A 70,888-nucleotide genomic window follows, 5' to 3' on the forward strand; every position below is an offset into this window, starting at 1 on the left:
GAGATGGGATCTCGCTTTTTGCTGAGGCTGGTCTGGAACCTGTGAATTCAAGCAATCCACCCGCCTGGGCCTCCTAGAGTGCTAGGATTACAGGCGTGAGCCACTGCGCCCGGCCGAGGGGACAGTATTTTAAAAAGAATACTATTGGGTAGGAACCTCCTCATGGTATTCTTGTAAGGGCTCCACCTTTCTTTTTTTTTTTTTTTTGTAGAGACAGAGTCTCACTGTACGGCCCTCAGGTAGAGTGCCGTGGCGTCACACGGCTCATAGCAACCTCCAACTCTTGGGCTCACGCGATTCTCTTGCCTCAGCCTCCCAAGTAGCTGGGACTACAGGCGCCCGCCACAACGCCCGGCTATTTTTTTGTTGCAGTTTGGCCGGGGCTGGGTTTGAACCCGCCACCCTCGGCATATGGGGCCGGCACCCTACTCACTGAGCCACAGGAGCCGCCCAAGGGCTCCACCTTTCATCTTGCTGTGTAAAGATGTGCTTGAACACAGCTACTTTAGCAGGTCTTGCTCTGCATGCCAGGTATTTGACAATGAGGAGTGATGGAACGGTTAAGGGATCAGCCTCCAGGGTGGGCCAGGCAAGACCTGGGTGGGAGACTGGGCATGACCAGCTCTGTGGTTAAGCTTCTGAACCCATCAGGCCTCAGTTTCTTATTAGACCATCAGGATGATAACAGTACCTTCTCATAGTGCTGTTATGAGAATTCCATCGATATAATCCACGTGAAGAGTGTAACTCATAGCAAGTACTAGGGCCATGTTATCTGCCATTACCACTGCTATTAGTACTATCCCTAAATGTTTGGAAAAACATTTCCATATTTGAACATTTGTCATATTGAAGAAAACCTATTGGAAGGAAGATAAAATATTTTCACTTTTAATTCAGAAGTTTTGACATCATGGAGTTGCTGTCCATTGCTGATCCAACATTTTGGTTACTATCTGTTATTTGAAGATGGTAGACTATGATGCTCCTTACATGCAGATTCCATATTTGCAAATTCACTTACTAATTATAACTCAACCTGTAGCTTAAATATTGGCCCCAAAATATTATGAGTTATTGCATTTTTTGTGTTGAAACCATCTAAAGATGGCCACTATCTCTACTCTTAGAAATAATCTCTGCTTCGGGCGGCGCCTGTGGCTCAGTCGGTAGGACGCCGGCCCCATATACCGAGGGTGGCGGGTTCAAACCCGGCCCCGGCCAAGCTGCAACCAAAAAATAGCCGGGCGTTGTGGTGGGCGCCTGTAGTCCCAGCTACTCGGGAGGCTGAGGCAAGAGAATCGCTTAAGCCCAGGAGTTGGAGGTTGCTGTGAGCTGTGTGAGGCCACGGCACTCTACCGAGGGCCATAAAGTGAGACTCTGTCTCTAAAAAAAAAAGAAATAATCTCTGCTTTGACTAACCCCTGGGTGGAGAAGGAGGAAATTGCTATTTGCTTTTGCTTAGAAATGTGAGCCTTCTTGGATCTCTTGGGTTTCCATAAAGCTGACAAATCAAAATCAACGCCTGGGTGCTTTCTTGGTCATTCTCAGACACGTGCAGAGCAGCAAACAATTTGAGTTTCCATTATGCTTGTTCCCAGCTGTGGAAGAACAGGGTGACTTTCTGCCTTGTTTCAGCTCTCAGACTATAAACAAGTGTGTCCCTTCAAAGTCTCTGTATTGCCATGTTTTTCCCATTTGTGTGCCTTTTGTTGGTGATTTTGCTGTTTGAGATGGCTGAATGTTCCTATGTATGAGAGGCTGTACCTCACAGAGAAAATACACGTTAGAGAAGCTTCATTCAGGTATAAGTTACGGTGTTGTGCACTGTGAGTTCAATGTTTTTTGTTTTTTTAAGACAGAGTCTCAAGTTGTCACCCTGTGTAGAATGCTGTGACATCACAGCCCACAGCAACCTCCAACTCCTGGGCTCAAGCGATTCTCTTGCCTCAGCCTCCCACATAGCTGGGACTACAGGCTCCTGCCACACACCCGGCTATTTTTTTGTTGTTGTTGCAGTTGTTATTGTTGTTTAGCAGGCCCAGGCCGGGTTTGAACCACCCATGTGGCCAGTGCTCCACCCATAGCTCAGTGAATTCAGTGTTAATTAATCAACACAGAAGCACACAAAAAGCAAGGAAGATGAAATTGTTGTGATCAGAGGTTCAAAGAAACGTAACCCTGTATTTCCCTTAGGAACAATGGTTCAGCAGTCAGTAATTTAGTCATTTTATCATACTTGATAAATATTAGTAATTGTATCATACTTTATAAAACTTATAAAACATATGAAGTAATCATACTTTATAAAACATGCTACTGTGAATAATGATTAACTGTGTGTGTATATATACATACGTATATATGTATAAATTTATGTGTGCATACAGATGTATACATGTATACATATGTATGTATTTTCATTTTTTACAAAACCACAGATAAATTTGTCAGAGAATGAATGGGGGCCTCCTTGGAATTGAGAGTCAACTTTATGAGTCAGGCCAACTTACTGGAACAAATCCAGTAAGTTGAGAGGGGACAGAATTGTATTTATGAAGACATAGTTTTAAATTGTAATTAAGGGGCGGTGCCCGTAGCTCAGCGGGTAGGGCACTGGCCATATACACCAAGGCTGGTGGGTTTGAACCTGGCCTGAGGCAGCCAAACAACAATGACAACTGCAACAAAAAAAATAGCTGGGTGTTGTGGCGGGTGCCTGTAGTCCTAGCTACTTGAGAGGCTGAGGCAAGAGAATAGCTTAAGCCCAAGAGTTTGAGGTTGCTGTGACGCCACGGCACTTTACCGAGGGCGACATAGTGAGATTCTGTCTCTAACTAACTAACTAAATAAATAGTACATTAAGTAAAGAATATATGTATTTTTTGAGACAAAGTCTCACTTTGTGCCTTGGGTAGAGTGCCATGGTGTTCTAGCTCACAACCATCTCAAACTCCTGGGCTCAAGCTATGCTCTTGCCTCAGCCTCCCAAGTAGCTGGGACTACAGGTGCCCACCACAGTGCCTGGCTTGTTTTTAATTTTTAGTAGAGATGAGGTTCTTGCTTTTGCTGAGGCTGGTCTCAAACTCATGAGCTCAGGTGATCCACCGGCCTCAGGCTCCCAGAGTGCTAGGATTACGGGTGTGAGCCACCAAGTCCAGCCCATTAAGTAGAACATTTTAAAATTAGTTCCCCTTTGAGTAGTTGTAGGATATTGATCTTGTTCTAGTTCCTACTTTGAAAGATTGGTTTCAGGCGGCGCCTGTGGCTCAGTGAGCAGGGCGCTGGCCCCATATGCCGAGGGTGGCGGGTTCAAACCCAGCCCCAGCCAAACTGCAACAAAAAAATAGCCGGGCGTTGTCGCGGGCGCCTGTAGTCCCAGGTGTTCAGGAGGCTGAGGCAAGAGAATCACATAAGTTCAAGAGCTGGAGGTTACTGTGAGCCGTGTGACGCCACGGCACTCTACTGAGGGCAGTAAAATGAGATTCTGTCTCTACAAAAAAAAAAGAAACAAACAAACAAAAAAGATTGGTTTCTAAAGCCTCCCATTACTGTAAAGGAAAAAGGTTGGGTGGGGTACCTCACACCTGTAATCCTGGCACTCTGGGAGGCCCAGGAGGGTGGATTTCCTGAGCTCATGAATTGAGACCAGCCTGAAGAAGAGGGAGACCTCGTCTCTAAAAATAGCCGGGCGTTGTGGAGGGCGCCTGTAGTCCCAGCTACTCAGGAGGCTGAGGCAACAGAATTGCTTAAGCCCAAGAATTTGAGGTTGCTGTGAGCTGTGACGCCATGACACTCTACCCAAGGAGACAGCTTGAGACTCTGTCTCAAAAAAAGAAAAGAAAAGAAAAGAAAATTCCAGATTCAACACATGGATGATTGGCTGAAGTGTCTGAATTGATTTTAGCTGCTGATGGGAAAGAAGAATTTATAACATGACTGTGAAAGTCTTAGATGTGAAGATGTGATAGTACCTGGACCCAGGAGCCAGGACGCTTTTATTTGAAGTTAATCTCTTAAATAGTCACTCACTTAAATAGCTGAGTGACATTGGGCAATTTTCTTAACCTCTCTGTGCCTTCCTTTGTACCTGATAGAGTAATAAAGACAAGTTGTAAAAGCTCGTAGAACAGTGTCTGGCTCTCAGCGTGTGCTCATCAACTATGAGCTCACGTTTGCGTTACTAATCTTCCAAGTTTCCCTCCGTCTCAGTCACAGGACCTTAGACACAGCATGTCCTCTGTGTCAGCTACACTAACAGCTCACTAGACATGTGAGGGTATAGATATAGAGATATTTTAGACTTTCCTCCACAGTTATTCCAAGGAAGATACTGTCAACATGGGGTACCATTTCTCATTTTTTGCTTTGTCAGGGAACCAGAGGGGTATGGCATTGGCGAAGCAAGTCATGTCACCTACTGTGTGGGTGAAGGACAGAGCCAGGAGGAGGCCCCCCGCCAGGAGCTCAGGGCACCAGTGACAACGCCACAGGGACAGGAAGTGCACCCTGGGGACGTTCTGCGTCCCGGACTGAAGGGCAGACTGAGACCTTGAGAGACCACAATAACAGGACCATTGCCACCAGCAAAACACCTACTATATGCTGATGTGCCCAGGGACCTGTGCACACGTGGCCTACCAGACTTCTGAGCTACCTGAAACAGAAACAAATGAAAAAACCCAAAAACAACAACAAAAAATTTTCACGGTAATGATGATTGTTGCTGGCTGTGAAGGGTCACATGGGAGCTTCAAAAATGTTGATATCTTTCTTTTCTTTCTTTCTTTCTTTTTTTTTTTTTTTTTTTTTGAGACATAGTCTCACTTTCTTGCCCTCAACAGAGTGCTGGGCATCATAGCTCACAGCAACCTCAAATTCTTGGGCTCAAGTGATCCTCTTGCTTCAGCCTCCCAGGTAGTTGAGACTACAGGTGCCTGCCACAATGCCCAGCTATTTTTAGAGATGAGGTCTCCCTCTGGCTCAGGATGGTCTTGAACCCATTACCTTAGGCAATTCACCTGCCTCGGCCTCCCAAGTGCTGGGATTACAGGTGTGAGCCACTGCGCCAGGCCGATAGTATCTTATTTCTTAAGCTGAGTGATAGCTACCCCTGCTTTTGCTTCAGTAATACCCTATAGAACACACACATATGTTAAATATATATGTTTATGTATTTATTTTATTTTTTATTTTTTGGACATAGTTTTACTTAGTCTCCCTTGGTAGAGTGCTGTGGTGTCACAGCTCACAGCAACATCCAACTCTAGGGCTTAGGTTGATCCTCTTGCCTCAGCCCCCCGAGTAGTTGGGACTATAGGTGCCCGCCACAACGCCTGGCTATTTTTTGTTGAAGTTTGGCCGGGGCTGGGTTTGAACCCGCTACCCTCGGTATATGGTCCTGGCGCCCTACCCACTAAGCCACAGGCGCTATCCTGTTTACGTATTTATTAGTGTAGAGTTTTGGCAGCTTCTGTCTCATCATCTGGGATGACTGCTGCAGTGCCTGCCATCATGTCCAAGTTTCAGCCAACAGTGTGAGAAAAGGATATGGGATTTCTTTCCTTTTAAGGGCATGACCCAAAACTTGCACTTCTGGCTCACATCCCACAAACCTAGTTTCTCTGCCTCCCTTAGTTGCAAGAAAATCTGGGAAATGTAATCTTTAGCTGGGCAACAAAGTATATAGCTAAAACATCTTTTGCTATATAAGAAGGGAGAGCAAATATTAGGGGGCAGAGAGCAAATATTATAATATACTTAGGTAATCAAAGAGCTGAAGTAAAAACTACATTTCCCAATGCATCAACTATGAACTTATTTATTTAAAAATTATTAGGGGACAGTGCCTGTAGCTCAGTGGGTAAGGTGTTGGCCACATACACTGAGGCTAGCGGGTTTGAACCTGACCCGGGCCAGCTAAAACAACAATGACAACTGCAATAAAAAAAATAGCCAGGCATTGTGGTGGATACCTGTGGTCCCAGCTCCTTGGGAGGCTGAGGCAAGAGAATTGCTTGAGCCCAAGAGTTTGAGGTTGCTGTGAGCTGTGATGCCATAGCACTCTACCCAGGGCAACATACTGAGACTCAGTCTCAAAAAATAAATAAATGAATGAATAAAAATTATTAGGGCCTTGAATAGGGAACAGAGGACCTTAAATGTTGGATCTTTCTGCCATTGATAACCACTTTGACATAGAAATATAGTGTAAATCAACCAGAAATTGATTTGGATTTTTTTTCTTCACCCAAGGGTGGCCTTGAATGATTGAAATTTTAAAAATGCTACATGCCCACAACCCTTGAGAAACATACCCAGCACTTAAAGCAAGGGAGACCTCTGTATGTTGGGGTTAAAGTAGCTCTGGAGTGTTAATGAGCACTGGTGCTGTGGCAATGAAGGGAGTATATGGGAGCTAAGGCAGGAGCCCACTGTCCTTCTAATTTGCCAGGTGAGATGTCATGAAGGAAGTAGGCTCTCAGGGACCAGTGGAATAGCAGGGAGCTGGGAGTAATTTAGCTCTCGGGAATAACTTGAAAGAGGGCTTGGGGAGGACAGGAAACCATAGCTGGGACAGTGAGGAGGACAGGGTGAGGTGCAGGTGTCGGGAGCAATCCAGGGAAGGACTCAGAAAGCAGAGGATGAAGATTAGTGCCTGGAGAGTCTGCATGCCAGTAGACAATCCATTTACAGCTCCCATGCCAGGGGGCTAGCCCTCAATCAACAAGACTATAGAAGTCTAAGTTAGAGGTGGACAGAGCCTGGAGGGAGTATGTCCGTGGAAGTGAGCCTCTTTGTCCTAGGATTTGGCACTAGGTTGGGTGTTTACAGCTAGTGACATTGGTGAGTGGGAATTGTTATTCAATGGCACGTCTAGGAGGCTGGCAATATCATGTCTCTGTCAGAGAGGCGGGTGACAGGCTAACGGGGTTGGGGGGGGTGCCGTGCACTTCCACGCAGTGTGCACGTATCTTCATTCAGTGATGTTTTGGAAACTGCTCTGTGCCAGGCTTCCCTCCGGGCTCTGGGGAAACTGGTGAACAAGACAGACAAAAATTTTAGCTTCAGGGCCCAGTGCAGTGGCTCATGCCTGTAATCCCAGCACTCTGGGAGACCCAGGCAGGTGGATCACCTGAGCTCACGAGTTCGAGTTCGAGACCAGTCTGAGCTGGAATGAGATCCCTGCCTCTAAAAATAGCCAGGCATTGTGGTGGGCAACTGTAATCCCAGCTACTCAGGAGGCTCAGGCAAGAGAATCGCTTGAACCCAGAAGTCTGAGGTTGCTATAAGCCATGACACCACAGCACTCTACTGGGGGCAACAGAGTGAGACTCTGTCTCAAAAAAAAAAAGAAAAATTAGCTGGGTGGCACCTGTGGCTCAAAGGAGTAGGGTGCCAGCCTCATATGCCGGAGGTGGTGGGTGCAAACCCAGCCCCAGGCAAAAACTGCAATAAATAAATAAAATAAAATAAATAAAAAAAACTTAGCTTCATTGAGCTTATATTCTGGCATTCCATCCTAATTTTATTATTTTGGGTTAATCCCCCAAATCTCACTATAATTTACTTTTTTTTTTTTTGAGACAGAGTCTCACTTTATTGCCCACGGTAGAGTGCTATGGCGTCACAGCTCACAGCAACCTCCAGATCTTGGGCTTAGGCAATTCTCTTGCCTCAGCCTCCTGAGTATCTGCAATTACAGGCACCCACCACAACGCCCAGCTATTTTTTGTTGCAGTTTGGCCAGGACCAGGTTTGAACCTGCCGCCCTTGGTATATGGAGCCAGTGCCCTACTCACTGAGCCACAGGCACCGCCCTACTTATTTTATTTTATTTTTTGAGACAGAGCCTCAAGCTATTGCCCTCAGTAGAGTGCCGTGTTGTTACAGCTCATAGCAACCTCCAACTCCTGGTTTAAGCGTTTCTCTTGCCTCTGCCTCTCGAGTCACTGGGACTATAGGTGCCTGCCACAATGCCCAATTATTTTTTGGTTGTAGTTGTCATTGTTTGGCAGGCCTGGGCTGGATTTGAACCCACCAGCTCTGGTGTATGTGGCTGGCACCATTCTATAATTTACTTTTAGAGATTCAGGCATAACTTGGTCCTCATAACATACAACTGTGATCTCTCTGCCTGAAGACGTGTTTATCCTTTAGGCCCATTTTCCAATGAATACACTTAAGGATTTGGTAATTCCTTCCTTATTGACACCTCTTTTGTTCTAAAAGGCCCATTTTTGCACCACAGTTTTAGCATAATATATTTCATGATGAATGATCTTCTGATGCATCTGGTGGTGCTCGTAGCTCAGTCGGTAGGATGCTGGTCACATATCTGGCCTGGGACAGCTAAACAACAATGACAACTGCAACCAAAAAATAGCTGGGAGTTGGGGCGGGCGCCTGTAGTCCCAGCTGTTTGGGAGGCTGAGGCAAGAGAATCACTTTAGCCCAAGAGTTTGAGGTTGCTGTGAGCTGTGATGCCACAGCACTCTACCCAGGACAACAGCATGAGACTCTGTCTCAAAAAACAAAACAAAACAAACAAAAAATAAAAAAGACATGATTTTCGGATGCATCATTATCCTGCCAACCTCTTTCCTTTCTTGCTGGGGGTTCACACCAGGGCTCTCTTTGCTTTCTCCCATTTCCTAAGCCTTGTCTGTTTACCTCGTTCCTCAGAATTCAGTCATGTGACCCCTTTCCCGGGAAGCCTTCTCTGGTTGCACCCCAACAGTGCCCTGACTTCTCTCCATCAGGCAACTTGCCGCAAGTGTGGTGGTTTCTCCTGCTCAAGGGCAGAGTTGGGTCTCTCTAGTCCAGGGGTCCTCAAACTCCACATGAGGCGGTGTGATTGTATTTGTTCTCAGTTTGTTTTTTTACTTCAAAATAAGATATGTGCAGTGTGCGTAGGAATTTGTTCATATATATATATATATTTTTTTTTTTTTTTGGTTGCAGTTTGGCTGGGGCCGGGTTTGAACCCGCCACCCTCGGTATATGGGGCCAGCGCCTTACTGACTGAGCCATAGGCGCCGCCCTGTTCATATATTTTTTTAAACTATAGTCCAGCCCTCCAACAGTCTGAGGGACAGTGAACTGGCCCCCTGTTTAAAAAGTGTGAAGACCTCTGAGTAGGGCCTGCCATCATGTTTGTCTAATAGCAGGCATTCAATGAAGGTTTTTGAGTGACCAGAAAAAGAAAATAACAATTAAAAAAAAAAAAAAAACTCCACAAACTTAATTGCACTATGAGCTACATTCAGATGGGATGAGTTGATGATCTTAAAGAATTCCCCATAGGAAATGTGTGATATTCTCAAAGGCATTTTTCCAGGCCTTTCCTTTATGTTTTTGATCACTTTCCTACCTCATTTCTTTGAGTTCTTGGTATCTCTACCCTTCCCTTCACCTCCCTTTCCCTATAAGAAGTACCCTGAAGGCGGGGCGCGGTGGCTCACACCTGCAATCCTGGGTCTCTGGGAGGCTGAGGCAGGTGGATTGCTTGAACTCAGGAGTTTAACACCAGCCTGAGCAATAGTTAGACCCTATCTCAATAGAAAAACTATCTGGGTGTGGTGGAGGGCTCCTGTAGTCTCAGCTACTCAGGAGGCTGAGACAAGAGAATCACTTAAGCCCAGGAGTTGGAGGTTGCTGTGAGCTGTGACACCAAGGCACTCTACCCAGAGCACAGAGTGAGACTTTGTCTCAAATAAAAAAGAAGGCTGAAGTAGAAGTTGGTGTTTCTGCTTGTTTCCCAAACATTTCAAACAGCCTGCATGTTGAGCCAGACACTCTTTTAATCACTTTATAAATATTAACACTCATTTAGTCTTCATGACAATCATACAGACTGGCTACTGGTGTTACCATCCCTCTTTACAGAAAGTGAGAAGTAGCAATATTAAGGAATTTGCACACGGACACACATCTATAGAGATATCAAGTTGTGTAGTGGGTATTTGAACCAATGCCTCCAGGCCTTCAACCTCCATCATGGGTGCTCAGTCCAGCTCCAGGCACAGAGTGCAGCTCGCTTCTCTGCTGGTCCACTGGGTAGGCAGGCTGTGTCCTGCTGGCCCAGACCTTTTCACTTCTGCCCCAAGTAGGCTGAACTCCTGACAGAAAGATGCCTTTCAAATGCAAAGGTTGACAGCTTATTTATGGATCTACACTGTGATTTTTGGTTAGAGTTTGCTAAGGTACTGGCTATGTGGTAGTCGATTTTTAAGAATGGTGCAATATTGCATCCCTTTAATTTGTGGTATTGCAAACAGAGCAGTAATCTGGCTCAGAGTAGCCAGAAAAAAGTTATTTGATATACATTACTATCAGAGGTGAATATTATTATTGCCTGGACAAAGCAGCCTTGTATTATACTCTGATGGATGTTCTTTGACTAGAAAGGTTTATTTTATTTATTTATTTATTTTCGAGACAGTCTCAAGCTGTTGCCCTGGGTAGAGTGCCCTGGTGTCATAGCTTACGGCAAACTCCAACTCCTGGGCTCAAGAGAACCTCTTGTCTCAGTTCCTCTATTTCTAGTACCAATGGCATCTCACTTTTGCTCAGACTGATCTCTAACTTGTGAGCTCAAGCAATCCACCTGCCTCGGCCTCTCAGAGTGCTAGGATTACAGGCGTGAGCCACCACGCCCAGTCTTTGACTAGAAAGGTTTTTTTTTTTTTTTTTTTTTTAAAAAGCCTTCTGAAAAAGGTAAATATCAACTCTGTTTCCTTCCCTAACAGGTTAATACTATTTCCTCTTTAGGTATTAGGACGATTTAACATTCTTTAGGATATGAATGTTAAAGCAGGAAAAAAGTTAGAATAGTAATTAAAAAAAAAGACCTACCTAAACTGCTGTTCCTAAGATATTCACCCTAATCAGAGAATTCTAATAGCTCAAGACAAATGAAAACATTAACTCATGCAAATGAATGACCTATTTGGTCAGTAGAAGTCTCCCTATAGTAACCCTACTGAGCATCTGTCCTCGGTGACGGCTTTTGTTCAGAGTTCTGTAGTTTAGTGGGTATTTGCAAAGAATAGATTATTTAGATAATATCTTCTTTCAGAAGACACTGTAGTGGTTTGAAAACTTGGGTCTAAGTTAACTGTTCAGCCTCGGAGGTGAATTATCCCTTTTGTTTAGCCCACTGGTGTAGTATTTAGATTAATGGGTAAGTTTGTATTTAACCTGACGGAAAGCAAAGAGCCAGATCAGACATAGGCTTACTGTCTCCCTGAGCTCTGACAGAGCTACACTCCGCAGGAGGACTCAGTCATTAGTTCGTGATGAATGTTTGTAGAAAGTCATATTTCTGCCATTTTATGGATGGAGCAACTGAGGCACCAGGAGGTTAAGTGTCTTGCCCTGGATCACAAGGCTATTTAGCAGCCCAGGAAAATCCAGCTTTCACCATGATTTTGCACCCAATTCTCACCAATTCTAAGTTTTACAAGCTACAGTTCCTGTACGTGCCCACAGGCAAGTTACAGACTGGAAGTTGGAAGTAAAAGAAGTTGATAATCACTTTCTAGGGGCAGGAAGCTACCGAGGTTGGCTGAGGCTAGCCGTGGAGAGCAGAGCTGACATGGGGCTGACATTCCCTGAGGGCCGACCCTCTTGGACCTGCTGGCTCTAAGCTGATCCCGGTGGCTTCTGCCCATGAGGATCCAATCAACCTCGGGAGGGCTGGGCGGGGTGGGGGGCAGGAAGACTGTAAATCTGGGAGAGCTGTAAGTATTCAGGGTCTTGAACTTTATCAGGTTTGAATGTGTGATTGTGAAAGTAAAGAGCAGAGAAATGGCAGCACTCGATAAATCAAATGTAGAGAAGATCAGAACTGTCAAAGACAAGAGAAAAACAGGCTCTGGGCACAAACCAGCTGAAAAACTGGAGACTTTTAAGTTCCCTCCAGACTTTGCTTTATGAGAAACAAATCTCTTTCCCTATCATTTTATCTAGAGAATAATATTCTTTGTTATGTCCCAGGGATTTTTTTAAAAAAGTTTTTGTTATTGGCGTTTAGATCTTGTTTTAGAAAACAGAATACTATAAGAAAAAACAAAGACAAAAATCAAAACAGAACAGAAAATCAGTAGAAAAATGTCTAGACTGGCCTAGATTTTTCCTTATCAATAATGTGTTCATGGCTCGGTGCCTGTAGCTCAGTGGCTAGAGTGCCAGCCACTTACATTGGGGCTGGTGGGTTCTCGCCCAGCCCGGGCCTGCCAAATAACAATAACAACTACAGTAGTCCAGCACCTGTAGTCCCAGCTACTTGGGAGGCTGAGGCAAGGGAATCTCTTAAGCCCAAGAATTTGAGGTTGCTGTGAGGTGTGATGCCACAGGACTCTACCAAGGGCAACATAGTGAGACTCTGTCTCAAAAAAATAATAATGTGTTCATCGCTTGTTAGAAATCTTTTTAATTCTTCTTTGAAAAGGTGCTCTTTTTTTTTAATTTTTTTTGTAGAGACAGAGTCTCACTTTCTGGCCCTGGGTAGAGTGCTGTGGCCTCACACAGCTCACAGCAACCTCCACCTCCTGGACTTAAGCGATTCTCTTGCCTCAGCCTCCCGAGTAGCTGGGACTACAGGCGCCCGCCACAACGCCCGGCTATTTTTTGGTTGCAGTTTGGCCAGGGCCGGGTTTGAACCCGCCACCCTCGGTATATGGGGCCGGCGCCTTACCGACTGAGCCACAGGCGCCGCCCAAAAAAGTGCTCTTAAAGTAGAATAAGTCTCCTGCACGTATAACATGTCAAATTGAAAGATAATATGCATAAGTATAGAGTTAGATGATCAGGTCAATTTATTACTCTTTGTCCCCCCCATCACCCCCCAAGTAATGCCAGTCTTCAAGGTTGCCCTCTTTAATGGCCTATTAATTCCCTCCTGTCTACTGTCACAAAGAAGTTTCCAGGGAAAGGGGCTGCTGTGGACCAGGATTCTTTTGTTGAGCAGAGGAGAAGCCTTGAGATTGCTATCTTTGTCCTACAGAAGATATTGGAGTCTGCTGCTGGCATTTGCAAGAGGAACAACGTGGAATGTTTCCTCTTCAAAGGAACCAAAAGCAAGTAAAGGACCTGTGTTTGTCTCACCCCTCACCTCCTTTCCTATCATAATGCAATAAATAAAGTCCTCACTGCTGGCGTATAGAGAAGTCCAGAGATCTCTCATGAGTGGTGAGTCCCAACGATGAATGGGTGGTCAAGAACTTCTGTTGCAAGATTTAATTTTAACCCTGGGAGAGAATTGGGTCAGACAAGAATTTGAAATTGGTGTAGTATTTGCAAGTTTATTACAATATAGATATTAGTAATAACAGTTCACACTTATGCAGTGCTCACTACATGCCAGGTACTATTAGCAGTTTAAGAAATCTTTTAATCCTCTCAGCAATCCTGTAAGGGAGGTACTTTTTTTCTTTTTCTTTCTTTCTTTTTTTTTGAGACAGAGTCTCATTATGTCGCCCTTGGTAGAGTGCTGTGGCGTCACAGCTCACAGCAACCTCAAACTCTTGGGCTTCAGAGATTCTCTTGCCTCAGCCTCCCAAGTAGCTGGGACTACAGGTGCTCATCACAGTGCCCGGCTATTTTTTGGTTGCAGTTGTCATTGTTGTTTAGCCGGCCCGTGCCAGGCTTGAACCCACTAGCCTTGGTGCATGTGGCTGGCGCCAAGCCAATGGAGGTACTTTTATTATCTCTATTTTACAGATGAGCAAACTGTGACCTAGAGAGGAATGAGCTACTTGCCCTGGCCACACAGCATGTAAGTGTTGAGTCAAAATTCAAAACCAGCCAGGCTTCCCTTCCTAGCCCTTCCCCCCCTCCCTTTCCTTCCCACTTTGAGACAGGTTTTCCCTACAGTGGCAACATGGTGACATCATACTCAATGAATGAGTATGACCTGGGCTTAAGATATTCCCTGGTCTCAGCCTTCTCAGTAGCTGGGACTATAGGCATACCAGACTGATTTTTCTATTTTTAGCAGAGATGGGGTCTTTCTCTTGTTCACACTGGTCTTAAACTCCTGGCTTCGAGCAATCCTCCTGCCTCAGTCTCCCAGACTGCTAGGGACTCTTTTTTTTCAAGCCCACTGGAAAGCCCAGAGGACAATCTGAACTTGAGTACTTTTCTAGAGAAAAGACTTTAGTCATCTCCTTCCATCTTGGAAGGTGTCTGTGGGACTTTGCGCAACTGGCTTTACAGAGGTGCCAACTTTCTAGACTGTAAAGACTTTCAGACTAGGAGCTAACTTTTCTATTTCTTCTTCATGCAGGGTACCCTCAGGACGTGTTGGGCAAGTGGCAGGAAACTGGAGGACTGCATATAAATACACAAGTCTTTGGTTCTAATTCTCTGCATATTTGAGTGGCCAGGTCATATTTCTAAATACTTGAACGTATTACTTTTCTTTATTTTGGGGGCACTTTCTCCCACTTTTAATTGACTCAAGAGGTATTCATAATTTAGTAAATCTCTGAAAGAGATTTTTCTTATTCTGCTTCCCTTTAGTAATCCTTGCCCCACCCTCCAAAAAAAAAAAAGAAAGAAAGAAAACCTCCAAAACAAAAAACTACCCAGAAGTCAAGGTCTCTGAGCTGAGAGACTGTGGTGTCTGGGTTCTGACCTAGAATGCATGGACATGGCCTGCACATCTAGTGACACAAGAGAGATCCCAAAGAGCCCAGGTCTTACCTGTCTAGTGGGTTGGAAATTTCTCCTCTTATCTTCTTTGAAGGAGAAATGTTATTTTTCCCTCTATTTTTTTTTTGACACAGAGTCTCAAGCTGTTGCCCTGGGTAGAGTGCCGTGGCGCCACAACTCATAGCAACTTCCAACTCCTGGGCTTAAGCATTTCTTTTGCCTCAGCCTCTCAACTAGCTGGGACTTCAGGCCCTGGACACAATGCCCAGCTATTTCTTTTTTTGTTGCAGTTGTCATTGTTGTTTAGCTGGCCAGCCAGGTTGGAACCCACCAGCCTCAGTGTATGTGGCCATATATGGCCGCCCTATTTTTCCCTCTATTGCTTTGATTTTTCCCATCCCCTGAGGCTGGGTTAGGGGCAAAGATTAGATAAGATGATGATTTTGGAGTTCACCTTATTTAGAGGGGGACAACCTAAGAAGAGAGACATCTTTAACTTATGGGCCCAAATGTGAGGTGAAGACAGAAGGCCCTAGAAGGGAGAGTCCTGTCTCCAGCCAGAGAACAGGCTGTGGAAGGCAGAGGACTAGGGGAAAAGCCTCCCACAGCGAACGAAGCCCAGGAGGTCTCATCTCCCTTCTCCTCCCAGCCGGCTTCTCGTCCTGTCCTATTTCAAAGTGGTAGAAACAGCTTATGCAGCTCTGGAATACGAGGGAAGACTCCATCTATTTAAGGGAGGAGAAAACTTGAGAAACACCAGCATCTGACTGTCCGAGCTACTTTGAATCAGCAAACTAGATATTACCTGCTTCATCCTTCAGCAAAGGTGAAGAGCCTCCACCTTGCTGGCCGTCCTAAGCTTTGTGTAGTGAAGTCGGTATCAATTCATGATGATTATAAATAACACACTTCATAACCAAACCCAACCTGAGGATGGCTGACGGCCTGGACTTGTGCCTCCCACCTGGAGGCTGTCAAGTTTTCGCGTCCACACCCTCCCAGCCAGCCTCGGTCTAACCCGGCTGCCTGGTTGTACCAACCACCTCCTGCCCCGGGTTCAGAGGAAGGTCTGCCCACCGCACGCACGGCGTCAGGTAGTCCCCTAGCAAAAGGGCGTGGGGGCCGGTCTTTGTCTCTACTGTTTAGTACCATAAAATAATCAAAATGGGATAGTCGTTCAGGCCTCTGAGTTCGTTTTTTTTGCAACGCGTAGTGGGGCGCGTTTTGGGACTTTCAGCTCCTACCCACCTGGACGCTCTCAACGACCTCAGTGTCCGAAGCTATGTCCCCGCGATACGGCGCTGCCGGACTCCGCAGCCCGGGGACCCCCACATTCCCGGGGCAGCGGCCACTTGTCCCTCCAGGCCCAAAGCAGATCTGCGGTAGCTTAAGTCGCGATCTCTGGGTGTCAGGGCGCAGCCAGGCCGCGCGCAGGGAGGGAGGTTGGCGCCGGTGTGGAATTTCTTTATCGGGATTTGCGAGCCACCAGCTTCTCCTTCGCTTCTTTAAGCGATCACCGAAAGACACCTTTCGATCTTTGGTCAGACATCTTGGCCCTTAATAGCTCAATTTATTTGGTTTAAAGCGGTCATGGGAGAAGAAGGGAGGGAGAATCTTTTGTCGGTCATTGGGTGGCCTAGATAACAAGCTTTGGGGGGGGGTAAGAAAGTAAAAAGGTTAATGGATGAGGGGGGCCGGGGCGCCCGGCGTGGGGCTTTTACTGCGACCCTCCCCCGGCTGTCCCCTTATCGCGGCCCTGACTTACCCGCGGCGCAAGAAGTACATTAAGTCACGTAAACAGCGCTCAGGGAGGAATGCCACCGCGGTGACCTCTCGTGCGCCGCCGCCGCAGCCCGCTGCGCGCCGAGCTGGCGGCACCGGGGCGCGCGGGTCTGGGGGCTGCGCCAGGCGCGGGGCCCGACGGGGTCTCCTCCTCCGCGCGGCGCTCGGCAGCCCCGGGGACCCTCTACCCGAGGCGGCTGGGGCGGGGAGCCCAGGCAGGGGGTTGGGGCGACCTTCGCGCTTCCGCCCCAGTCACCTGACGTGGCTAAAGAGTGCTTTGGGGTTTTGGAGAATTCAGTGCAAAAGAAAGAAAACCGCCGTCAGGACTCTCAGTCAATCGCCTAACGGCCGCTGACGGTGGGGGACGCGTCGCCCTGGACCCGGCTGCTGGGCCTGGACGCGGGCGGCTATGGGGGCCGCTGAAGTGACCCCGCGTCCTTGGGTGAAAGCGCCGTCGGGACTGGGAGAAATATGGTCTAAGCGAGAAGGCCTCATAAACTCTTTTTTTCAAAATCGAAGTTAAAGTTATGTTTTAAGTTAGGAAAATGCATACTTTTTCCTTCTGCAACATTGCTGAGCAGCCAGGAGCTTTGTGAACAGATAATTTGATGAACTTGAGGGTGAGGGGCCAGCCGGGTTGGGGGCCGCGGATCGTGCCCGGGTTCTCGCCGTTGCTCCGGAAGCGGCCGCGGTGGGTCCCGAACTCCCTTCCCGTTTTGCAGCGGAGCCCCCCCCCCGCCCCACTGCCCAATTGGCTGCCGTGTTCTGGCTGGATTCGAATCTCGAATGGTGGTGTTGCGCGGCCCAAATAAATCACCCCTGGGGACAGGCCGCGCCCCGGGGCCAGCCCTCTCAGAGGGCGAGGAGGACCGCTCGCTCCAAAGGGGCCGATCTTTGGGTCTAAATAGTCTGGAGAGAAACAGTTTCGTTCAAGATTAGCAAAGGCCGAAAGAGGAGACAGGCGGGGTGCAAAAAAGAAACAAGGAAAGGAAGGAAAACAAGAATTTCTAAGAGCCTGTCTACCTGGGCACCGTGAGGCCCTTCTCTCCAGTTCTGGGATTTCTTCCCAGTTTGGGGTGCGCCGGTTCTCCCCTCGCCCCCTATTCTGCTGGCCTTCCAGACCAGGTGGGGAACGTCCAGGAGGCGAAGCTCGAGGAGCCGGGGCTCATGGAGGTGGCTTTGAAAACGCGCCTCCCTCATGGGGCTGTCCCCAGTACCAAGGCCAACGAATTGGGAAAAAGGCAGATTGGGGGTCCGGCAGCGCGATTTTCTGTCTGAATCAACTCTGTGAGTTACACAGTTTTGCTTTATTTTTTTATTTTTTAATTTTGTAGAGACAGAGTCTCATTTTATGGCCCTCGGTAGAGTGCCATGGCATCACACAACTCACAGCAACCTCCAACTCCTGGGCTTAAGCGATTCTCTTGCCTCAGCCTCCCGAGTAGCTGGGACTACAGGCGCCCGCCAAAACGCCCAGCTATTTTTTGGTTGCAGTTCAGCCGGGGCCGGGTTTGAACCCGCCACCCTCGGTATATGGGACCGGCGCCTTACCAACTGAGCCACAGGCGCCGCCCAGTTTTGCTTTATTTTTAAATTAATTCACTTGGAAAAAAATCTCACCACCCATTTCCTCGTTTGGCTGGGAAACCAGTCTAAGAAAATAAATACAATTTGTGACCCCGAGAAGGAGATATTACCTATTTTCCCCCTTTGTTTTGGGCATTACTAAAAAAAGAGATGGAGAATCCAGAGGGTAAAAATGCCAGGTCCCTTCTCGAGCCCTTAGAGCCCGAACTTGTAAAATCGGTCAATGTCCGTCCCGCGGATCACCTCTGTCGCAGCGGCGCCAAGGCCAGCGCGCCCTCCCAGCCGGGCTGCGGAGCTGTGGGAAAAGCAGGTCCTTGGGGGTCAGCTATTGTCCGAGGAAATTCACACTGACATCCTCCTACTTGCAAATACAAGAAACACACAGGGCAGGAATCAGGCTCGCTCAGGGTTCGACCTACTCGGGGTTCAGGCTTGGAGGCCGTTCACAGCCTAGGCGCAAATTTAACCAGGTGATTTATTATTATTATTTTACCAAATAAGATACGAACTTTGTCTTTTTAAAATTGCTTTTAATAGCAAATCTGAGAAGCATTATTTCAAAGCAGTTGGACTCAAAGGAAATTAAACGTCCACAGCATTTCCGTAACTGCTTACAAATAGACTTCAGCAAAACCGAATCCTACGTTGAAGTTTGATGAGAATATTTCAGATTATATATGAAACCAGCACATTGTACCCCTTGATTGCACTAATGTACACAGCTATGATTTAACAATAAAAAAAAAAACCGAATCCACTTAAAAATCTGTCCGGAACTCACGAAAGAACCAAAAGCGAGGCGTTCGAAGTCCTGGTGGGAGTTGAGTGGCTGGCGGACACCGGAGCTCTTCAGTCGCATTTGATCGAACCTAGGTTAAAATTTAAAGCCCCTGGATCCTGCTCCAGTCGGCCAGTCTCTCCATTCCAGAGTTTTCTACCTTCAGCCTTTTCGAAATTCGGCCACGCTGACGCTGGGAGCCGCCGCAGTGATTGGGGGAGGCAAAGAGGCGATGTAATAAAAGTGACTAAATAGGACGAAAACGGTTTATGGACCTTCTCGGTAGCAATTTAAAATTCAGAAGTGTTTAGCAGCAATTTACAACGAAGAATGAAAAAAGAAGAATTCTTGCCAACTTCCTGGACACCGCGTCCCCTCCCCCGCACAGCCAAGCCCAGTCCCCTCTCCCCTTGGGACCCACAGGGCCACAATTCGCGCTTATGTTAGAAGGAAACGCACGCTTAGCAACGAGGTCTCACAGTCTCTCGAACTGTATTTTACAGTGCACCTTCCCACTCTGGTTCAACACGACTTAAGCTCCTTCTCCCTTCCCTAACTAGAAACACGAATAAACAAAAAACAAAACAAAACAAAAGCCAAATGCTTTCATAGACCCTGACCTTCAGAAAATCATTTACTTCGATTTACCTGGGAAAAAAGTGTAAAAATCCATTCCCATAAGACAACTCCTCTTACCCTAGTTAAATTCTCTGGGCAGCCTTCTGGGGGCCACGTCTGTCGGAAGAAATTCTTTTTGTGAGCGAGAGGGAGCCAGACATATATCACGGCTCCAACCGCGGACCGGCCCGCAGCGGCCGCGAGACTCGCTGCTGACAGATCGGCGCTGATAACCCCGCGATGTTCATTTCCAGTCCCTTTGCCCGCAGAGGACCGTGTCAGTTTGTACACAGTGGTGATAACCGTTTGGAGGGAGAGAAGGGGTGTGTATAGGAGGGTGGGGGTGTAGAAGCGCTGGGTCCAGGGGAGGTGACCCATCCCCCTCTTCGTAGCCACTCGTCTGCGACTTACCTGACTTTCTCCCGGGCAAGCTCAGAGCAAACAACGCTTCAAAACTCTAAGAGCGACCCCAGGCGCGACGGACCTGGAAGCCTTTTCCCATCCAGCGCACCCCATAGACTGACCAACCTTTCTGTATAAGATAACCCGAGCTAAAAGTTCCCAAAGGTTAGCTGGGGAATGCCACCGTGAAGTTCCTTAAACTTCCTAGGAACTTAGTATATTATTTTTAGAGCAGGGGAGACATAGGAACCCGGCACCTGGGTTCCTTGTTTCCCAGATTGGAGGAGCCCCAATCCCTGACAGCCACCATGACCTGAGCCCTAGCATCCGGAGATAGGGTCGGGGAAAGTTTAAGGTCAGTCACACATAACTGCAGAGCAAAAAGCTAATTTAGGGGGCGGCAAAGCACTTTACCCCTCACTCTGGGGGCGCGCTGACCCAAGTTCTGGCGCGCCCCTCCCGCCGCGGCGGCGGCACAGGGCCAGGCACAGACAACTCCTCCTGCTCCAGGGCCCCCTCCTCTTTCTGCGTGTGCAACGAGGGCCGCGGGAGGCTGCTCAGCTGTTGGAAGGGTGTGGGTCGCCAGCCAGGTCAGGAGTTCTCTCGCCTCCGCCCCTCCCCCGGGATCCTTGGGCTCGGCGCCCCCGGGGTGGACTCGCCCCCACTCCGGGGACAGTGGTCTCTGCTCAGCCCACGCCCGCAGGCTGAGCCGCGCGCATTGTCTGCCAGGGCGGCGCGCTCCCCTCCCCCTCGCCATCCCCTCCCCACCCTCTTTTCTCCCCTCCCCTCGGTCCCTCCTCCTACTCTTCACCTCCAGCGCCAAGCTGCTCCCAGAGCTCAGTTCCGACCCACAGCCTGGCACCCTTCGGCGAGCGCTGTTTGTTTAGGGCTGGGTGAGTCCAATCAGGAGCGCAGGCTGCAGTTTTCAGGCAGAGCAGTAAGAGGCGCCTCCTCTCTCCTTTTTATTCACCAGCAGCGCCGCGCAGACCTGGGACTCGAGCTCGTCCGCTGGCGCCCTCGGCCTCTCTCGCGCTGCGGAGCACCCTCCACCGCCGCAGTTCTCCACGCTCAGCGCCCGCTCGAGGTTCGGCTGCTTCCTTCCTTTTTCCCTCTCCGGGTTTTCCTCCCTCCACTTCTACTCGTCGCGGGCCTCTAGGCCTCCAGCTCTCCGGCCCTCTCCCGGCCACGGTGGGCCCCGAAGTATCTGTTTCCACTCCTCCGGGCGGGCTATAGCGGCTCTCAGGTTCCCCGGACACCACGGACCAACTTCTGGTGTCTTTTTCTCTCTCCCGAGCGCTTATCTGCCCGCCGCCTTATCTCCGAGTTATCTCGGCGCAAAGGGGCGGGAGCCCCGGTAGTCAGGCGGGCAGAAGTAACGTCTTTCTTGCTATCTAGCCCGGGTCTGTGTGTGGGCATTAATTTTAGTGTGGTGATCTCCGATCAGCCAGAGTGATTTGGAAAAGCAGCCCAGGGGAGGCCTGCCCCGCTGCATTTCGCCTCCCTCCCCCACTCCCTGCGAGGCTCTGCCATTCTTCCTGCTCTACCCTTTCGGGTGGCTTCGGCTCCCAGGCTTTCTCACCCAGCCCCCCTTCTTGCGTTTCCCCCTCCTTTTCTCTGCGCTCCACTCCACCCTGCTACGTCCAATTCCGGAACGGTCTGGCTTTTCCGAGGCTGAGGATGACCGTGGATTGGGCTAGGGTGGCCAGGCCGGCGTGAGCGCGCGCGCTGGTGACTGCAGGCGCGGGTCGTGTGTAAGGTGTGCCGAGCCGCGGGCTCCTCGCACTGCCTTTGCCCGGAAGGTCCCGGGCTGTGGTCTCCGCCCCGGCGCCCTGCTTTCCCTGGACAGAGTTGAATTTCTTTCTGGGGCTCGCGTTCGATCTGGTCAGCGCAGCCGAAGAAACTCTGGTAGAGCCAGTATGGGAGAACGCGGCGCTTTCGTTTTCGTAGACAGGTTGCCTTCCTTGCGCTAATGATTTTCCCGCGGGGAACCCTTGTCCACAGGGAGGCGGGAGGCTGCAGTACCGACCGACACGCACAGCTGCTTAAATTCTTTTGTGTGTCATCAGCCCGGAGGGAGACACTTCGGGGCGGAAGGAAAACCTCGGGCAGCTTCGCCAGATCACCCCTGGGATCTGGCGCGCGCGGAGGAAGGATGCTGCGGAGGAGGTGGGCGGGGGGACAGGGTATCCCAACGCTGCGGGTGAAGGGCGCGTGGAAGGGGCTGCGCAGGCCCAATTCCCTGCTCCCTCCCCAATCCCCACGCCCTAGGGAGTAACGGGATCTTCCTGGAGTCTTAAAGATCCTGTTTGACCGAGATCCCACGTGAGCTAGGAAAGGGACTGTTGGCTAGGTGGTGTGCCGGGTACACTTTTGGTAACTTCTCTTTATTTCTCCTCTGTCCCTCTCCTTCACCCCGCCTCAGGAGCTAGAAGTCAGATTGGAACGGCGCGGGACAGTGGATGGCCTTGACTGACGGCGGCTGGTGCCTGCCAAAGAGCTTTGGGGCCGCGGCTGCTGACGCCAGCGACTCCGGGGCCTTTCCAGCGCGGGATCCCTCCACGCCACCTTCTCCCATCTCTTCCTCGTCCTCCTCCTGCTGCTCCCGGGGCGGGGAGCGCGGCCCAAGCGGCGCCAGTAACTGCAGGACGCCGCACCTCGACGCCGAGGCGGCGGCTGGACCCCCGGCCCGCTCCCTGCTTCTCAGTCCGTACGCTTCGCATCCCTTCGCGGCTCCCTACGGACCTTCGGCGCCCGGGGTCGCCGGCCCCGGGAGCGCCCTGCCGAGCTGGGAGGACCTGCTGCTTTTCACTGACCTCGACCCGGCGGCGACCGCCAGCAAGCTGCTGTGGTCCAGCCGCGGCGCCAAGCTGAGCCCCTTCGCACCCGAGCAGCCCGAGGAGATGTACCAGACCCTCGCCGCCCTCTCCAGCCAGGGACCGGCCGCTTACGACGGCGCGCCCGGCGGTTTCGTGCATTCTGCGGCCGCGGTGGCAGCGGCAGCGGCCAGCTCCCCAGTCTACGTGCCCACTACCCGCGTGGGTTCCATGCTGCCGGGGCTGCAGTACCTGCAGGGGGCGGGCGGCGGGCCGGCCAACCACGCGGGCAGCGCAGGCGCGCACCCCGGCTGGCCCCAGGCCTCTGCCGACAGCCCCCCATACGGCAGCGGAGGCGGCGCGGCGGGCAGCGGGGCCGCCGGGCCTGGCAGCTCCGGCTCAGCCGCTGCGCACGTCTCGGCTCGCTTCCCTTACTCTCCCAGCCCGCCGATGGCCAACGGCGCGGCGCGGGACCCGGGGGGCTACACGGCCGCGGGCAGCGGGGGCGCAGGCGGCGTGAGTGGAGGCGGCGGCAGCCTGGCTGCCATGGGCGGCAGAGAGCACCAGTACGGCTCGCTGTCGGCGGCCCGGCCGCTGAACGGGACGTACCACCACCACCACCACCACCACCACCCAAGTCCTTACCCTACCTACGTGGGAGCGCCACTCACGCCGGCCTGGCCCGCCGGACCCTTCGAGACCCCGGTGCTGCACAGTCTGCAGAGCCGCGCCGGAGGCCCGCTCCCGGTTCCTCGGGGCCCCAGCGCAGGTAACGGTCGCGCCGCAGTGCGGGGGGTCTGGGGAGGGGTTCAAGCGCAGGGGCACAGGAGGTGTGGAGCAGTACTTGACTTGGGTCTTCTCCTGCACAGAGGTCGGCCTGGCCCCAGAAAGGATACGCAGCCTGGGTTGGGATGACCAGAGTCTGGTACCGCTGAGGGGATGACCGGATTCAGTTCCTTTCCACGGAAGAGACCAAATGCACATCTGTACCTCAGTGCTAGGGAGAAACTGAGGGTGTGTGTGTGTTGATGAATAGCTAATGGGGTCTCAGTTGCTGAGGTTGGGAGGAAATTGACAGGGCCTAAGCCCGGCTGCTGACCCTACTTCGGGTGAGTGGAAAAGTGAGATTCCATGGTGGGGTACGTTTGGGAGTGTTCCACACTTACTTTATCCACCCTCTCCCTAAATACACTCGTGCACTGGGCGTCCCACCCAATGTGACTCTCTGAAGGTGAGGAGTTGAGTGTGTTTTCCTAGAGAAGAGTATTTAAAAGAGCACAACAGAAGGACCTGAGGGCCTAGGAAGCTAGTTAGTATCTGCCTCCCCCGGGTAAGAGAGGGAAAGAAAAGCTGAGAGGGTGCCTGGACTGGTCAGCCTGCACCTTTATCCCGAGGGAAGCTGGTGGACGGCCTTAGGCTTAGCATCAGCTGGGCCTGGCTCTGGGGCTGCTACTCTTGACCACCCTTCCTGTGTCAGGCTGTGACCCATAGATCCTGAAGCTGGGGCACCAATTCTTCATTCAGAATTTTAGCCTACCCATATCCCTGTTTCCAATTCTACACATTCTGATCCCTGTGTCTGGGCACCATTTGGAGGTTAACTGGGAGAATACAATTGTCAAAAATACCTGGAAATCTCTCATTTTGAAAAATGTTTCGTTCTGCTCTCGCAGGGGATGGTGTGAGCCTTATTTGGGGTTCTTCCCTCAGTGGCAGCTTTCTGCATCCTTCTTTGGGCTTTCACTGGTCTCCCTGTATTTCACCTGTTTGATAAGTTTTCCTCAAAGGAGAGAAAACCTTTTAAAATTGTTGTTTATTTGAGGGGGTGCTGTGTGAAGGTCTTGGAGTCACATAGGTGGCAGGGAGGAGGGAGCCAGGTCTGGCTTCTTGTGGGAACCTCAGTGCTACCTTAGAGACAGCAAGTCCTTCGAGGGGCTCTGATTTGTTAAGATAAAGTGGCTCATTTCCAATCTTGTGTTCTAAAAGTGAAGGAACTGATTTGAACAGATCCCCACTAGGAAGACTGGGTGAAGCAGTAGACTTCTTGGTAACAAGCCCTTCTCTTCTTCCAAGACTTTGTTCACAAAATTCCCTCTTCCTTCTCTGGCAAAGCTGACTCCGAAGACTATCTTTACCATATCCATGCGTGGAATGGAGTCGGGGGACCCAGTTAAGATTTGCCCTGTTAGGTTGGGATTTAAGAGCACAGAGGGCCTTCACCCTTCCTGCTATGTAGGGACCTATATTTGGTGCCTAGGAGCAAAGAGAAAGAGAGACAAGCAATCTTCAAAGGATGGGAGGGGTGCTGGGTGGGTGTGATTCTTCTTTTGTCAAGGTGTATGGTAGGGAATCTGAATGGATATGAGAGTTGGGTAGAGGGCAGCTGCAGTTTGAGCAAGACTCTATCTATAGCTCTGTTTCTGGACACACCTTAGCTTGGTCTCTAGATTACTATTCCAGCACTTACTGTGACTGAGAGAGTAAGTCCATAGACATAGTTTTCAGATAGATACGGTAACTAGTTCTACATGAGAAATCCTTCTAGGATCCATATGGCTTGGTCGCAGGCAAATAATACATTTCTTTTTGTCTTAACCCCAGCCTATTTTCTCCCTGATTTTTTTTTTTTTCACCTTCTAGGCCTGATACCACAGTCAGAAAAATCTGTGGCCTCAGTAGGTTTGAAAAAAAAAAAAAATGTGGGAAGGGATTTGGGAACACCCAATTTTGCATGAAGAGTTTGTTAAGAAAGCAGGAAGTGAATGGACTAAGCCAGGATTTGGGTTGGGTGATCCTAATTTTTCTTGTTCTCTCAGGTGTTTTGATGCTAGATTTGCTGTTTCTTCCCTTTGATTAAAAAAAAAAAATCCACTTTTAAAGGGAGACTTTAATTGATTTGAGCAAACACCAGGGCTAAAACCTGAGCTCTAGACATTATCAACTTGTGGTTTGGAGGATTCTGGAAACCCATTCCATATAGTACCACCTGACTTGGATGGGATGCTCTCTTCTTGTGGTGAGCTGAGGGTCCTCACAGCTCTTTATTCTCAGGGACACCCCCAAAGCCCTGTTAGGAGAGGGATGATGGGTTGAATGGGGGGGGAGGGGACTTGGTGAAGAAGGTTTCAGCACAATCAAATTATGTAATTTTTATAAAACTTTTTTCTATTTTAATAAGTTATAGAATTGTAACTGCCTGGTGGGTATAGGAGAGAAGTAGAGAAAGAATGAGAGAAAGTTTCTTTAATTAAAAACAAACTTCCTTGATTTTATTTATCCAGAGTGGACTTTTAGTAAAGTTTTGTCTTTGGGTTTTTGGGTGAATAAAGACTTCTATCTGGGGGCTCACACCATCTTCTGGGATGCTTTATTGTTCCCAGCAGAGAGGAAGGAGGCGAGGCTGAGGGCTGGGTTTTCCAGGGAATGCCTCACTCCTCTACCCAGAGGGGCTCTGATAGGTAACATTTTAACAAAGACGAATACCGTGTTTAACTTCAGCGTCCTTGAAGTCCTGAGCATTTTACTGATTACCATAGTCAATAGTGGCTTTTAGGGTGGAGAAGAATGAATCTTTGTGATGTGTTGTAAGTTACAATATCCCCATGACAACTTTGAACTGGGGTTGTGTTGGATGCCAGTTTCTTTTAAACTTAAGAAATAATTCAAGAAATGAGGAGAAAGGCGATCTGTTTTACAGGGTAAATAGTATTGGTGGCATTAAAGAGTTTTTATGTTAAAGTCATATTTAAATATCTCTGCTCCACTATCAAATTGCAGGGGAGAAGGAACAGAAAGATTTGTTCGCACACATAATCTTTAAGTAAAACTAAAGTGTAATGTTTATTTACTTTAAAAAGTAATTCAGAAATGCTACTTCAAGGAAAACTAGAACATTTACACTCTTTTAAGAACCTTCAACAGTAGGAGGCAGTTTTTTTAAAAGTCTAAATAAATACTCATACCATTTTAGGGAATAGATATTTATTTCATATTTTACTTCTTGAGGGGAAGTAATAAATGTTAGAACCATTTATGCTTAATTAAAATTTGTTTTTATTTGCAGGTTTAGGTTAGTTGTGAATTCTAAAAACTAACCATATAATGAAATGATGGAAAATAGATCCATTTACAATAGATTGCATAAATTGAAATTTTAGCATAGGAAACTAGAAGACCATTTTACTTACCCCTGGGAAGGTCTTTAATTTTCTCCACTAGAAAAATCTTTTGTAAATCCTTTGCCGTTAGAAGGAATGAGACCCACTTTAAAATCAGAATATTTTAGTTTTTGATGCTGTGGCAAGAAAATAAAACTTAAACTCCGTGCTTCATAATCTTAGTGTTTTTCTTTTTTTACTCCTGAGAAGGCCTGAATAATTTTCCCATTTCTGATTCCTAGTGAATGTAAGTGCCCAACTACATTTTAATTTCAGTTCTGTATTTTAAATTGGAGAAAAGGGAGCAAGGAAGGATGGCAGATAAATTTCTTTTTAAAAGTAAATAAAGCAGCCTCACCGTGTCCCGGGATCCTTGCGGGTTGCGGGAGGAGAGTGTCAGTGGACATCTTTAATGCTGTGTGGCTGGGATTTGGCCATTGGCATATTGTAATTATGATGGATTTCAGTGTTAAAAACTCAAGTGTAGCCTTGAGTAGAGGTCAGGGGACCCAAGCCGACCTCTAAGGTCCTCTGCTTACAGCTGGCTCCGACCTTCCCGCGGTCTTTCCTGGGACACTCAGAGGGTGCAGAAGTATTGGACAAATGGTCAGCAGATCGATAGCGACGAAACCAAAACCCCGGCTCCCGGCGTTGTGGCCAGGGGGGAAAAGCGCCGTCGGGAAGGGAGCGCCCCTGTCACCTGGGTCGGTGGGCCTGGGCTGTTGGGGTGCCTTGGGGAGAGACTGGCCCGCGCGGCCTCACCCTGTCCCCCGCTGTCGCCGCAGACCTGCTGGAGGACCTGCCCGAGAGCCGCGAGTGCGTGAACTGCGGCTCCATCCAGACGCCGCTGTGGCGGCGGGACGGCACCGGCCACTACCTGTGCAACGCCTGCGGCCTCTACAGCAAGATGAACGGCCTCAGCCGGCCCCTCATCAAGCAGCAGAAGCGCGTGGTGAGTGCGAGCGCCCTGCCCGCGGTCAGCCCGGGCGCCGGCGGCACAGGTGCGGCCTCCGCGGTGCGGGGGTCACCCCGAGAGCCGGGTCTGGGGGGCCGAGACATCCCTTACCCCAAGCAGTTTGCAGCGTTTACAGAGGGAAGGACGTCCCTAATGACAGAAGGGGAAAGCGCAGCTAGTCACATGTTTAAATGTCCCCAAATCCATATTTATATATCTCTAGATGTATTTGCCAGTTCACTGAAATAATTCTCAAGCGCCCACCAGACATTGGTAATGGCGGTGACCTTTGGGGGGAAAAGCTGAGCAGACCGACCAGAGGCCAGGTGAAGGAAGGTTTTTTTTTTACTGTGTACTCTTTGGTCTGATTTGGATTTTATTGTTGAAAAACCACGCTCACTGGTAACATTGCCCTCAAATAGAACATGACGGAAATGCACCCACCCGCCTTCTCACCGGCTCCTTCCGGCCCCTTTCATCGTCCTAATTGTCCGCCTCTCCTACCTGGTACCTGGGAGAGGGACAAGTTTAGCCCCAAATTGCATGTATCTTTCTGATTGCCCTTGAATCTGGTGAAAATTTATTCTAACCATTGTTTGAAATCTGGCTGTTCAGAAAACTATAGAACTTCAGAAATGGGGTCATCTTTATGCCCTCAACTTGAGAATGAATTTTCACCAATTTAGACACTTTTTACCAAGTTTGAGAGTGGGAATTCTGATTTTCTTCTGGAATAACCTCCTATTGTCACTGTTAGGCGTGGTTATTAGCAAGAGAGGGCATTTACCACTGTAGTGATTAGAGAAAATAAAGTTTTTGCAAACCCCATTGTAAGGCTAACATTTGTTTAGCCAAGTACTCATAATCTAATAACCTTTTAAAGCTGAATATTTTACAGTTAGATGCCAGACGTCTTAAGTATCTAAGTAATTTATTTAATTGTTATACTCTAATTAGCAGGAAGAAATGCTACACAGGTTGTTTGTGTTAAACAGATTAGAGTGAAATTGCATCACAATGTAAGTCTGACACCTTAAAGAGAAGCAATTAGTTTTATGGTTGTTTTGTTTTTAATGCATTTAAAATAAAGTGGTGCAGGTTAATTTAATGAGTGTATGCGTTGTAAGCTGGTTACAGCCTCCCACAGCTTTAAATTTCCTTTAAAGGACACCCTTGACTTCAGTGTCTGACTCTCTTATGGTTTTCATTTTTCTTAAATGCATCACATTAAAAAATAAAAAGTAGTCGCTGGAAATTGTCCACAGAAGTTACTTGTTTTCTTGTATTAGGGAATGCGTGAACAATGAAACTGTTTATTATTTTTTTGGAAAGGCACATTGAGCTGGGTACTAGCTGAACTCTAAAAAGTAACATTTTTTCTTGCAACTGAACAGAATCTGGTATTGGAATCATAGCCATTTAGGTTCTAGTTGCATTATAAAATTGATCTAATAACATCCGTATTTAGATTGTGCTATTTGTTTTGTATACGTACTCATAAATATCACTTCCCAGAAAGAAAACTGTTTTTAACATTTCTGAATCCATTAGTTTTCTCTCTGTGGGACAGGTGTCTTGGCAGTCACCAAGGTTAGCCAATATGCTTTGTAAATGGCTTATAAATGATGCCGATTGAAGGGTGTGTCACTATCAATTAGTTCTCCTTGTGGGCTTATTTATGGTTTTGATGGATCTAGCTTAGTTCTCAGAAACAGAATGTTGAACCCAAGTTTGTTTAGCCAGCAGTACAGAACTAATCACTGTGAATTTGAACTTGCAATACCTTGCAAAATAAGAGATTTATGGTATATCTTGAATTCCTAGTCAGTGAGGAATATAACTGAAATTGCTTGTTACAAGGAACTTTTATAACCCATTCACCTGCATTTCACATGTTTATGAGGACTGGCTTCACTTCAATCTGCAGTTGACCGTCATAAAGTTCTTTGTTATAATGGCAAATTCTGATAACAAGTTTGCCTCACACTGGCTCTAAATTCCACTGGAAACTGTCATAAATGGCTGGTTTGTGAAATGAACTTTCCTGTCCAGCACCTAGAAAATTTTCTTTTAACCACAAAGAGAAAAAAGAAAAGCCTTGATGTGTAGTAATATGTTTTCATCATTTAGCAAAGCAATTTTCCAAATAGTTCTTATGTCAGCCAAGCATATTCATTTTAACCAAAAGTCAAATCAACTCTTAGTGCTGACTTCTTAGAAATGTTGAAGTGCTAAAAGGTTTACCAGTGCCTCTTTGTTTTTTAATGTGTCTGTAAAGAGTGATGCTAAAGTAATGCAAGAGGATGAATTATAAACGCAAAATTCAATTTCATCCTTTAAATTTGCTTAGCAAGGGTTTTGGATATCTCTGTCCTATAACCTGAATATTCAAGACTTGCTCAGTTTACATTTTTGTTTTCCATTCTTTATAATTTCTTAACTTCCCAAGTTTTCTTTTTTTTTTTTCAGGTTCAAACCCTGTGTTTTATAAAATGGATGTTTAGTAAAGGAACTGGTGTCTTCCCAAGTTTTGCAATTTTCAACTTTGTTCCCTGAATTTTCACCATCACCTTTTTTATACTAAAATTGCAGCACAATTTTTTATAGTAATTTGAAACATTTTAAAAGAAGTTTAGATTTGATATGGGCATGGTGGCTCAAGCCTGTAATCCTAGTGCTCTGGGAGGCAGAGGTGGGAAGGATGCTGAGCTCGAGTTCAAGACCACCCTAAGGAAACTGAAAATCTGTTTCTACTAAAAAAAATTAGGAAAATTAGCTGAGTGAGCACTTGTGGTCCCAGCTACTCAGGTGACTGAGGCAGGGACAGGAGGATCGCTTGAGCCCAGCAACTTCAAGGAGTTTGAAGTTGCTCTGAGGTAGGCTGATGAGGCTGTCTCAAAAAAAAAAAAAATAATAATAAAAGAAAGAAAGAAATTTATATTTGGTGATTTTAAAACAAATTTTGTGTTTGGGGAAGAAATCATACCAGCCTAATTTCTCTTTATAATTCATGTGCAGTAATTTAGAAGAAAGAAATTCCTTTTAAGGATGTTATGGGCATAAAGAAAACATGGAAATGGGAGTCAGTGCCAGGCAGGTGGCCTTTCCTGATAATAACAATTTACCCTCAGTATGAACAAAAGTTGAGTATAACTGACAGAGCAAATAAAATACATTAGTTTCACTGTATATAAGACAATGCCGACATTAAAACAATGCTGTAAACTTGGTCTGTAACCTTTGTAAAATGTACAAAACAAAAATTCAGGAAGCAGGCAATCATGATCATAATTATGAAATATATTTAAAGTACACTTCTTTCTTTACAAAAATTGTACACCTTTTCTTAGGTCCATTTCCATTAATGTATATTGACCTTTGTAATGCTTCTGGTTTATTCCTCTACACATATCTGAGAAATATATCGGATTATCTCCAGTTGTCAGGGGAATTGGAGACTGCCCAGAGCCAGTGAGCACATTGGCAGGTGGTTTGTGATTGCATGGCAGGACTTAGGTCTAGGACCTATGGGAACAGCACAGCCAAGTGCTGTTTGTGGATGGGTGGCGGGCACTCTAATATGAGAGTCTAGTTGTATTGTTACTGCTGATGTGTTCCGGAAAGTAAGTCTGGGCAACTTTTAGAAGGTATTTTAATTCTCCTTAAAAAGCAGGGAAACTAAATTCTTAGAGAAGAAACTACGGGTCAGATTTTCCAAGTTACAGTGCTGGTAGAAGGTTTTCACAGCGTTATGGGCCAACTGCGTGACTGCTTTTCACTTATTCTGTAACCCGTGGCAGTGCTCTCAAGTTGCAAATCAAGTATATGGGGGAATCAAGCACAGTTTGCAAACCTCAAGCTTCTTGGTCCAGGAAGGTCAACCTAATTATACTTGAAATTTTTCTCTCAAGGGACATTTTGTTTGTAATAAACCAGGTACATGTTTGTTGATGACAGGGACATGATACATTGAGATCATTTATATTTTTCTACTTACCTTCTTGTGCCCTTTCTAGCCTTCATCACGGCGACTTGGATTGTCCTGTGCCAACTGTCACACTACAACCACCACCTTATGGCGCAGAAATGCTGAGGGTGAACCCGTGTGCAATGCTTGTGGACTCTACATGAAACTCCACGGGGTGAGCCAAGTATTTTGCTCACTCATAGATACATTTAGTGTCTGGTTTGTACCTAGTTTTAGTTAAAAAAAAAACCCAAAACTCAACAAATGAAAGTGAAAAATTAATGCATATATTTTATTGAGCATATTGAATATATTTAATTTATATATGGAATGTGTCTATTTTATTAAATCCAGGATGCCATTAATTATAATATAAACTCTTATGCACCAGTAAGAAACAAAATTGCTGCCAGTTAAACTAGCAGAAACAGCCATCGTTAGACACATTTCTATTCTAGAATGAAGATGTGAAAATATGTATTTTGGAATTGATAGCATGATAGTAATCAATTTTTAAAAAACTGAATAGCTAAAGAAATCAATTAGATGAGTATGATAACTAGTACGCATCCTAATTTTTAAAATATGGAAGTAATCAAAGACATTTGTGTGAAGAAGTAAACATTTGATAGTTTAGAAGATCACATACATCTTATTTTTTTTCAAAGACCCTATTTCCAGATAACCATACTTAATTTTAAAAGATTGCACAAAATATTATATATTATTATATATATTATTATATATATATTATATATATAAACAGCTCAATCTCAAAAAGAAAAATAACCTCGCATTTGTAGGAGGAAGAGGATATATGATCTCTTTGAAGTAAAAATATCATCAATAAATATTTACTCTATAATTGTTTAAACAATAAAACATTAAGTTGAAGGGATTAAATTCTGCTTGGCGAATCACTCCATTTTCCTTGAAGGAATCTCTGCATTTGATGTGGAAAGTGTGTCGTCTTTGTGTGCTTGGAATCTATTGAGTGTATCTAAAAATTGGATTGCAACTTACACCAAATTCTTTTAAATGAGGGCTTTCAATACCAATGCTAAATCTTTAGTTTGGTTTCTCTTCAATATAATATTGATTAAACTTAGGGCCTTTGTGACATTTTTTAAGGTGCCTCGACCACTTGCTATGAAAAAAGAAGGAATTCAAACCAGGAAACGAAAACCCAAGAACATAAATAAGTCAAAGACTTGCTCTGGTAAATATAATAAAATGCTGTTCGATTGTAAAGTATTTGCCTACCTTAACAGTAGAGTACATGTGTATTTATAAGGTTAATTTGCACTGTTGCAGGTAATAGCAATAATTCCATTCCTATGACTCCAACTTCCACCTCTTCAAACTCAGATGATTGCAGCAAAAATACTTCCCCTCCAACACAACCTACAGCCCCAGGGGTGAGTGTTGAAACAATAGTGGACTCTTTCTAAGTTAGTGGGTTGCTCTCTAGTAAATTATCTCAAATTTTATCTTATCTGGTAGTACAGTAATCTAAACTAACAGTTAGTTTAGTTAGTTGATACCTAAGAATAGTTTTTAGAGGAAATTACATTTAAATGTCAACAAAATGACAAACTGAAGTACTTTACAAACCTCTTAATTAAGATCTATATCATTCTTTATGGTTAAATTAACCCAAGTAAAAGCAAGAAGTTTTGGTTTTAAAGAGCTTTAAATTGTTTTATTTCCAGGTTTTTATCAGAGTCGCTCTGTGTGTGTGCATGTGTGCGCATATATCAAATATAGACCAGAAAAACTACAAGGCCAGTGATTTCATAGATTCCAACTTAAATAGCATTTAAGTTGTTTTTGCTTATAACATCAACTCCAGCTTTCTTTTGCTTTTTTTTTTTTTTTAACGCACCCAAAGCAAAACTCACAAAATGTTACATTTACTGATTTTCTTCACCTAATTGTTCTCTTGCTGGGAAACCTTGTCTTCTTCCAATATGCCTTAATTGTACCGGGGTTTATTTTAGCCAGAAGACAAACCTGGGAGTGATTTGTGCCAGGGCAGACAGGAGATGCTCAGGTCTTGTGAAGGTCACAGTTTTTGTAAAGCTTCGATTGAAACTTGGGTTTGCCTCAAGTAAAGAGCATTTTCCACCCTAATGTTTTTCAAATTTACCTGGAATGCTCCAGAACAAAATTGCTGGGCCTCACCTCAGACCTCAGTGAGCCTAGGGCAGGGCCCCAGGGAAGCAGGGCTTTAAAATGTGCCCTGGTGATTCTTAGGATTATGCCGAGACTAGCCTAGAACCAAACACTGGTATTTACATCTCTAGTAATTGTTTTCTACATTTAGTTTTGTTCTGGAATTACTCTGGGGTACTTTAAAATACTACAGATTCCTGGGCTCCACCCTGGATTTTCTGAGTCAAGAGTCTCTGGGGGTGGGGCTTATAAATTTGTATTTTTGAACAAGCGCCCCAGGTGAAATTGAAACTGCTTCCCTGGAGGTGTTTGGGAACTACAGACCTGGTTTCTTTGCATAGTATTTTTACTGGCTTTAACAAACAAATTAAATATTTAAAACAAAATATTTGAATTGTGCTTAAAATTATATTTGTTATATCTTTTTGTCTTCCGACCCAAATTCTTTGTCCTTTTTCCGTAATAAAGCAAGATGTCTGTTCACGACGGGGAAAAAAGAAAGCCTTTTAGTTGACATGTTAGAGAATATTTTTAGCCTTCTAAGATAGACATTGGTACATTTTTTTTTTTAGCAGGCGGGTCGATGTAATTTTAAGGATCTAAAGTGGTAAATACAGTGTGTTACTTGTAAGTGAAAAGATCAAAATTATTATAAAACATTCCTTATGCTGTAGTCCTCAGAAGCAATTATGTAGCTAAATAAGCCAGATCAGTTTTGTTTTTCTGAAGCGTTGAGGGAGCAGCCTGATTTCTGGCCTCGGGACCCTGTCTCTCTCAGCTGAAAAGAGGGTTGTGGCCCGCTGCACGGTCACTTCTGTTGGTGGTATATTCAATTTAAGTGTGCCAAAAACCTAATTTGAATGATAAATGGCGCAGAAGTCGAGATATTTGCCCAACTACGGGCTGGGGGAGGGGGGACTTGAAACCTCTGTGGGTAGATTCAGTTTTGCTCTTGGGGTTTTGTGATGTAAAATTTCAATATTGGTTATTTGCAAGGCGCGGCAGCTACCCTCCAGGAAAAAGGAGCAAAGAGGTCATGGAGAGGGCCCTGGTCTGGCTGGTAGGGGGCTCTTGGGAGTTCTGCAGATGGTTCTAGGTTTGTTGGTGTCCTGGATCTCCCACCTGAGCAACCTACGGAGTGGGGGTGCGGGGGGGGGCGGGCGGCCAGGCTTGCTGGCAGGTGCCCTGCAAAGGAAAGAACTAGAGCCCAGGAGACTATAAAGATGGGGTTTAAGACCCTAGTTTTACACAGGTCTTCCGCTACAGACTGCAGTCCCTGTGGTAGCCCCGCCAACCTCCCTGGGAACCCGGACCTGGGCTGTGGCTGGAATGTGCTGCCATGGCGGTGGCAGCTTGTGAAGACGGGCTAGGCTGCAGCTATGCCTCCTGGTCACTTTTACTGGGGCAGGGATGGGGTTGCTGGCCAGCCTGCCTTCCTCCTCTCCACCCTAGGGACCCCCTCCTCCTGGCCTCTCTCAGATGGCACCCCGCTGGCACCGGGGCTTGTGGGTTTCCCCGATGGTAACAACCTCGAACTCTTGGGCTTAAGAGATTCTCTTGCCTCAGCCTCCCAAGTAGCTGGGACTACAGACATCTGCCACAACGCCTGGCTATTTTTTGTTGCAGTTGTCATTGTTTAGCTGGCCCCGGCTGGGTTTGATAGGTAACCCTATTGTGGATGTCTCTATAAACACTTACCTGACGGCTTTGGGTCGGGGAACCAGGCCTTCTTGGCGGGAGCCCACCTGCTGGCTTCCTTTGAAAACTCTCCCTTCTCTAAGAATAATTATAGTAGGCTTGAGCGGTTTCTGCAGGTTGTTACCGAGGCGTGCCGTGGTCCCCATGGTCCCACTAGCACTTCACAGCGTCTTGTGTGGGTGGGCTGAACCTTCATGCTTGTGGTGTGGTCAGAAAGGCAGCCAGGAGACATGAAGAGCCTGCAGGTGGAGCCAGCTGGGAACAGCTGGCAGCAGCATTTTTAAAGGTGGTTTTATTGACAAAGGTTGTGTTGTTTTTCCATTTTGTTCACAGGGCTTGATATTGCTCGGCAGCTGGTTTTGTAACTACCCACAGGATTTTGGGAAATGCTGTAGGTGAAGAAAATATTATACCCCCATAGCAAGGCTGTGTTTGGTGTTTAGAAAGTGTATGTATTGGGTGGCACCTGTGGCTCAAGGAGTAGGGCGTTGGTCCCATATGCCAGAGGTGGCGGGTTCAAACCCAGCCCCGGCTAAAAAAAAAAAAAGAAAGTGTATGTATTACTCAGCACCTGCCTTAGCATGAAGTTTAAGCCTCCTGAGATAACGAACCCACCCAGTGATCTTTAGTGCTCCCTATGGCTGACTGGTAGAAATTTGGTGGTGCAAAGTTACCCTCTTTACTGGGGCAGCTGATTCCCTTGGCCATGTGGAAGGCAGGGTGATTCCAGGTGCAGAGTGAGGCCACACATCCCTCCATTTAGAAACATTAGTAGGAACATAACTGTGCTGCTTTAAATATTGTGAAAAACATCAAGGAAGTTGAAAACTGTTTCAGAAATTCCTATCAGACTTGCTTTTTTTTTTTTTAGAGACAGAGTCTAACTTTGTCACCCTTGGCAGAAGTGCCATGGTGTCAAGCTCACAACAACCTCAAACTCTTGGGCTTAAGAGATTCTCTTGCCTCAGCCTCCCAAGTAGCTGGGACTACAGACATCTGCCACAACGCTTGGCTATTTTTTGTTGCAGATGTCATTGTTGTTTAGCTGGCCTGGGCTGGGTTTGAACCCACCAGCCTCGGTGTATATAGTTGGTGCTGTAACCACTGTCCTATGGATGCTGAGCCCAGACTTGGCTTTTCATTTTAATCGCCCTCTGGAAAAATGAGTTGTATGTTTCTAGAGGGCTTCTTGTAAGTCCTAAGGCTTGCTGGGAGCTCTGTTTATCTGGTGGCACCTGGACCCTACCACGGGCTAAACTCCCTTGGCTGGGGTTTAGGGGGCCTTAGGAGCTGAGTATTCTGGAAGGGGCTGTCTGTTCTGCTTCTGGGAGCAGGGCCTCTGGGGCTTCCCTCTCTAGCAGGAGTAGAAGTGTGGGTAGGATTTCTAGCACACAGCTTTCTTCTAGGATAAGAATCAGAGTGCCATGAAAATCACTCTGGCCTACCCTGAAGCCTCATTTCTTTGGCTTTTTGTGTATCTTAGCTTTGTATACCTGTTGCTAATTTGTACTTTAATGAGTTCTGTCTGGAAGAAAAGGAGGCCTTCCTTTGATAAGAGTCATCATGTGATGGTGCGGGATGACGTGGCCGCCTTGTGACTCTCCCTTGGCCATGTGGAAAGGCAGCGGGAGGGCAGTGTCCCCTGTCTGAGATCACGGAGACTCCGGCCATGCAGCCTGGGGTTAAAATATGGCCATTTTGTTCCTTTGGAATTCTTTGTGTGCATTAAAAAATATGTTGAACTTAATTTTTGATAGGCAATTGGTTAATTTCTATGAAAAATGTAGCTTTTCATTCTGGATAAAAATCTTTTATGTGTAGATTTACTGACCTAAATTTTCTTTGGCATTTATTCTCCATGCATTATAAAAGCGGCGCCTTTGGCTCAAGGAGTAGGGCGCCGGTCCCATATGCCAGAGGTGGCGGGTTCAAACCCAGCCCCTGCCCAAAAAAAAAAAAAAAAAAAGAATATTAAAATAATTTTTCATGCATTCCATTTATTTTCTGGGTTTTTAAAATAATTTTTATTTCAATATTAGAGAAGCCTATATTTTATAGATTTTGTTGTTATTGTTACTTTGGGAGGAAACATGGTAACATGTTTTACTTTAGTAATTCCCCAGAATGATTTAATAAGTAGCTCATAAATGGTCCAATTCCTCTTGTAACTCCTCTAAAAACTCAAAATTCATTATATAGCTCAATTCCCAAATTTTAGAGATAAAGTATTTTTTTTAAAGAATTTGGGATAGAAGATATTAATCTATGAGTGAAATTAGGACTAAGACGATGCTTACAAATAAGGAATCATGGAACGTATTTTGCCTGCCTTAGATTTTTAAGTAATTATTTTTAAGTAGATTACTTAAAAATCTAAGGCAGGCAAAATAAATACTTTTAGAGCTGGGCATGGCTCACACGTGTAATCCTAGCACTCTGGGAGGCTGAGGTGAGTGGATTGCCTGACCTCACGGGTTCGAGACCAGCCTGAGCAAAAGCAAGACCCTGTCTCTACTAAGAATAGAAAAAAAAAAAACAAAAAAAACTGAGGCAAGAGGATCACTTGAGCCTAAAAGTTAGAGGTTGCTGTGAGCTATGATGCCATAGCATTCTACCCAGGGTGACAGCTTGAGACTCTGTCTCAAAAAAAATAAAAATAAAAATAGCCAGGCGTTTTGGTGAGTGGCTGTAGTCCCAGCTGTTTGGAAGGCGGAGGCAAGAGAATCGCTTGAGCCCAAGAATTTCAGGTTGTTGTTAGCTGTGATGCTGAGGGTGACAAAGTGAGACTCTGTCTCAAAACAAAAAAAACAAACAAACGAACCCTCCTCCCCCCCCTTTTTTTTTAATTGTTGGGGATTCATTGAGGGTACAATAAGCCTCCCCCTTTTTTTTATGAGACAGAGTTACTCTCTTGCCGAGGCTAGAGTGCAGTGACTTCATCATAGCTCACAGCAACTTCAAACGCCTGGGCTTAAGCAATCTTTCTGCCTTGGCCTCCCAAGTAGCTGGTACTATAGGCATGAGCCACCATGACTGGCTAGTTTGTTCTATTTTTAGTAGAAATGGGGTCTCACCCTTACTCAAGCTGGTCTGATTTCTTTTCTTTTCTTTTTTTAAAGAGACAGAGTCTCACTCTATTGCCCTCAGTAGAGTGCTGTGGCGTCACAGAGCACAGCAACCTCCAACTCCTGGGCTTAGGCAATTCTCTTGCCTCAGCCTCCCAAGTAGCTGGGATTACAGGTGCCCGCCACAACACCTGGCTATTTTTTATCGCACTTTGGCCAGTGCTGGGTTTGAACCCACCACCCTTGGTATATAGAACTGGTGGGCACCACCCTGTCTCCTGATTTCGATCAATTCTTCTGTATTGGCTTCTCAGAGTGCTAAGATTATAGGCATGAGCCACCACACCCACCTGCAAAATTAAAACTTTTAATTAATACTGCTTAAGTTGATATTAACACTTCCAATATAATGTTGGAGTCATCATTAAGCATAAAATATGGAAGTACATGGAGATGGACTGTATCCGATGCGCCTTTACTTTGTCGGTTGTGTTCCATTTAGGAAGCATTGATTCGTCGCAGATGCTGTTTATAGTGGAACAAAACAAGGTTTTAGACCTGAAATTGTTCAAAATGTGGTGGTGGAAGGCAGGTATCATCATGGATGTTACGTATTAAGATTTTTTTTTTTTTTGTAGAGACAGAGTCTCTCTGTACCGCCCTTGGTAGAGTGCCGTGGCGTCACACGGCTCACAGCAACCTCTAAGTCTTGGGCTTACGCGATTCTCTTGCCTCAGCTTCCCGAGCAGCTGGGACTACAGGCGCCCGCCACAACGCCCGGCTATTTTTTGGTTGCAGTTTGGCTGGGGCTGGGTTTGAACCCGCCACCCTCCATATATGGGGCCGGCGCCCTACTCACTGAGCCACAGGCGCCGCCCGTATTAAGATTTTTTTTAATTTTTAATTTCAGGTTGCTTGTTCATTCTTCTTCGTTTGAAGTACTCTTTTGTTGTTCATTTTCTTCTTCCTCTGGCGATGCTCTTTCCTGCTGTTTTTGATGTTAGTAGACACGGGGTCTTACTCTGGCTCACTACTGCTTATACTGGTCTCAAACCTCTGAGCTCAGGCAGTCCACCTGCCTCGGCCTCCCACAGTGCTGGGACTACAGGTGTGAGCCACCACGCTTGGCTGCATATTCAGATTTGAAAATGTTTTATTTTTTTATTCTTTTTTGAAAATGTTTTAAATGAGTGATAGGCAGAGTAAAATTTGAACTGGTGGGTAGGATTTTTTTGCAGGGGAAAAATTGGGAAAACAACATGGAAGTCTCTTGAGCACAGACTGAAAGGAAATGGAGATCATTGTATCTGGAGAATAGGGTGTAAGAAGCCAACAGCAGTAAATGAGGCTGGTAAAACAGGTATATTTGGAAATATTTCAGACTGAGTGTAGTGACTGATGCCCCTAATCCTGACACTCTGGTAGGCAGAGGTGGGAGGATCCCTTGACCTCAGGAATTCGAGCCCAGCCTGAACAAGAGCCATCTCTACTAAAAATAGAAAAGTTAGACTGGTATCATGATGGGTGCCTATAGTCCAAGCTATTTGGGAGGCTGAGGGAGGAGGATCGCTTGAGGCCAGGAGTTTGAAGTTGCTGTGAGCTAGGCTGTTGCCTGGGCGACAGAGTAAGATTCTGTCTCAAAAAAAAAGAAAAGAAAATATTTCAAATCAATATCAAGTCAGCCCTAGGGCAGGGCACAGACTATGGGATGGACTTTATATAACTTCCCCTTGTGACAAATATGTTTTCTGTCTGTATGCTGAGTCCAACAATTAAAACATTTTTAATTAGGAGTACTGCATTTTGATAATTGATGTAAACAAATGTGAGCATGCTCGTGCTTGTTCGTTTTATGAGCAAGGTTTCCTCCTTGCAATTAGTAAGGAAAAAAATATCTGCTTGGAGCTGGTTATACTTGCTGACCTGAAGCCCTTATGACTTTGGCCCACTCTGTGGTTTCTCTGTCTGCAGGGCTTCTCAGGATACGAGGGTTGGGGCGGCTGCAGGGTAACCTCTCCTAATGGAAACACAATGGCCTTGGTGTATTAGAGCCAGGAAATAAGTTTCCCTGCCTTCGTGGGTTCATTGTTGGGGACATTCTTTGTGATTTCCACAAAGATGGTGGAGGCAGATGTTCTCAGACTAAGAGGTAGACTTAACCTTAATCTGTCACTTTGCCTTTCTGGGTGGTGGCCTTAACCACTCTTTGATCAGTTCCTTGCTATTAAATTGGTGTCATTCTGGTCCCATGTGTGCTTCTGGGATGTTCTGTGTCTAACAAGACCTTTCCCTGTTACAGGGACCTCCTGAGCTTAGTGGTAGTTTGAAAAAGTTAACACACACCCCAAGTGCTTACAGCTAACAGCAGTGATCTAGGGACCAAAGTGTGTTAGGATGAACCATGTGCTTCATGAAGCCTTGTAGGGGGTTGGGCATGTAGTCCCGGGTGACTCTGGAGGCTGAAGTGGCAAGATTGCTTGAGCACAGGTGTTCAAATCTAGCTTGGGCAACATAGTGAGAATTTGTCTCTAAAAAACAAAAAAAATTATAAAAATTAAGAGGACCCCAAATACATAAGGCTTTCAGAAGAAAGCTTAGGCAGGTTTAATATTTCAGATTATTTTTATAGGTCTTATTTTATGTGTGCCATTTGCATCTTGTGGTGAAAATTGAAAAATAACACTTTAGTCCTATAGCTCACTGTACAGTTTACAATTGAGAGAGGGCTTCTTTATTAATGGATTTATACTCCACAGTGATTTTCTTCTATTAAGAGCTGAGGCAGGGCTTGGTTTGGTGGCTCATGCCTGTAATCCTAGCACTCTGGGAGGCCAAGGTGGGCAGATTGCCTGAGCTCGGGAGTTTGAGACCAGGCTGAGCAAGAGCAAGACCCTGTCTTTAAAAAATAAGGCCGGTGGGCCAGGCTGGGTCGCTCACGGCTGTAATCCTAGCACTCTGGAAGGCCGAGGCAGGTGGATTGTCTGAGCTCACGGATTGGAGACCAGCTTGAGCAAGAGTGAGACCCCCATCTCTAAAAATAGCTGGGCGTTGTGGTGGTGTGTAGTCCCAGGTACTCGGGAGGCTGAGGCAAGAGGTTTGCTTGAGCCTGAAGAGTTTGAGATTGCTGTGAATTATGACGCCATGGCACTCTACCTAGGGTGACAGAGTGAGACTCGATCTCAAAAATACCCCTCAAACAAAAGATCTGAGGTACATTCATGAAAGATTTATATCTTGCTTAGAGTTTAAGTTGCTTTGACTCAGAGGAGCTTGACTGTGAAGGGCACCCCAATGTAAGAACTGGAAGTGGGGCAGAAAATCAGTGCTTTACTGTTTCCTTGAATCTCTACAAGCGCCTTCAGAGTACTTGAGAGCCACGCAGTGGCAGGATGGTCTTGCTTTTTATAATCTGCTTCTTGCCTTTGGTGAGTTTTCTCCCTTTCCCCATTCTTTCTTATAAGATGGTAGATACAGGGAGGCAGGCTACCAGTAGTATTTTTTTCTTTTTTTTTTTGAGACCGTCTCACTTATAGAGTAGAGTGCTGTAGTGTCATAGCTCACAGCAACCTCAAACTCTTGGGCTTAAGCGGATTCTCTTGCCTCAGTCTCCCAAGTAGCTGGGCTATAGGCACCTGCCAAGATGCCCAGTTATTTTTAGAGACCAGGTCTTGCTCTTGCTCAGGCTGGTCTTGAACCTGTGAGCTCAGGCAATTCATCCACCTTGGCCTCCCAGAGTGCTAGGATTATAGGCATGAGCTACTGCACCTGGCCAAAAGCCAGTAGTTTCTATCAAGTACCTTTTATGTGACAGGTGCTTCACGTACATTTTCTTTTTTAGTTCTCTTGAGTGGGACCCAGAAGGTTAGGAAGAGGCCCAAGGTTATGTGTCACACAAATGAAGAAAGGGGCCAGGCTTTGGGCCCTAGCTCTGGCTAATGCAGAGTCAATGTTTTGTTACCACGATAGCATGCTAGATTGACATGTGATATTAGTTCATCTTTTTGAAATCTTTGGAGAGAAAGTAATGTTTTCTTAAGGAAATTTGACTAATCTTTTTTTTTTTTTTTTTTTGAAGTTTTTGGCCGGGGCTGGGTTTGAGCCCACCACCTCTGGCATAGGGGGCTGGCGCCCTACTCCTTTGAGCCACAGGTGCCTCCCACTAGTGCTACATATTTTTTATTTTTTTATTTTTATTTATTTATTTTTTTCACTAATCTCGATTAGTGATTTCAGCATGAAATATCTTCCCACTCAAAACAGGAAGGAAAACAACGGAGAAGTGATTTGCTCGTGACCAAGTTTGTATGTGAGATGCTTAGTGCAAATTTTCTTGTCAATATTTTACTTAGAAAAAATGTACTATACTACTAACATGGCAGTTGAGTAATATTAGGTAGAAAAATAATAGGTAGTAAAAAATTACTATTGATATATCTAATGTTCTTATAATGTAAATGCTGCATAACTTCATATTTGAAGGTTTATTAAAAATATCAAATACGAGATCACAGTACTAAATTTCTCCTAATGGTGTTATTTGAACCCATATACAAGTGAGTGCTAAGTTTTGGAACTTTTTGGAATGTTTGGGACTGCTTTCTATGCATTTGTATGAAGTCATTAGAAAAGCATTTCTTAATAGGCAAGCCCTCCCCACCATTGTCCAAAATGCTCTTTTCTAAATGAGTAAAAAAAGAGTTAAAAAACCATTAATCTCCCACAGGGCCCGTGAGAGAGTTGCGGTTGGGTATTATTATTGCCTCATTTATAAACTGGGGTCCACAGTGACTCTGTAAGGTCACAAAACAAGCCAGTGTTGAAGCCGAGACTGGAACCGACGTCTCCTGCTCCCAGTCCCGGCTGTTACCACTCCCGGGGAGCTGACCAATCATCACAGTTATTAATATCCCACTTGCCACATGCTACAAGCCACGAACATAAATATTTTGTTGGCATTTTATCTTCACACTCCCATGTGCCAGGTTACCTTTCTTTCTTCCTTCACAGCCCCTTCGAATAACTCACGTTCCTGCCTGACCACATTGGCCTTCGCATGAAAGTCACACGTCACCCCAGCAGGGAATGTTCCAGCATGTGGAGTTTGCATACTTTTATTTTTATTTCAAAGCTTTTTCAAGACTTCCCTCTTCCTTGTGTGTGGTGTGTGTGTGAGAAAGAGAGATGGGAGGATGGTGGTGAGGAGTAGTTAGAAAACGCATTATGCTACATTAAGATCCATTGGCTTCGTATGTATATTAGGAAACAGTAAATCTGTATTGCTCTTAAAATATAATTTATAACATGCACATCCACCTAATTTATCAGAGAACTGTGGTTTATTTAATAAATGACTCATTATCACAATCTGATAACCCTCTGGCTATCAGAATACTGGGTAAAGAATAAGTGTAGGCAGAAATTATTCACCATTTCGTGTGGTTTCATCCCAGAACACAACTTCTCTTTGCAAATTACAGATTCTTTACAGTCCCCCCACCCCCGGTCCCGCCTGTATAAGAATATACAAAATTGTCAAAAAACTTGAAATAATGTTACGGGAAAACAAGGCCAAATTTAAGAAATCTGGCTTACAATGCTCTGAAAGGTTATTGCTAAATGAATCTTTGAAGAAAGCAAATTCCTTTACTGGAACAAAAGTAATTTATTATGCATTTCATGGGTGTCTGCCAAAAGGGTTACTAGCAATATGAAGAGCCAGTGGGTATGAATTAAATACGATTTGTTATCTTGGTTCATGTTTAGAACTACCTGTTAATTTTCTCTGATATTTTAATAATTAAAATAAAGCATCTCCCAAAAGAGGTTTTGGCAATATGACAGTTTGTAATTTAGCTACTTATATCAGGCTTTGTGAAGGCCAAGTACTCAGAATTTGTGAGAATGAGCAAAAAAAGAGGTTATTTTATTGGCCTGAGATTTTAAGAATGGTTTGAATAAATACACACCAAGGCATTGATTTGAATGTTCTGTTGGGGTCTTGTGAGTAAATAGAATTCCGAGTCTGATTCACTTGGTACTATGTGGCCATTTAGGTTTTCACTCTGGCACGGTTTCACCAGAACTGGGGCACGTGCTCTAGAACCATATTTTTATTTTATTAAACACAAATATTTTACATTTAACGCTCTCATTAAATTTAGTAGCATGATTCGTGAAGTCTGAATATGGTCAAAAGTTTATTCTGGGGGTTCACAGATTAGCAGCTAGAAGGAAATGGATTCAGGTAGCCAAGCTCTAGCGAGGCTCTGTCTCTGAGTATGGTGAGCTGCCAGAGTTTCGTAAAGCCTCCGTTTTCCTCCTCCTACTAGGGGAAAAATGTAATTCCTACCATCTGGTCTTTCAGAGTATTGTGTAGCATTAAGTGTGAGATGCTTGGAGACCTCTTCGAAGTTCAAGAAGAACAGCACTACTTAAATAGAATCTAGAAATTAGTGATGCACTTTGTTTGCATGGCACTTTTTTCACCCTAAAATTATCATAAATAGAACCTTAATTTCCTAATGGAGACATTTAGAGATGAGGAGTTGTTGTGTTAAGAAAGTAACTGAGAGTAACCATAGTTTAAAAGATTTTCATTTCTCTGATAGCTACAGTTTTTCATTCCTTCTGATGCACAGCACTCTCATAGCACTGTCTGTGGTTTAAGGGCAAGGTCAATGCTGCTCGGTTCTTTGCTCATGGTGTGCCTTCTCTCATGGCGGTGGAGAGGTTAGGGTGCTTTATCTAATCTCCTAAAAAAGCCAATTTTGTTATAAAAATGAAGATCATAATTCACCAGCTTATAAATCTTGTCTCAGGATACTTTACCGCTTAATTTTAAGATTAGAACAGAGCAATCCATTCTGATTCAGCTGTGAAGATAAGCTTTTCCGTTGGTGTGCTCATTGACTTCAAATTGTAGGGCAAACCCTCCCCCAGGCAATTTAAATTTGTACACGGGCACTTTACTGATGATCCCAGGGTACTTAGAAACTTTGAGGGATGCCTTTCTTCACCACAGCCTGCTTGCTGTTCGAGTGTGCACAGATGCATAGAACAGTGCTCCTTTACCTAGAATAGATTGTTGTATAGAATTGCTTTCCTCTCTTTAAAAAGAACAGCATCTCTTGATGTGGATGTAACTGGCCTACCCAGGTTCTGAAGAAGCTGGAGGGGTAGGAGTCTGGGTGGGGGTGGGGGAGTAGTAGCTGGTGACATTCTCACTTGGGAATTTGCTGAATTAAAAAATAAAGAAACATGAAAGCTATTCTGCTAAAAACTGAGTCATGTCATCATTTGAGGGGACAGTAACTCTCCCATGGGAGAGAAGGTATTTGTATTCTCTTGTTAAGCTGTTAATAGGAGAATCTGAGGGGTTTTCTTTTTTTTTTTTGAGACAGAGTCTCACTATGTCTCCCTCGGTAGAGTATCATGGCGTCACAGCTCACAGCAGCCTCAAACTCTTGGGCTTATGCAATTCTCTTGTCTCAGCCTCCCAAGTAGCTGGGACTACATGCACCCACCACAATGCCCAGCTATTTTTTGTTACGGTTGTCATTGTTGGTTAGTTGGCCCTGGCCGGGTTCGAAACTGCCAACTTGGGTGTGTGTGGCTGACACCCTAACCACTGTGCTGCCGGGACTGAGCCAATGGGATTGATTTTCACACGTCCTGGTGGAGACAAAATCGTTGTGTGGTCACGTATCTTTCATGTGTCACCCACCTTTGTTATTGGGTCACTTCTGCGTCTGGTCCTGTGCTACCTCCATCGCAACTGAAGTGAGCATGAAAGTGTTTCCCCTTTGTTAGAATTTATGCATAGTTTAAAATTTTTCTTTGGAGGAAGGCAGCTATACAGCACCGCAGGAGTCTAACCGAGAGGTTACAAAAGCAGAGAGGAGCTTTGGCAGTGAGGGACGGCTTGCTTCCCCTCACACAAGAAAAAAACGTAACCGCAAGCTCACTGAGATGTGTAGGCAGGACAGATCAGAGGCTGTGGAGGCCGACAGTCTGACTTGGAGTTAAGGAGGCATTATGATCGCCATCAAAGTCTTGTGCTCTGGGACTGATCACACACTCACCCTTCAACCTGCCTGGCGTGCAGTGTTCTCTTTCTTCAGCTCGGTACTGCATGAAGAGCGATTATAGCACAGAGGATTGAGTGCTGTAAAACCAGACTCTTTTTTTCGGTTCTCTTACTCAAAAATGAAATTTATGCATATACTTCACAAGCAGAGGACCTGGGTTATTCTTCTGAAAAAGCTGTGCCCTTTTCTCTGTTCTCTTGCCTTTCCAGAGTATCCCCATTGTGGGATATGTGAAATGAAGGAAAAGAAAGAGGAGCGTATCACTGGGGTTGTCTACATGAGTTTATCCAATCAGAAATCTTTGACTTTCCAGATACGTGTCCAAAACATAAGAAAGCCTTCTTACAGGAAACAAAATCTGGGTCTAGAGATGAAGTGAACCCATCCTGGTGGATATTTCCCATGTTCTCATCTGCAGCAGCCCAAGTTCTCCCTGAAGTCATCTATTCCTTTGGAGGGAGTTTTCCAGCCGGGCTGCTCTGCCTCTCTCCCACCTAACCTGGCCTGCTTTCAGTGCTCAGCCCAGGCTGGGTCTGGCGCTGATAACGCATTCTTTCAACAGGAAGTGCCTCCATTTTCAGTTGTCTGTGGGAGGGTGGAGGGCAGATAAGCCGTGAATGGAAACACAGCAGATTTCTGCTCCACCCTCCTATTGCACTTTGATCAGAGAGAGGGAGAGAGAGCGCGTGGCCCTCCGGCTGGCCCGAGCTGCCTGCTGGGAGGAGGAAGGATGGCTGAGGCTGTGGCGTTGCCAAGCTCTCTCCTCCACTTTTGCTCAGGGACGTTTGCTGAGGTTGGTTTAACCTCGTCAAGTGCCTGCTTTTGCCTTATTGGGATACCTGCCTTATAAAGTCCTTTGAAGGATTAAGTGAGATGTGGGAAAACATATTAACCAATTGAAATTTAGTCTTTTTTTTTTTGTTGTTGTGTGTATCTATGGGGTCCCAGGCCATCATAAATTTTCTGTCCTCCTCTTCCCCCCCAACTATACTGATTCTTACTAGGTAGCTCTTGAATATCACCAATGGAGAAAAGAGATTTAAAGTGAACAGTGGTTTGACAAATCAGGTTTCTTAAGGAGGTGCCACTTGTAAACTCTCCTCTATGGTGAGAAAATGCCAGTTTTGAGAGCTTAGGTTCCACTGATGCGTTGAGGTAATGGTTCAGTGTTTACACTTGTACAAGCGGTGTGTTTCACAGGTGCGTGGCGGGCCCGGGCCCAGCCTGTGCCAGGTGGCAGGGAGATGATTTCAGGACTGCATGGGGGCTTGGCTCACCCTCCTGATTTCTCCCCGTTTTTTCAAGCTGCTCTTTGTTCTCATCCAGGCTGGTTTTTCCTTCACGTGTTTCTGCCTCGTGTTTCTAGTACTCACACATCTTCTCTTCACCCCAAAGTTAGATGTTACTGTGCCATTCAATGAAATAGTCAAAGAAAAAATATCCGAAGAAAGATATAGAGAGTTAACAGGCTCGGTTCTGCTAGATGGTCCCCAGTCTCCTGCACCCCGTGGGGGCTTTTGTAATATTTACACATGTGCCTGGATAAATTGTAGTTACGACATAGGATTTTTACCTTGCTGTTTTTCAGTTAACATTGTATTACAGAATTTTTTCCATTTTGCCATATAGTCGTGTTATTTTTAATAATTGCATAATAATTCACGGAGAGGATGTGCCTTCCTTTTCCGAGCCGTTCCCGTATTATTGGACATTAGATTGCTTCCATGGTTTCCACTATTATCAAGTAACCCCGAAGTGGATGGCTTCCTTCGTGGAGCCTTTCCTTTCTTTTGAATTATTTCCTTATAATACATTTCCAGAAGTGAAATAATAGGGGTAAGGAGGGCCTACACTTCTAGATGGGTCTTGACACAATGGCTGACAGTGCTTTGTAAGGAGTGTGTACCAGCATTTAGCTCCACCGGTCCTAGGTGTAGGCAGTGGTGTTACCACACGATGACAGCTTTGTGTAGTGTCATGGATTTTTTTTCCTTACATGTTTAAATATTATTATATTCCCCACAAAAATAAGGCTGTCAAACCTTGGACCACACAAGTACTTGTCCCATTTTTTTTTTTCCTTCTGACAGACTCAGCCATTTGTTGCAGTTTGGCTGGGGTGGATTTGAACCCGCCACCCTCGGTATATGGGGCCGGTGCCTTACCGACTGAGCCACAGGCGCCGCCAGACTCAGCCATCTGTAATTGCCAATGAGCTGGTATTTGTTAGTAATTTTTTAGGAGTACATCATGTGTCTTTGGGGTTTGTATGCCCTTTGACAGTAGGAGTCTTGGCCAGCCTTAACAGCGAAATCAAGGGTGGCGGGTTTGAACCTGGCCCAAGCCAGCTAAACAACTACAACAAAACAATACCTGGGCATTGTGGTGGGTGCCTGTAGTCCCAGCTAGTCGGGAGGCTAAGGCAAGAGAATCGCTTAAGCCCAAGAGTTTGAGGTTGCTGTGAGCTGTGATGCCATGGCACTCTATGTCGAGGGCGACATAGTAAGACTCTGTCACACACACACACACAAAAGATGAGTTATTTCAGCCAGTGGCTCTTGGGATTATTGTTCGAGTGTAAGACTAGTAGTCACAATGTTGAAATTTCTTTAATATGGCGTGTTTGAAAAAGGGCCAGTGAGCCTTCTGAAGGCTGTGGAAGTGCCTTGGTTTCCTTTAAGAGCCACCAGTGACAGCTCCGGCAGGGAGCGGGAGGCAGTTCTCCCCAGGCTCAGTCCCCCTGTGCCTGTTGTGCCTGTTCTGCTTGGTGACAGCAGTAACTTGCTGAAGAATGGACCTTTAACAATCATAATAACAAGATTCACTTATACTGAGGAAGTCTTTATGATTCTCCAACACTGTTACAAGGGTTTTTTACTTTAGCTACTTTGATTCTCGCGACAAACTTATGACACAGGGGCCTCTTTTTATTTCCATTTTATAAGTGAGGAAACTGAGGCACAGAAAGTTTTCTAGCCTGTCTCTCCCACACGATCTTTCTTCACTCGTCTGCTTAATCTTCTGTTTCGGCTGGCGTTTCTTCTGAACAGGCCAGGCCACTGCCTCACCTCCCACGTCCTGTGGGCCTCTCTCTCTCTCTCTCTTTTTTTTTGAACACCCTTTTCTCGCCAATAACAACAGCTTCCCTTTCTGGAATGTTTAACATGGCAAAGCATCATGCTGATGCTTTTAGAACAATTAGCTCATTTAAGTGTTGCAACCCTACCTGAGGTAGGTAATGTGATGTTGAGCAGGGACAGGAGGAGGCTCAGGGAGGTGACTGGGGCAGGGTAGGCATCGAGCCCAAGCTCATCTCCACTGTGCAGGCCTCTCCCCAGGAATTCTTGCCCTTCTGCAATTGACTCTTTTCTGCTTTCCTGTCTCAGCCTCTCATTTGTCATTCACAGTGGACAGTGGACAGTCTGAATTTCCAGCATGTGTGTGTCCTGGCCCCACACCCACCCTGGCAGCCCCTCCAGGGCTCTGAGCCCCAGCGTCTGGTTCTCAGTTGCTGGCTGTGGTGGTGACAGACCCCTTTGCTGCCTTAGCACCTCCTGGCCATCTGGGAGGGGTGCTTCCCTATCAGTTTGGGCATCCTTTCCATTTCAGAAAATGGCATTTGCCAGTGGTGAAGATATGTACAGATGTGCCTTTTCTTTTTTTTTTTTTTTTTGTAGAGACAGAGTCTCACTGTACCGCCCTCGGTAGAGTGCCGTGGCATCACACAGCTCACAGCAACCTCCAGCTCCTGGGCTTACGCGATTCTCTTGCCTCAGCCTCCCGAGCAGCGGGGACTACAGGCGCCCGCCACAACGCCCGGCTATTTTTTGTTGCAGTTTGGCCGGGGCTGGGTTTGAACCCGCCACCCTCGGCATATAGGGCCGGCACCCTACTCACTGAGCCACAGGCGCCGCCCACCAGATGTGCCTTTTCTTAGAGAGGGCAGATCAATACAAACTTGGCTGTGACATAAATTGTTACAATGGAACTTAATCTTTCTTCCAGTTATATAATGTTTCCTTTTTAAAACAAACCATTGATTTGGAATTGAATAGCACCCTTTTGTTTATTTCTTTGAGGGTTAAATCTGGATCCACATTGGATTTGCTTATAGTAGAGGTTTTGGAGTTAAAGGCCCAAAGTCTGTAATTGCGACCAAATCCAGAGCATTCTGTTCGCTTGACAGGATTATTTCAGCTACTTCGGAGTTTTCATAAGAATCCATTTTAAACTTTAGACATCTCAATGCCTTTGTGAAATTTACCTTTTTTAAAATGCACTAAAAGCCCTTGCTTTAAGCCTTTATGTTTGTGTTACTAAAACAAAAGTTTGGGTGTGGGGATTGTTGTTGCCACTGGATTTTCATAAGCCCTCCTTTTTGCCAAGAAAGGGAAGGATTTGTTACCTGTGGAGGGGTCAGGCTTGGCCTGTCTCTTTGGGGAGAAGCTTGGATGGATCATCGGACCTGGCAGGTTTGCTCTCCTGAAGCCCTGCCTCCCAGCTTCACCAGTTATTGTGACGGTTAAAGAGCGAGGCAGATTTTGTTGGGAAAAGGAGTAGGGTAGGACCACGCTGACCTCCGGCTCTGAAGGCTCAGCTCGTGTCCTTTCAGCTCCGCCCGCGCCTGCTGCCGTGGACATCAGCGTGGCCACTTAAACGACTGCTTTAAGGACTTAACGGGATTGTCAGTATAAAAGAAATTCTTTGAAAAGTACAACATGTTCTATCCATCTCAAACAAGTATCCAGTAACTTGAGGAATGGAACTTCAAAAGCTTGGAAAAATAAGGGGCTTCTGAACTTTCAGAAGGAAAAAGGTGATTAAAAAATACATGATTATGGCTAGATTTTTCAGAGTATCTTTCAAAAGCAAACTTTTTTTCCCAACTTGTAGTCTAAACAGACTTTAGTTACTTTGGTTTGTTCCTTCTAAATTATGTAATGTTTTGTGTATAGCCTTTCTCGTGGAGATGGAAAGAATGAATGAAACAGGGCAAAGGTGAACTTGTGCTTCTAGAAGCCACAGTCACGACAGAGAGGATGTTAGCATTTTCTTTATAATGTGTTCTGTGTCAAACCTGGTCTGTTCTTGTAAAGAATTAAGGTAAGTGAGATAGATACTAAAACCGGTATATGCCTGGGTTTATTTTCCATGAAGTCAGTGCTCAGAAATTTCATTTATCAGGGAATGTAGAGTTTGACATAATCACTAAGTGATATGGCTGAGTGTGTGTGTGTGTGTGAGAGAGAGAGAGAGAGAGAGCAAGTGTGAGTGTGTGCACGTGTATGAGCTGCATTTTCTCCTTTGAAATGATTCCATTGTGCATCATTAAGGCCTGTTTACCTACAAGTGTGATTTGTTTACTTTCAGAGATTTTAGAGTTTGGGAGCTTTTTTACAAATAGGGTTCTTCTCACTCCCCTTTCTTTTGTCCAGATCTGTGGTCGTTGTTACTGCCATGAGTTCTAAAGTTCCTAAGCTCTTGAGCGGCCAGGGTCAGGCTCATGGCGCTGTGCAGCACAGGGAGCTTTGATGCCGACTTCATTTCCTTTTCCCTCTGGACTCCCCAAAGCAGCTTGGCCCTTGCTGCGCCGACCATTTCATTTGTTCCCTTGTGTTTAGCCGGCAGGATGGTAACCATCTCTCCATTTCTCTCTGTCCCTGTCTTTTCTGCCAGGCGGGTGCCCCAGTGATGTCTGGTGCAGGAGAGAGTACTAACCCCGACAACAGCGAGCTCAAGTATTCAGGTCAAGATGGGCTATACATAGGCGTCAGTCTGGCCTCGCCGGCCGAAGTCACATCCTCAGTGCGACAGGATTCTTGGTGCGCCCTGGCCCTGGCCTGAGCCCACGCTGCCCGGACGTGTGGAGGGCACCCCGCTGGCCTTGCTGCGCTTGGGTCTGATACTGTCCAGCAGTCCAGACAGTGGCGACTGTGCTGACAGAACGTCATTTCCGTGCCTTTATTTTGAAAGAGATGTATTTCACAAGAGGCTTGCTGAGGAGTAACGAAGATGGAGCTGTTCCCCGGAAGGGCTGGAGCCCTGAGCACGTTGCCTCCTTCCTCCAGCCAGGGCCACCTGCCACCAGCCTGCCTCTGGCTCACCCGGGGCCACTTCCAGAAACCTGGACAAGGGACCAGGGCCTTGCCTGCTAATGACTGTTGAGAGATTTTTTTTTTTTTAAAGATTTTATGTGTATTGCCCCAAATCATGTGCTTCTTCTGATCAATTTCAGTTATTCCAGAATTTCATCGTCCTTTTTCCATATCCAAATTTCACATGCATTCACGGAGAAGATTCTTTGAGGCCATTTGGTACACGTCTCTGCAGGCTGAATTGGTTCATGAGGTCTCGTCAAGACTATCACTCAGTTCGCGAGACTGCATTGTAACTATAACCTATACTGTGCCTGAAGTTTCTCGAAGTTCATGTCGGGTGACTGATCTGAAGCCAGTTGGGATTTATAAACAGGGTAGCAAGCGAAATATTTTTCTTCCATGTATACAATAATTTTTTTAAGAAGTGCAATTTGCGTTGCAGCAATCAGTGTTAAATCATTTGCATAAGATTTAACAGCATTTTTTATAATGAATGTAAACATTTTAACTTAATGGTACTTAAAGTAATTTAAAAGAAAAATGTTAACTTTAGACATTCTTACGCTTCTTTTACAACTACATCCCATTTCTATATTTCCAATTGTTAAAGAAAAATATTTCAAGAACAAATCTTCTCTCAGGAAAATTGCCTTTCTCCATTTGTTAAGAGTTTTTATACAAGAACACCAATATGCCCCCTTTATTTTACTGTGGAATACATGCTGGAAAAATTGCAACAAAACCTTACTACCTAAGAGATAGCATTTGTAAATACTCTAGGCATCTGTAAACACTCTGATGAAGTCTGTACAGTGTGACTAACCCACAGGCAGGTTGGTTTACATTAATTTTTTTTAATAATGGGATGTCATACGGAAACCTATGTCACCAGAGTTTTAAAAATAAAAAGGGTATTGTTTTATCTTCTGTACAGTGAGTTTCTTCCCCTTCAGCTTCATTTCAATTCTGTATGTGGCTACAAGAGAAGTGCATGTGAGTTTACAAATTGCCCTTTCAGAGCCATTTTATGCCTTTGATACCTTGGTTTATTTGAACTTGGTACATGGAGTTATCCCCTTCCATTTGCACTGGGGACAGTTTTTGTAAGTGAAAAGGAATCAGTGTTATAAGACATTAACTGGGATTATAATCCAGTTTAGGATCAAAACATTTTAGAAAGTCCAGATTTTCTTTTCTTGTGAATGATATACACTCTACGTGTATATCATTCTCAAGAACAGAACAATTTCCTTTCTAGTCTGTTCCTTTTGCAAAGTCCCATGAAGCCTCAGAACTCCTGTGAATTTGCAGACCTTCCACTTACCAGAAGATACGCAGAAATGATTTGAATGGCCCAGCCTCTTGGTGTTTTCTTTGTTGTTGGGCATGTGTCGGGGAATCAGGAGGCGGCTGCAGAACACAATGGTGGTGTGTAATCCAGATTCCCAAGTGTGCAGTATTTTCGTTTCTTCTCATGTACTTGTGGCAGCCATTCTATGGGTTCAGTCTGAGTCAGGAGAGGCGTCTTCCTCAGTGGTGGCAGATGCCTGGCTGTGAACCGGTGGTGGTGTCAGTTGCCAGGCTCAGGGCTGGCGAATGTCTGTGTGTCTTGGGGAATTTGGTGAAGCCACGTGCACACTGGTATCATGTGTTGGAACAGTGGTTAAGAGTGCTGGGTATGCAGTCTGACCACTGGGCTTCAGGTTCTTCCTGGGCCATAGATGAGCCCTGTGACCTCAGGCAAATAATCCAATGCTCATTTTCCTAATCTGTAAAATAAGGCAAATAGCATATAACTCACAGGGTTAAAAGTGCTTTACACAGAGCAAGCATTAAGTGTTACCTTGACTTTGAAAGAGTGGAGCATGACTTTTTACAAACAGCGTGGGTGCTTTGGATAACGTCTCACTCCCTGTGCTGTCAGAAGCCTGTGGTCTATAAGGGTCTACTGTCCCTTGGTCACCTGTGCTTCCTGGACAAGGGTGAGGAGGGTGAAATGAGTGACTCCCAACACTCTGGGGGTGGGAGAGCTGGAGGGGGATGCAGGATAGGTTCCAGCCTGACTCTTACAGAACGGCTGCTCTGACAACAGAAGAAAATTATTATCCTCATCAACTGATTTTTTTTTTTTTTTTTGAGACAGAGTCTCAAGCTGTCGCCCTTGGTAGAGCACCATGGCGTCATAGCTCACAGCAACCTCAAACTCTTGGGCTTAAGCGATGCTCTTGCCTCAGCCTCCCAAGTAGCTGGGACTACAGGCGCCCACCACGATGCCTGGCTATTTTGTTGTTATAGTTGTCGTTGTTTGGCAGGGCTTGACTGGATTTGAACCTGCCAGCTATGGTGTATGTGACTGGCACCCTAGCGGCTGAGCTACAGGTGCTGATCCATGTGAATTTTTCTTATTGGGACTTACAAATGATCTTTTTTTCTGGGTTTTCAAATATAATTTCTTCCAATGTTAAAATGTCATTAGGTTGCTAAAGCTCCCTTTCTTTTTTACGGATCACAAAGTGAAAAAGGTTCTAGTTTTCATGAACAAACTCCACTAATCTGGGCCTTTTAAATGATTTTACTTTCTTACCTGTGATTCATAACACAGACATTTGACAATTTGTTCAAAATACACAATCTCAGCACACCTCCCTCAAAGTATAACATACAAAACCAAAAACCAAGCAGTCATTTCTTAATAATGAATGCATTTAAATAGATGCTGCCCTTGAGCTTAAAGAATCCTCAGTTCTGTTACCCAGCGTTGCAGAATTTATGTCATCTGTCACCCATGGCTGATTTTAGGTGATCTTATGTAAGTGAAGGCTCTATCTGGGATCTCTCTTCAGGGTCACTGTTGTTTCCTGGTGCCTGTGGGAGGGTCAGGAAAGCAAAGGGAACCGTTCATTTCCCCATGAAAGAAATTAACTTTTTGCTCATAGGAAATGTTTCCTCCAGTCCTTGGAAATTTGATGTAATTTCAGATCATAGATTAGCTGCTGAGAGCAGCATGGCAAGTTGTTAGTGCCAAATTCCAGACTAGTTTCAACCTGGGGTAGGGTGGTGGCTTTCGTGTGTCAAATTCTTTCTCCGTGGCAGTGTTGTCTATGGGATCTTCGGCTCCCTGTCATTCTGAGGTGGAAATAACGGATGTAGAGAGTAAGGTGGGAGACAGAGAGCAAACATTTATTCAGAATCAGGTGACTCTGGCTAATAAAGATGCATTTTCTTTCTGGGTTGAAATAATAGCAAGTCAGTTTTTTAATACTGGTCATCTTCTGTTGCTTGGGAGTTCAAATTGGCAGTCAGATTGTTTTTGATTATTTTAAATGGGAAACAAATAATACATTTGCCAGGCTAACTCCTTCAAAGCAAGGTCTGTGGGTAAGAAATTGGCACCTACAGCTCTGGCCACTCGAGGCCTGGGGTGGCTTCTGTGTGGCTGACCCTTCTGCAGCTGAATTCTGAGCAGCCTGCTTGGCTTGTGTTGTTGGACAGAGGGGACTCAGGCACACAAGGGTGATGGGTGTCTGTAGGATGTGCAGAGGAGAAGAACACGGTGTATTATTATTATTATTATTGAGACAGGGCCTCACTTTGTTGCCCTTGGTAGAGTGCTATGGCATCCTAACTCACAGCAAATTGAAATTCTTGGGCTTGAGAGATTCTCTTGCCTCAGCCTCCTGAGTAGCTGGGACTAACAGGTGCCTGTCACAATGCCTGGCTATGTTTTAGAAACGGGTCTCACGCTTGTTCAGGTTGGTCTCAAACTCCTGAGCTCAAGCCATTCACTGGCCTTGGCCTCCCAGAGTGCTAGAATTACAGGTGTGAGCCACCATGCCTGGCACTTAGGGTGTTTGTAGTTGATTCAACTGCAAGATGTAGGTAGGCTGACAGCCTGGTACATAGCAACTTTGGATAAACAATTACGGTGGATGGTTCTAGAGGAACGGATCTTGCAGGAGTGTGTTGAACCCCTGAGACTCATGTCAGAGTGAGCTTCCCCAATCCGTGCCAGCGGCCGGCATAACGACTGGGGCTTCACCGTGTCTCCTGCTCCGTAGCTGTCCCAGGGAAGTGATCCTTACTCAGCCCATGTTGCTCCTTTTAGTTCTTACTTTGCTTGGTGGCCTTCCCCCACCACCCACCAAAGTAACATCTTTTAAAAACGGCTAAAACACAGCAATAAACAAAAAGAGAAAAAAAAAATGGCAAAAACAGAGTGATTAAAGAATGTTTAATTAATAGAAGTGCTTATATTTTAGTTTTTAGCAGTCCCTCTGTCAAAATCATCAATCACCCAAACACCCTGTGGCTTTTGGGCCAGTTGTTGGCTCTCTCTGGATTTCAGTCTCATCAGCAATAACACGGAGCGATCCAGCAGTGTGGTCTGGAAGGCCCTTTCCGTCTGCATTTGTGTCCCACAGTCCCAAGGGCAGTCTCTGGGCAGGGTGATTGATGGTCAGACTGTGGCTGGTGGGTTTCCCGAGGTTGAGGGGCCCTTCCTTAATTAGGGAGGCTGATGGAGTTGGAATCTCCTCTATCCTGCTTCTGGTCTGATCTGTGTGGGGGCCAAGTCCTCTGGTAGCCTTAGGACACAAAGAGTGAGAGTCCTGGTCACATTCGTGAACACAGGGGGCTAGAGCTGCCATCATCCCAATGCTGAACCTGCTTGCTCTGGGGCCCCCATGTAAAACTTACATGATAGAGACCCAGACCGGAAAATGGAAAAGTCTGGCCGCTGAGCAGAGTCTGCAGAACAAGGAAAAAACAGCTTTGCTTTGCTTGGCCCATTGCTTCAATATCTTGTAGTTGGTTTTTTATTTCTTGGAAACAACCAACTTATCAGTGTTATTTGCCTTCTGTGTCTTCTCTTTAGCTTTTCCAGAGCTTTCTTCTCTCTCTGGTTCTTCCATGGTTTTTTTTAACCCTTATTGTGAGTTCTGTCCTTTAATGCTCCAAGAGTGGTCTGAGTTAATAACAGTAAATATTTACATAGCACTATGTGCCAATGTCTATAGAAGGTGCTTCACATACATCCATTTATCTGACCCTCATACCAAGTAAACGAGGTGGTATTATCCCTGGTACAGATCTGTCTCCCCAGGCACAGAGAGGTTGAGTGACATGCCCAAGGTTGCACAGAGGCAGAGCTGTTGTAATATGAGCCCCCGTAGTAAGGCTCTCAGCACAAGTTCATACTCTCTATGCCATGCTGACTTCTCATCTTGATTTAAAGGTGAAGACACAGAAAAACATAGAGGGGAAGCCAACACTGAGATTTGAGGCTTTCTTTTCCTGTCACTGTCAGAAATACACAGTTATGATTTGCAACACAGGTATCCTAGATTGTAGACGCCTGGTAAAGATGTACGTTTCTTCCAATGCCGTATTTCTTTTCTTTTTCTTTTTTTTTTTTGTGGTTTTTGGCTGGAGCTAGGTTTGAATCCTCCACCTCTGGCATATGGGACCGGCGCCCTACTCCTTGAGCTACAGGCACCACCCTCAATTCCGTATTTCTTTAGAATGGACAAGGTGGTGCCTGGTTGTTAGTTGGACAGTGGTGAGTTTAGAAGCATTGTGCTATCTTTGGAGGGACTCCCTTCCCTTTTTCTTTTTCTCTTGAGACAGAGCCTCACTCTATCGCCCTGGGTAGAGGGTCCTGGTGTCATAGTAACCTCAAACTCCTGGGCTCAAGTGATCCTCTTGCCTGAGCCACTCAAGTAGCTGGGGCTGCAGGTGCCTGCCACAACGCCTGGTGAATTTTTCTATTTTTTTAGTAGGATGAGGGCTCACTCTTGCTCAGGCTGGTCTTGAACTCCTGAGTTCAAATGATCCACCCACCTTGGCCAGAGCACTAGGATTACAGGCGTGAGCCACTGTGCCAGGCTCCCCTTTTCGTATAATTTCAAGTACGGATCGTTATGCTCTTTTCTAGCTCAAAAGATTCGGGAAAGGCATTTCACAAAATATGAAAAGCTGGGGAAATTACTAATTGTGGTTATACTGAACACCAGAGAGAATACGAATACTTCTTTGTGGTGTAAAATCTTTTTGTGCTTAGTCGTGCCAAAGAATTTTTTTCAGGAAAGCTTGCACAAGATTTTGGCAGTTGTGAGTCAGGCTTTATCTTTTTCAGTAAGTGCTCATTGCTGCTTACATCATGGTTGCTATTATTATTTTGATAAGTGAGCATTACCAGTGAGGCTCTGTGTCAGGAGTTCTCCCGCTCCCATGTGCACGGCAATCACGTATTACAGGGCTGTTGAAAACTGCAGAATCCTTAACTCCTTCCCGGAGAAACTGATTCTTTCTGCTGGTCCTACCAAAGGCCCAGGGAGTGGCAGTCTTTGGCCTTTGCATTAATGGGAATTTCTTGACCAGTACAAAATTCAAAAGTTATAAACTGGAACACAGTGACAAATAATTGTGCTTCTGGCCTGTCTTCCTCAGTCATTTTTAGCTTCCTTCTGGGATGTTAATTTCTTTTTTCTTGCATAGATTAAATGCATAGACTGGAGATGTACACATAAAGATACAAAAGTATCTATGTTCCAGTTTTTTTTTTATACATGGGGTAGCCTATTACATTGCTTTGCATTTTGCTTTTTTAACTTACTGTATCTGGGTAGTTCATTATTTAATTAGCTCCTGAATTAAGGGCATTGTACTCAGCAATACAGTTAATATTTCTTTTCTTTTTTTTTTTGAGACAGTCTCACTCTGTCTCCCTGGGTTGAGTGCTGTGGTATCGTAACTACCAGCAACCTCAAACTCTAGGACTCAAACGATCCTCCTGCCTCAGCTTCCTGAGTAGCTGGAACTGTAGGCCCTCAGCACGACACCCAGCTAGGTTTTCTATTTTTAGTAGAGATGGGGTCTGGTTCTTGCTCAGGCTGCCCTTGCACTCCTGAGCTCAGGCAATCCATCCGCCTCAGCCTCCCAGAATGTTAGGATTACAGACATGAGTCACTGTGCCAGCCTACAATTAAAATTTCTTATCCATGTTATTTCATACACATTCTAATACACCTATAATATATATACTTATAAGATGAATTTCTAGAAATAGCAATGCTGAGTCCAGGATACTGCTTTTTATTTTGATAGATATTGAGTCTCTTAAAGCTTGTACCAATTTGTACTCCTACCAGCAATGTCCAAGAGTGTCTGTTTTTTTTTTTGTTTGTTTGTTTTTGTAGGGACAGAGTCTCACTTTATGGCCCTCGGTAGAGTGCTGTGGCCTCACACGGCTCACAGCAACCTCCAACTTTGCTTAAGCGATTCTCTTGCCTCAGCCTCCCGAGTAGCTGGGACTACAGGCGCCCGCCACAACGCCCGGCTATTTTTTGGTTGCAGTTTGGCCGGGGCCAGGTTTGAACCCACCACCCTCGGTATATGGGGCCGGCGCCTTACCGACTGAGCCATAGGCACCGCCCGAGTGTCTGTTTTTAATTAGTCCCTGAGTCTGGTATCAAACGTTCTGCTTTTTCAATTTTGCTTCTCTGAGTTTTATTTTATATTTATCTTACCGTGAATGAGGTTGAACATCTTTATGATAACTAAGAGCCCGTTGTAGTTTCTTTATGTTAACTTTGTGTACATCTCTATTCATATTCTTCCTTATTTTTTTCTACTGGGTTATTAGTTTCACTGGCTAGTGAGAGTTCTTTGCATATTAAAGAAAGTAGCCTTTTGTCTGAAATAGACTTTATTTATTTATTTTTTAATTGTTAGATCATAGCTGTGTACATTAGTGCAATTGCCTATATGAAATAGACTTTAAACATGTATATGCCTAGGTTTGTGTTTGATTTTAAAAACGAAAACATGTTTTAAAAATATCATGATCTGGGTGGTGCCTGTGGCTCAAGGAGTAGGGCGCCAGTCCCATATGCCGGAGGTGGCGGGTTCAAACCCAGCCCTGGCCAAAAACCAAAAAAAAAAAAAAAAAAAATCATGATCTTTTATTTTAAAAGGCAATTCAATTTATTGATATTTTCTTTTATGGGTCTGGAGATTTTGTACAATATTTAAGAAGGCCTTCCTTACAGTTAAGATTCTTCTTCTTTTTTTTTTTTTTTTAATTGAGATAGAGTTTTACTCTGCCGCCCTCGGTAGAGTGCCATGGTGTCACAGGTCACAGTAACCTCCAACTCCTGAGCTTAGGTGATTCTCTTGCCTCAGCCTTCCGAGTAGCTGGGATTATAGGCGGCCGCCACAACTACCAGCTATTTTTTGTTGTTGTTGTTGCAGTTTGGCGGTGGCCAGGTTCGAACCCACCACCCTCGGTATATGGGGCCGGCACCCTACCCTTTGAGCCACAGGCACCGCTCTCTCTCTCTCTTTTTAAAAATAGAACAGGGCGGCGCCTGTGGCTCAGCGGGTAGGGCGCCGGCCCCACATGCCGAGGGTGGTGGGTTCAAACCCGGCCCCGGCCAAACTGCAACAAAAAATAGCCGGGCGTTGTGGCGGGCGCCTGTAATCCCAGCTACTTGGGAGGCTGAGGCAAGAGAATCGCCTAAGCCTAGGAGTTGGAGGTTGCTGTGAGCTGTGTGACGCCACGGCACTCTACCAAGGGTGATAAAGTGAGACTCTGTCTCTACAAAAAAAAAAAATAAATAAAAAAAAATAAAAAATAAAAATAAAAATAGAACATAAGGTCATTCTTTTTTTTTCTAAAACTCCACATTTAAGATTAGTTTTAATTTTTTTTCCATCTGGGATTTTTATTGTTGGTTGTTGTAACACATAGAGTATATATTCAACCTTCTATATTGGCGATTTAATTGTCTCAGTATCTGGAATAATCCACTTCTCTCTGAGTGATTCAAAATGGGATTTAAAAATATATAAGTTCCTGTGTATTGTATAAATTCTTATGTGAATATAGGTTTAATACAATTTTTGAATTTATTTATTTATTTACTTAATTATTTATTTATTTACTTAATAAATAAATGGGTTAAGTGCCATGGTATCAAGCTCACAGAAACCTCGAACTCTTGGGCTTAAGTGAGTCTCTTCTTCAGCCTTCCGAGTAGCTAGGACTACAGGTACTCACCACCATGCCTGGGTAGTTTTTCTATTTTTGGTAGAGATGACGTCTAAATCTTGCTCAGCCTGGTCTTGAACTCCTGAGCTCAAGCAATTCGCCTGCTTCGGCTTTTCAGAGTGCTGGGATTACAGGTGTGAGCAACTGCACCCAGCCCTAATACAATTTTTTATACATATTTGGGTCTATTTCTGGATTTTCTTTTCTTCTTTTTTTTCTTTATGAGGCAGAGCCTCAAGCAGTTGTCCTGGGTAGAGTGCTGTGGCATCACAGCTCACAGCAACCTCCAACTCCTGGGCCCAAGTGATTCTCCTGCCTCCGCCTCCCAAGTAGCTGGAACTACAGGCGCCTGCCACCATGCCCAGCTATTTTTTGATTGCAGCTGTCATTGTTGTTTAGCTAGCCCCGGCTGGATTTGAACCCGCCAGCTCAGATGTATGTGGCTGGTGCCTTAGCTGCTTGAGCCACAGGCGCCAAGCCAATTTCTGGATTTTCTGTTCTGCATCAATGGTACGTTTGTTGATGCTTCAATCTGATACATATTGCTTTTATTATTATACAGGCATGCCTTGCTTAATGACAGGAATACTTTCTTAGAAATGTGTTAGTCAATTTCGTCCTTGTGCAAACATTGTACATTTGATCTCACGCAAAAGGCCAAGAAACGATGTAAACATCTCAGAGTGCCCTTATACAAACCTGCATGGCACAGCCTTCTACATACCTGGGCTGTAGGGGATGGCCTATTGTTCCTATGCTGAAAATCTGTATACCATGTTAATATCCTAAGTTCTGTAAGTGGTTGTAACACAATGATATTTGTGTATCTAAATATAGAAAAGGTACAGCAAAAATGCAGTATTATAATCTTATGAAATCACTTCTATATATGCCATCTGTCATTGGTCAAAATGTTGTGTGGTACACAAGACTATACTTTGCAATGTGTTTTAATATTTGGAGGGTTAGCCCCTTCTCATTAAGATAATTTGACAGAGCCTCAAGCTATCGAGAGTGCTGTGGCGTCACAGCTCACAGCAACCTCCAACTCCTGGGCTTAAGCGATTCTCTTGCCTCAGCCTCCCAAGTAGTTGGGACTACAGGTGCCCACCACAACACCCAGCTATTTTTGGTTGTAGTTGTCATTGTTGTTTGGCAGGCCCGGGCTGGATTCGAACCTGCCAGCTCTGGTGTACGTGGCTGGCGCCTTAGCCGCTTGAACTACAGGCAGCGAGCATTGATCAATATTTTTTAAAAGAATTTGATCACTATACTTTTTTTTTCTTTTTTGCCTGTCTTACTCTGTTGCTCAGGATAGAGTTCCATGGTGTCAGCCTCGCTCACAGCAACCTCAAACTACTGGGCTTAAGCAATCCTCCTGCCTTAGACTCCTGAGTAGCTAGGACTACAAGCACCTACCACAATGCCTGGCTAATTTTTCTATATTTAATAGAGATGGGATCTCATTCTTGCTCAGGCTGGTTTTGAACTCCTGAGCTCAAGCAATCCACCCACCTGAGCCAGAATGCTGGGATTATAGGCGTGAGCTACTGTGCCTGGCCTTGATCTCTATTCTTGCATATTTATTTTTCCATAAAAGCTTTAGAATCAGCTTGCTCAGTCAAAAAAAAAATCCTGTTGTTATTTTTACTGCAATAATATTAAAATTTTAGATTAGCTTAGGGAGAATTAATACTTTTATTTTGTTGAGTCTTCCTAAAGATGAAGTATGTCTTTCATTTATTTAAATCTTTTCCCTGCATCTCTTATTAGCATTTTAGACTTTTCTTCATATGGATCTTGTATGTATGTCTGGTTAAGTATATTCCTAGGTGTAAAATACCTTTTGATTTTAAAATTTTAGATTAGCTTAAGGAGAATTAATATCTTTATTTTGTAAAGATATCTTCTAATTATTTGTTTTGTTCATTAAGAATATAGTAAGGGTCTTTCCCAGAATTATTCTGAATTCTTGTATCTTTTTTTTCTTTTTCAAAGGATTCTCTTGTGTTTTCTGAGGGAAGATGCAGTTTTCGTTTGCAGTACTGGTGGTGCAGGTGCTGGCTTGCTCTTAATGTTGTCTGGTTAGGAAAATATAAATACCTCCTACGCATGTATTCATGTAAATCGCAGATTCCTATAACTTTAGAGAAGGAAGAGACATTGCTGAAGTCCAGCTGAGAAAACTGAGTCTCTCATAAGTAAGTCCTAGCTAGTCAGTATAGAACCCTGGGTTTGCAGATTTTCTACTCAGCGACCTTGACTCTGGGCTGAGAAGTCACTGAATGAAACTCAAGGACCAAATGCTGTGAGCAGAAGCTTGGACTTTGGCAGAGGCTGGTGATATCTTATTCCTCTGAGCAATGAATCATTAATCAGTATAGGAATTAGCAAGATATGAGACATGGGCCAACATGGGTTCTCAGAAGTTGCGTATGTCTCCAAACACCAGCTCTGAGTTACCTCCAGAGAGTAGCACAAATGACCATTGGTCTCCAATAAATCACCAGGCTGCATTTGCCGGAATAAATGGAAGCATTGTGAGAGCAGGAGATCAGGACAAAAACCTCCACTGCTAACTTAAACAGCTTCCCTTCTGAACCCCTGGAGATCAGTTATCACCAAAGGGACAGATAGACTCTGCAAAGTTTTTGCAGGCTTCACAGCTTGTAAATAAAAGGCTACATTCTTTGCGCTCCCCTCTCACTGAATCTGGCAGAGGAAGGCCTCTGACTCCAATCAGCTGGGCGATGACCACTAGCCGGGCTGGCTGGGAGACGGTGAGGACTCCCTTTGAAGGAACTTTGTAAACCACACTATACTTAACACATAGGACCCTATATATTGAGAATACAGCCATCTTATTCATGGAAAATCATGTCAGGAACACCTGTTGTACATTACTTGTAATTTATGAAGCCATCCCAAATACGAATTGGTGTGTGTGGAATACATTGACATAGATTACATAATAGTTAACATTTCTGTAACTCATCATTCCCTTAATCATTTCTTTTCTTTCTTTTTTTTTTTTTTTTGAGACAGAGCCTCAAGCTCTCACCTTGGGTAGAGTGCTGTGGCATCATAGCTCACAGCAACTTCCAATTCTTGGGTTCCAGTGATTCTCCTGCCTCCGCCTCCCAAGTAGCTGGGATTACAGGTGCCTGCCACAATGCCTGGCTATATTTCAGTTGCAGCTGTTGTTGTTTGGTGGGCCCCATCTGGATTCGAACCCGCCAATTCACGTGTATGTGGCTGGTGCCTTAGCCGCTTGAGCCACAGGCACTGAGCCCCCTTAATCATTTCTATATTCTTGTTATTCAGTATTCTTTGTACTTTTACCAGGGTTCCTTTCTGTGACTTTGTTTATTCTATTCTTCCATTTACATTTTTGTCAATTATTTGAGTCTCCAACAAAAATTTCTGACTCTTTGATACCACAGATTCAGTGGTGTAATTTCCAGTTGGGACCTTCCAAAAAAAAAATTTCAGAAGATGTCTCCCACCTCCATCCTTCTGCTTATTTTTTATTTTTTATTTTTTTCCCTTTTTAAAAATTAAATCATAGCTGTGTACATTAATGCAATTATGAGGTACAAAGTGCTGGTTTTATATACAAATTGAAATACTTTCATCAAACTGGTTAACATAGCCTTTACCGCATTTTCTTAGTTATCATGTTAAGACATTTATATTCTACCCTTAGTAGATTTAACATGTACCCTTGTAAAATGCACCATAGGTGTGGTCCCACCAATTACCCTCCCTCCACCCAACCTTCCCCCTCCTCTTTCCTCTTCATCTTGGGCTATAGTTGGGCTATAGCTTTAATATGGAAGTGTGGGTGCTTATAAATTGGTTTCATAGTAGGGCTGATACATTGGATACTTTTTCTTCCATTCTTGAGATGCTTTGCTAAGAATATGTTCCAGCTCCATCCATGTAAACACGAAAGAGGTAAAGTCTCCATCTTTTTAAAGGCTGCATAATATTCCATCCTTCTGCTTTAAAAAAAAAACAAATGGGTTAGAGATATTTTTATTTGGAACTGACCATGGGAAGCCTTATTTTATTTTATTATTATTATTTTTTTTGAGACAGAGTCTCACTATGTTCCCGTTGGTAGAGTGCTGTGGTGTTACAGCTTACAGCAACCTCTTGGGCTTAAGTGATTCTCTTGTCTCAGTCTTCCAAGTAGCTGATTACAGACACCTACAACACCCACAACATCTATTTTTTTGTTGCAGTTGTCATTGTTGTTTAGCAGGCCCAGGCCAGGTTTGAACCCACCACCCTTGGTGCATGTGGCTGGCGCCATAACCACTGTGCTACGGGTGCCAAGCCCTTGGGGAGCCACAACGACTGGCTAATTTTTCTATTATTAGTAGCGATGGGGTCTTGCTCTTGCTCAGGCTGGTCTTGAACTCCTGGTCTCAAGCAATCCTCCCACCCCAGCCTCACAGAGTGCTAGGATTGCAGGTGTGAGCCACCGCCCAGCCTGATATTGGACTCTGGAGTGTGAATTCCACAGGGCAGTAGCCTAGAAACTCAGGAAGGATTTCTATGTTGCTGTCTTGAAAAGAATTTCTTCTTTGGGAAACCTCAGTCTTTGCTCTTAAGGTCTTCCACTGGTTGGTTGAGACCCACCCACTGCAGAGAGTAGCCTGGTTTACTTCAAGTTTATTGATCTAAATGTTATCTAAAAAAAATACCTTCACAGCAGCATCTAGGCTAGTGTTTGATCAAGCAGCTGGGCACCATATCTTTGCCAACTTGACACATAAAATTAACTATCACTTTCCACAAGCTTGGCCACTGACCCTTAGCTTCTAGGCCTCGGTCCAAAGTCAGAGGGCTTAATTGAAAAGGACTCTACCTGGGCGGCGCCTGTGGCTCAGTCAGTAAGGCGCCAACCCCATATACCGAGGGTGCCGGGTTCAAACCCAGCCCCGGCTGAACTGCAACCAAAAAAAAAAAAAAAATAGCTGAGCGTTGTGGCGGGCGCCTGTAGTCCCAGCTACTCGGGAGGCTGAGGCAAGAGAATCGCTTAAGCCCAGGAGTTGGAGGTTGCTGTGAGCTGTGTGAGGCCATGGCACTCTACCGAGGGCCACAAAGTGAGACTCTGTCTCTACAAAAAAAAAAAAAAAGAAAAGGACTCTACCAGGGACATCTAGACTTGACGACACGTCTTTACTTCCCTTCTTACTTGTGTTTCTCTGCTCCTCTTGTTTTAGTATTAGATTTGCAGAGACTTGTCAGGAATTTACAGCTTGTGATTGCTTCACCTTCTTGGAAATGACTCTATATTTTCAAACAGCATTAACCTTAAGAATGGAGATCACATCTTTATTGACCAGAAAAGTGATGCCTTTTTATCACTGTGCTGTGATGATGTCACTTAGCTAGTGAGTGCTTTATACATTTTTTGGATTAAAAATATTAAAAAAATTGTGTATCATTAAAAAGACATATTCCCAACAGAAGCTCCTGGGGGGTGATAGTTAGACCCGCCCTCTGCATTAGCTATTGTGTAGTTTAGGGAACTTCAAAGTGTATGGAAGAGAAATAAGATTTTTCTGTTTTTTGGTTTTTTTTTTTTCCTAGAGACAGACTCTCACTTTGTCACCCTCAGTAGAGTGCTGTAGTGTCTCAGCTCACAGCAACCTCCAGCTCTTGGGCTTAGGCAATTCTCTTGCCTCAGCCTCCGTAGCATCTGGGCCTACAGGTGCCCGCCACAATGCCCGGCTATTTTTTTGTTGCAGTTTGGCTGGGGCCAGGTTTGCACTGGCCACCCTCAGGTATGTGAGGCCCGTGCCCTACTCACTGAGCCACAGGCGCAGCCTGAAATAAGATTTTTCTATAAGAAACAGAGCTGGACTTTCCCACTTACCTGTTGTGTGATTAGTTATAATTTTTAAAATTTCCCTGATTTTCAGTTTATTCATCTGTAAAATGGAGGTAATGGGACATCTCACAGGGTTGTTTTGAAATTAAATGAAATGCTGTATGTGAATGGCCAGGCATAATGCTTGTCACAGAGTGAACTTGAAATAAAAATGAATTCCTTCCTCTTCCCTTGGATTGTTTGTGGAGTTTCATAGCACCATACTGCCATCAGTAACTTGGAGGATAGGTGCTCACTTCCAGAGGTGTCGAGGAACTTACCTGTCTTTTTTCTTTTAAACCACATCAGGGTGTGGTCACCATCGAGTGTGTCCCTCTAAAGGGGAGAGTTAAGCTGTGAAGGACTTTGCTTTATTTTTATAATAGACAGTTGGCACTCTAGGAATTGGCCATTCTTTCCTTCCAGGAAAAGGCAATGAATCATTACAGGATATACTGTTTTTCTTCCCTCAAGTGTCTTACCAATGAAAGTCATTAACAATAGAACCTTCAGTTGAGAACACTTTTGGGAAGAGTCCGAGTGGAAACAAGTTTATTAGGGTTAAAGTCAACATTTTCGAGTTAGTTAATCCAGAGTTTTCATCCCTGATCCCACCTCTCCAAGGTCTCAAAAGACTTGGATATTGAAAAAAATACTTACAATAACACCAAAGGTAGAAATAATTGTAAATAATTTCAGAATAACTAATGAAAAACAAGCCTCTTGGTGCTGAAGAAAAGTTCCTCTAGCTGCAGAAGACAGCATGGTGATGATGTGTGTGGACTAATTTGCTTGTGGTTATCATTACGCAATGGAGATGCGTACCAAATCTTCACGTTGTATTCAATCTTTGTCAATTAAATGTTTTAATATAGTAACTAAAAAAAAAAAGAAGGCAGCCTGGGAGGAGGCTGTGTTCCTCAGGAGGTGAGGTGGCCCACACTGGCCTCTAGCAGGGGTTAGCCTGAAGGGTGGGAACCTACAGCCTTAAGGCCACATATGGCGTTCTAGGTCCTTAAGTATGGCCTTTTGACTGAATCCAAATTTTACAGAACAAATCCTTTTATTAAAAGTGGTGCATCCGGGTGGTGCCTGTGGCTCAGTGGGTAGGGCGCTGGCCCCATGTGCCGAGGGTGGTGGGTTCTAGCCCAGCCCCGGCCAACCTGCAACAAAAAAATAGCTGGGCACTGTGGTGGGCACCTGTGGTCCAGCTGCTTGGGAGGCTGAGGCAGGAGAATCTCCTAAGCCCAGGAGTTGGAGGTTGCTGTGAGCTGTGATGCTACAGCACTCTACCAAGGGTGACAAAGTGAGAATCTGTCTGTAAAAAAAGAAAAAAAAAGAAGTGGTGCACCATAGAAAGATGAAGCTTTTCTTACCTTCTTTGGTGTTTAAAAAAAGAATAATCTTGAAATCAGAAGGCCCCAGGGTCCCTACCCTCAAATGTGGCCCAGCTGAGGTCACGTTACTACATTCTGAATGCTATTTTAATTGACACCCTCCAAATGCCTGCAGCTAGGGCTTGGTGGCATGCATGGCCTTAGATCACCTCCTCAGGGCTGGTTCCTCTGAGCCATCCCAGCTCTCTTGGCCTCTCAGCTACCCATGGAGTCCACAGAGCTCTTTCCCACGGGGCAGCTTTTAACCAAGGGCCTTGGCTCCTGGGCTTTTCCAGAGTGGGAAGCAAATACCTTTTCCCTGCACTGAACACTTCTCTGTCTCTCAGCTCCAAGCAGCTCTTTCAGACATTTATGTGGTGAGAGAAGGGAAGAAGGAGCGAATGCTCAGGAGAACTTGGGCAGACGATTTCTGGAGAGCCTACTCCCACTTCCCACCCCAACTTAGGACGGCTGCCTGGGGCTTGAAGAGCCTGTAGTTTGTGGTCTGTCCTTGGGCTTTTTAAACGGAGTCATGCAGCTTCTTGTCAGGCCTCAGTAGGTGGGCCTCAGGAGGGACTAGTCTCTGTGCTCATTTGGTCTGTCTGTCCCTCCAGCGGCTGCAGGGAGGGGGTCTCCGTGGCCAGCCTGCGACAGAACAGGCTGTTCACACGTTCTGTTCTTGGAGGTTTGCTGCTCACATTCCAGCCGGGTCAGGAAACAGGAAGCCAAACAAAGGAAAGAAGCCCAGAGGAAGAGACCTAAAGAGACAGAGAAGAGACCAGACACACTTCCAAGTCTGGGCTTGGCGGCCTGGCCTTCTAACTTTGAGTAGAGTCAGAGAAGACCTTTTTGATTCAGTATTTTTATTTTTGATGAGATACACAAGCAAAACAGAAGACCTATGTTACACATCACAGTGTAATGCATCATAATAATGATACAAATACCCAGGTCCCTACCACCCCTCCCCTAAGAAATAGAGCACTCCCAGAACCTTGGAATCCCTGTGGGGTTTTCAGGTACCTAAGGCTGTTTAATCCACTGCCAAATGTCTGAATCCACCATACATTTACATTTAAATATGTCAAATTATCGCCTCCTTTGGTGTTCTCCAGATAAGAATTGGTTTTAATTACTTGAAGGATTCCCTACTTCCCCAAAGCCTTCTCATAAGCCTCCCCCTCAGTCCCAGCCACCATTAAGGATTTTCCTCAGTTTTTGTCTGCAAAAAAGGGGTTAGTAGTGCACCTGGGGAGAGCCATAGCTCTTAATACCACCTGTTGAACTACCCTATTCTTCCTTAATTCTATGGATATTAGAGCCAGGAATCTTTACACACCAGGGAGCAGCAGCCGCCTCCAGCTGCAGCAGAGAGGAGGCAGTCCACACAGCAGCCAAGGGGTGTGGGTGGGGGAGGGGTAGGTAGGTGGCAAGATAGGTCTCAAGTCTGATTTTCGTCTCTTTAATATGCAGGCATTAAAGCTTATAACAAAGATCTTCCTTTTTCTTTCTCTGGCCTTTCCCAGGGGTGATTTTATAGATGATTTTATAAGTTCTGTGTGACCACCTTGGGAACTACAGGCTGGGTGGCAGCTGGGTGGTGCAGGCCGGGGTGGATGTCATCGGATTCTTAAGGGCATGTGACTCAAAAGTAGGTTAAAAACCAGTGATTGTTTCTGGCTTGTAATGAAGTGAGGAAAAATAAGATGTCATTGAATTTTTCCTAAACATAAAATTGT

General features: G+C 45.2%; 1 protein-coding gene and 1 long non-coding RNA gene across 4 annotated transcripts; one reads left to right on the forward strand and one right to left on the reverse strand.

Annotated features, from left to right (window-relative positions):
• Positions 1–12,541: 12,541 nt before the first annotated feature.
• On the reverse strand, positions 12,542–16,674 carry LOC128572032 (uncharacterized). Its single transcript, XR_008376034.1, has 3 exons — positions 16,424–16,674; positions 15,907–16,306; positions 12,542–13,253 (listed from the first exon to the last, which is right to left on the reverse strand). It is a non-coding gene; the product is annotated as an uncharacterized LOC128572032 (long non-coding RNA).
• A 4,097-nt stretch (positions 16,675–20,771) lies between these two features.
• Positions 20,772–53,771, forward strand: GATA6 (GATA binding protein 6). 3 transcript variants are annotated; one of them, XM_053571691.1, is made up of 8 exons: positions 20,774–20,909; positions 21,892–21,991; positions 22,248–23,407; positions 27,581–27,747; positions 31,767–31,892; positions 32,849–32,936; positions 33,032–33,135; positions 52,419–53,771. In XM_053571691.1, the coding sequence occupies exons 3-8, from the start codon at positions 22,285–22,287 to the stop codon at positions 52,584–52,586; spliced, it is 1,776 nt and encodes a 591-aa protein (XP_053427666.1). In that variant the 5' UTR covers positions 20,774–20,909; positions 21,892–21,991; positions 22,248–22,284; the 3' UTR covers positions 52,587–53,771. The 3 variants fall into 3 exon arrangements, with proteins under 3 accessions (XP_053427665.1, XP_053427666.1, XP_053427667.1); XM_053571690.1 differs by lacking the exon at positions 21,892–21,991 and having other exon boundaries at positions 20,772–20,909; XM_053571692.1 differs by lacking the exons at positions 20,774–20,909; positions 21,892–21,991 and adding an exon at positions 21,672–21,776.
• Positions 53,772–70,888: the final 17,117 nt, after the last annotated feature.

Source organism: Nycticebus coucang, chromosome 19, assembly GCF_027406575.1.
Source record: "Nycticebus coucang isolate mNycCou1 chromosome 19, mNycCou1.pri, whole genome shotgun sequence".
NCBI classification, from domain to species: Eukaryota; Metazoa; Chordata; class Mammalia; order Primates; family Lorisidae; genus Nycticebus; species Nycticebus coucang.

Coding starts and splice junctions, on each gene's coding strand:
- GATA6 (XM_053571690.1), top strand. CDS start 22,285: ATGGCCTTGACTGACGGCGGCTGGTGCCTGCCAAAGAGCTTTGGGGCC. Junction 23,408..27,580: donor TCCTCGGGGCCCCAGCGCAG/GTAACGGTCGCG, acceptor CTGTCGCCGCAG/ACCTGCTGGAGGACCTGCCC. Junction 32,937..33,031: donor TAAGTCAAAGACTTGCTCTG/GTAAATATAATA, acceptor GCACTGTTGCAG/GTAATAGCAATAATTCCATT.